Genomic DNA, 72,089 nt, shown 5'->3' on the forward strand with positions numbered 1-72,089 from the left:
TTACCAGGTCAGCTCAGTGGAACGCGGGAAAATAGGTAACAAATTGAAAAACCCTGAGTAAATTTTTGAGCATAAACAAAAGGGTTAGAACAGAGATTTTTAATAAAATTACCAATAGATCAAAGCCCGAAAAATTTGATAGTTCACAATATCATGAAGACTGTGTCACGATTTTAAGGGAAAAACAATGGTTGTATTTTCTAGAGAAATTCAATGGAAACAATGAAGAAGTTACAAAGCAATTTGCATTTTCCTTCAATGGAGAGAAAGATTTAATAGGAAACTTATCTTTTAGAATTTCAGAGGATACCATAGCACAAACATTGGGATTCAATCTAGAAGGGGAAAAGTATTTCAAAGCCAAACAATTTAAGGAAAAATCATGGACTCAGTTTATGTGTAGGTCAAGGGTTTCCTCTATCAATTGGAAAAAGGGTGTTCCCAGAAGTTGGCTAATTCACCCTTGGGATGAAATGGTGTACATTATTCAGAAATTTGTTACATGTGAAGGACGTTATAGTATAGTATACCTATATCACATAAAACTTCTTTTGCACTTAAAAGGTCAATGCACTATTAGTTTGCCCTACTTCCTCTTCCAGAGTTTGACTAAAATGTCGAAGACCATTCAGAAACAAAAAGGTAATGAAGATAGGAGTTTGTATCATTTTGGGTTGATCAAAATTCTAATTGAATTTGAGTTGCAGAGGAGAGGAAAAACATGGAAATAATTTTTAATTTTCAATCAAATTAAAGAAGATGAATAGGAACAGCAGCAAGAATGCACAGAGTTTATGCTTGATATTGATGAGGAGATCCCTGAGTGTAAGTCAAGCAATGTTCCTCAACCCAGCAGTGGTGTAAGAACAAGAAGGATGAGGCAAGAAGCTGCCAAGAAAATTGAAAAAGATAAAATCTTCACTACTTATAAGAGAAGATCAAGGAGAATAAAAAGGAATCAAACACAAGATGATCAACCAGAGATGAATGCAGATGCACCAATGGACATTGAAAGCAATACTAATTCATAGCTAGAACAGGAAGCAAAAATGGAAATCGAGAGTAACAAGGAAGAAAGGAAAGAGCCAGTACCTACAAAAAAGAAACAAAGAAGGTTAGAGAAACAAATTGAATAGCTAAAAGAGGAATTGATAGAAGCAAACATGTTGGGGAAGGTCATAAAGGAGTAAAATGAAATGTTGAGAGCTCAAAGCAAGAAGATTCAGTAGAAAGATGAGAAGCTGAAGAAGAAAATCAAAGAACATAGGAATGATCAAACTGAAATGTGCAAATGGGCGACAAAATGGTACACTCAAAAAAAAGCTCTCAAAGAAAAATATAAGAATCTAAAATGTGAGTTCCAAGTTCAGAAGAATTCCCAAGTTCAGAAGAGTATAGATGTCTTGCTACAAGCGGCAGAGGCACAAGCAGGAACAGAATATAAAGGGAGCACATCAAGATTAGCATGAGGACATGCTAAATCATTGAGCTTGGGGGAGATGTTGGTACTATTTTATTGCCATCCTTTTCTTCTAAAAATCCATCATTTATCTATCATTTTCTCCCATAAACCCCTCATAGTCCATTGAAATTGATTAATGAAGCATTATAATTGTTATTTTACATTAAATTTAATTTGTGGATTCTTATGTTAAAAATTGGAAAATTTCAACAAAATTACAGGATGTCATGATTTCTTGTAATTGTTTTATGTTGTGACACGTGGCATGGCAGGAAAATCGAAACAAATGATAAGGACGTGGTCTAGGATGTACATACATGGTGAAAGATCTATTCAGCATCAAATTTGGAGCTCCTAAATACATGGTCAATGCTGGTCAATCCTAGCCTTTTTGGTTGTAAAAGCGACAAAAATCTGAAGTTACCTAAACTGATTTTGTTTTGTTTTAGAAATCAGTTAGGATTAGAAAAAACGAACCTAGCCTTTTTTATTGTAAAAGAAGAAACATCTGAAGCGATAATGCATGTACGTTTGGATGTAAATGGTAATAACTAGGAGGAGAGAAGGGCAGGCTTAAGACTGCATATTCCAGAACTTTGTTCTAGTATGTAATTAATTTTCTAGAACTTAATCACAGGCAGTGTTTCATCAATTACAGTGTTTTTGTTAACATTTTCATCACCTGAAGTTTTCTAAGTGCGCCATCGAAGCGTGGAAGGGCCCTACATGAAGATTGGTACACTGTCGTTTCATTTTCATAGGATTTAGCCTTCATATCTTAATAGTTTTTGATGTTATTTCCTTGTTTGTGAGTTTATTAATTCAATTAGAAGTTCTAGCGAGTGTTATTCTATGATTCATGGTGATAGCTTGAAAATTCAATTGCTAAATTATTGAACAAGATCTTGTAAAAGGTTTAATTGAACATTGAATTTCAAAGTATTTCTATGGACTCCGTTTTCATGAATTTGAGTTTTAGTATGCTTAAAAGAGTTTTGGTTTTCATGAATGATTAGTGTGTTAGCTGGAAAGAGATTTTGTGAACTATATCCTTGTAAGAGGATTGAAGACTCAGACTAGTAACACTCTGTTTTAGAACAGCTAATTAAGTTAGAGGATATAGGTGTTTAAATTATGAAAGGAAACATATTCCAATCTCTTGTAAAAGAGTGTTGTAGCCTATCAGAGTAGACATTTATCTATGTAGATGAGATCCTTTTAGGTCTATAAATTTTAGACATGTGCCTCTAATTTTACTTACCTTGGTTGACATTAAATTTAGTCTAATCTAGACCCCTGGATTGGTCACTACAGGTCCGTTTCTGAAACCAACAAGGTAGCTAAGAACTCATCGACTTAAATTCTTTAGAAACTCAGTGAATCGTCAACTGTGACTTTTATTAACCTTCAACAAAAATACAATTTACAAAGAATTCCAAATGATGATTTATCTCCCTCACAAAATATTCAATTACAAACTCATGATTCACTTCCTTATACCTATGAGGTATTATTTATACATTAAAACTAGTGGGTAAGGCTAATATCCAATCCCTTAAACTCAGAAAACAAATTTACAACTTTAGAGGAAAATCTTAGAAATCTATTTTTTTGTAATTTTATACAAATTGGTGATAAATAACCAACCATATATTCTTGACCATGATGTATTTTGGAAATATGTTTCAATGGAGTCTAATTTACCATATTATCAACAAAAATATTTCTTTGAATTTCCTAATTCGATTCCATGGACTCAGAGATCGTGCATGAAGGTGAATGTTTGAATACTTTTTCCAATCTGAGTTTTGTAGAAATTTTGTTAAAAAAATCTTTGAAGAACCAACTGTAACTTTGAAACAGTGTTTATTTTTCGGAAAAAAAATCAGATACAAGTAAATTGCTAAGTTTTGAAAAAACCCATTTCTCGGATTCTTGATATTCGCCACCATATACACATAAATTGAGGCAAAAGATGATAGTTTCAAAACTTTTACCTATTCGTTATTGTAGCTTAAATCATGTGCTAGGATACCACACATGTGAGTTGGCTATATTCCAATGGATGTAACAAAATATTAAGCCCATGTGTCACATAATATGTCATGATTTAAGGAACGAAAACATATTTTATAATTTTGACTTTTTTCTCCATTCGTGCAGGCGCGAAAAACAGTGTTGAATTGTTAAACTGGTACCAAACCAAGTACTGAACTACCAAATTTTTACAGAGCTAGTAGAGAAATAGAAAGATTCATATTTAAACATGATTCTTGGCCACATAACCACATTATTAAACCGTCATTTATAAAACTATGTTAAAAACATATTTAATCATTAAAAATATAACAATGCCATCATAATTAACCACAAGGTGAAAGAGATACAATTAGTAGAAGTTGGTGGTATAATTGTTATGGAAAGTATCATAAATGCAAGAATACAACTTATGAATAGAGACTTTATATACTTAATGATATGACATATTCAAAGCCCAAGATTCCTCCATTCCTGAGATTTTGCATGCCCTCATGCAAACAAAATCCTTGCCTATGACATTATTTCTTGGTGTAGGTGATTAAAGGTGAACTATCATACCATCATAGACTTGATATGTTTCACAAAAAGGTAGAAAAAATTGAGGACAAAAAAAATATGGACTAGGAAGGGATGGTGGATGATATAAGGTAAGGATGAGGATAAGGGCTGGAAACTTTGTAAGACCATTATTCACTTTGTGGTTATTTTCTTAGATAAACAACAATGACTTCATCCTCCTATTGAGAGAATTCAGATGATGATTTTGTGAGTTCTTTATGAGGTACAAGGATAATACACTATAGATGTATCTTTATTCATGTACCATAATATTTTTTCATTCTTATGGTCTAACTATAATATGCATTGATGGATTTGGAAATGACGGGTTTAATGGTGGTTTAAGAAAAGTAGAGATTTATGGAATAGGAAGTGGTTAATCATCAATATTCCTTAAATTTTAATGATTTAAATATCCTTTAAACATGTTTTACCTCAATTATACCTTTTAAATTTTGATTTGTACCACATGCTACAATGGAAGTTGTATGAAGCCGAAGATGAGGTAGAGTAAGGTTGAGAGTCTAGAATGGTCTAGAAGAGCTGGAGTTGATGAGTGCCAATCTAATCTATTGAAGGAAGCTAGATAGAATGAAATGAAGAAACTGAAAAGGTCCCAACAACCACTCCCCCATGCCTGAGGTTTCACATGTCCTCATTCAAATAAAGAAAGGTACTGAAGAAGTGAGGAGGGTTACTGAGATGGCTCTAGAACAAAGGCACCTAAAAAACAAAACAATGGAACTAATGAGAAGAATACTAAACAAAAATAATTCATCGCATATTTATTAAAATGATGGAAAACTAACACAAGCATAAAATAAATTCCAAATCACTCATTACGTATGATTTCATCAATTATTAATAGTTTTATGCTCAAGAAGATAATCGTTTTATAAATTTAACGGGATCTCCTTCTTTGTAGAAAAGGAGGATTTTTTTATGATCACAAAAAATGATGAACCAATGAAAAATTAGTTATTACTAACCAAATCCAAAAGTCTTATAGTCATCCAAGTATTACAAATAAGCTTTGCAGTTGAGTTTTATTAATTCTCAATGATCATAGGTACCACTTCTAAGATAATTAAATCTTAGGTATAGTATGAAAAAACAATGATAGAGGACTCAAGGTTACCTTAAGGCCATTCTTTAGCAACAAATTTATGGAGTTCATTTTTCCTTTGACTTTATCCACACATGCTTCCTTTTGATTGTAACAATATAGAGTAACCATCATATGTGTAGACTAAAATCATTGGTTTTGCTTACACTTCTTTAGGCAGAATGCCCCATTGACCACGAGCATCCATAACCCTGATGGGTTTGCCTAGTGATATCACAGGTCAGTACCTACTACCAGTAGACATCCATAGCCTCGATAGGTTAGCCTCTTAAAGCTATTTTACACTCAAGGATCTAGTCCCATGTTTCCTACCATTTTAGGTTTATATTATGGACATTGCTTTTCCAGTTGGTAGATGGGGAAGTGACTTCAGAAATCCCCTTAAATTCATATGATGATACCTTTCAGAGTGACTTTGATTAGCCTCAAAATGTATTAGACACATAAGGTACTTATGGGTACTCAAAGGACATAGTGAATGAGTCATTTTAATGTGAGATGGATGAGGCTAACTAAAGAATAACCAAAAGACACCTAAAGTCCTACTAATAATTGTTTTCATATATGCTTTCACTTTTAAATTTGGGTTACACTATGAACAAAGACTTCATCAAATCTCTTGCAAGTCTTAATAAATATGCTCAAAGATCAAAATTTTGTGTTATGTTTAGTATTCAAGTTGATTTTTTTCATTGGTATCATTATATGGACCTCTTAACTTTGTTATGGTCCCCTTAGTATGTTTTGGTAACTATATTTTGAGCAACTATTTTGTATTGATAATCAGAAATCTATATGAATAAGATAAATGAATTTCCAAAAAAGAAAAGGTATATCAACTATGAATAGTTTGGAAATATCATTCAATTCAAATTTTATGAAAATGATTTCTTATTCAATCATCTTTGTGAAATAGAGGTCTTAAAATAGATAAGTAATGATAAAGCAGGAATGCATCATTTTTAACAACTTAAGGAAAAAGGTAATGTGTCATCAAATACTCCCCTAAGTGTTCCATTCCATTGGCAAAGATGTATTTTCCACTTTTAAAAATATTCTTCCTGTCTTTAAGCATCCCGAACGAACAATATCTTTGAATCTTGTTTTGTCTTGAAAAATAACTAATTGGTACCAAAATTATGGGTATTGATTAGCTAAAACAAGGTATCAAACAATTGGTATGCAATACCAGACAATGTTGTAATGCAAACATTTCCATGTTTGATGAGCGTCGATATTGCAACAAGAATGCTGCAACTCCGAAGGCTACTGACTTTAATTATCAACTCGAGGTTTGTACAAACTTAAAGGTATCGGCACTATATGTGCAACATACAATGTGTCCTTCCTTTGTTGCCATGATGTAATGGAGTGCATGTACTGAAGTCAAATCCTAAACTAATTGCAGAAAATGAAATGTTCGAAATGGAACCTTAACCTATTGCAAGAAAGAAAGTACAAGGAAAGAGAATGAAATGAAATGCTAAAACACACAATTTTCTAACTAACTGCTAAGAGTCTTTGCTTAAAAAGAATTCTAAGTTAACATGTATGCAATCCTACTATCCTAATAATTTAGATTCAAACCATCAAACCTTCTACTATTGTGCATGTAAATGAATAAAATAATTTTTTTTTTCTTTTTGTCTTTTTTCATGTGAGGGTGTGAAAGCTAATCTCTTTTGGTGACGTGGCAAGTGGCTTGGAGATGATGGTGAATGGTCAGAAGGTTTAGGAGACAAGTAGTGACCCTTTTCTAGCTTCCTAGAGGCTTTTCCTCAATTCGGCCTCAAAACAGGATTTCCTACAGGATGTTATAGTGATTTCCTACAGGATCCCCTAATTTCCTACAAGATGTACAGATTTACTATAATTCATTGAATGACCAAGAAAATAAAACCCAAATTGGATGGGAAAAATTTTGGTATTAACTAGGATTTCTTAGGTCCCCATTCCAAGTGGAATCACTCAAAAATACCTCTATTGACCCATGAAAAAAAAAAACATTACTAGTCGAAAAATCTAGAAATTTGAGAACTAGTGAGCTAGTAAATCTAAGAAATTCATAACCAAATCAAGTGTAAATGCAATGGGGTAGTTTTTTTTATGAACTAGAATGTTTTTATGATCTAATACAAGTGGAATCAATTCAATTGAAGCTCATTAGCATGCTCTAAAAACTAGCATAAATTTACTGTTCTTTGTAAAAAAGGAGGTCCATCAATCTAGATTTGGGAACGAGAAGACTACTCCAAGCAACTAAATGATTATTATGAACTTCCAAATATTTTCCAAGGATGAAATAATGCTTGTGATCCTACAAAATAGCTTACATCAACCATTTAACTCAATCCTACAACAAGAAATCATTAATACTAAATGCAGAAATAGAAAGAAAAAAATTAGAGATGCATGTGAATAAGCAATGAAAAGAAGGAAAGAAGACGATACAAAAGGGATCTAAGGTTCATGGCCAAGTCCAAGGAAACTCAGAGACCTATGGAGGAGAACAAGATTTATAATCTAAACATGACACCAATCTTGACTATTTTCATCAATAGAATTACATCCCTACAAGAAAATACAATGGAGCTACAAGAATACAAGCTCTCTCCACAATAACACTAATGAAAATCCCCCTAGAGGAAAATTCAACTTGGTACTTATACAAAATGATTAGAAATCATCCCCCATGAATGGAGGAAGCTTTCCCCACCAAAATCCCTTGATTAGTGGATCTAGTCCCCAATACTAGGAATTTGCATTAAATGGTAGGGAACACATTCCTATATTTTCTCAATCATTACCTAGAGGAAAATTCGACTTGGTATTTATAAAAAATGATTAGGAATCATTCCCCAAGAATGGTGGAAGCTTTCCCCACCAAAATCCCTTGATTAGTGGATTTGCTCCCTTGATTGGTGGATCTACTCCCTTGATTAGTGGAACACATTCCTAGATTTTCTCAATCATTGGAGTTCCACAATTTGTGCCATAATTCCATAATATCTTGTTGAATTATTATTTATTATTGATCCTCTAGTAGTAGGGAACAAGTCCCTAAATTATATCCTCCTCCAACTCTTCATAATCTACCCAATATTCTCATAATATTCCACAAAAAATAAATAATATTAGGCACAAATATTCAATTATCCATAAACCTTCCTAATGAATATATTAAAGTTAAAAATAAATTATCTAATGCAAAAAGAGAGGTTTAATGTGCTGAAGGATAGTCGTAGGCCTTAATTTATGTTAAATTAGAGCCATGGGCCTTAATTTATGTCTAATTTAGAGGCCCATCAAACTTCACATAATATTCCAAACATAATGGTCATAGATTACTTTATTGAAAAGAAAAACTAGAAACAAATCTAACTATCAAAAAGAAATAATAAGTGGGAAAGCAATATAATAGCTGAACCATGTTGTTGTTTGAAATAAGATTAAGTGGTAAAACAATATGCAGTTGAAAGTAACCTCAATAGAAATCTATTATAGGAACACAAATCTCTCAAATTCAACTAGTTGCATTTTAGTTGTTAACATCCCCACTTATACAAAACAATGAGAAAGATGTTGCACTATATTTTAGAACTTAAGCTAACTATTATATGCAGCATTTAGTTATTTATTTATTTATTATCCTACTCTACCTAAGAAAAAGTGTCGACACCTAATAATTGCGATTAGGTGAATCCATCTAAAATGGTGTCAATAGAAAATAAGGAGAATTGGAATATGAAGAGACACTGTGAGATGAAGCCTATGTGTCTCTCCCTCCATGTATATAACTATGATTGACCTTAATGAAAAAACACAATTCATTTGAGGAGTTACCTCTTGGCCTGACATGGTATCAAATCCAGCTCCCATAATTATTTGTTGTGTTGTAACTCATGTCATTGGTTTCCATTATTCCCTATCATCTTCGCCTCTCCTTTGACATAAAATATCTCCTGCATTTCCTACCATTTCCTTCAATGCATAACCTTGGTGTCCCAAATATCTACGTGAAATCTTTGAAAGATTGAAAGCTCGTGCAGTAAGCATGGAATAGAGGAAGGATTGAAAGTTGTGGAGGATTGAACGATGGTGTTGTGACTGGTATGTCTGTGAATGGTAGATGCTAGTGGTATATGTAATAAAAAAAAGATATGAGGATTGATCGAATGACATTGGTATTGTCTACGCCTAGCAAAGCATAATTTTTTGACTTCGTAATGCATTGTTGCATTACTGTGTGCCATATTGTAACGCATTGTTGTTACTGTGCACTCATTCTCAGTTGTGAACTTCGATTTCTACTTGGGTTTTGAATAGTGATGAGGTGTGTCTCTCTCCGTGGCCTGAGACATTGCTTCCAACCCGTCCACCCCTCCACCTTCCGACCCACCCACCATCCATACCAAATAGTTAATACAACTCTTCTTTGTCATATATACCACCGAAATTTATACAACACTACCTCTCCACAGTTAACTCTTCCACTCTCCCTACTCTCAGTTTTCTCATACCACCATATCTTAAACCCTTAATTTCATTGTGGTGACTTCCCTCGACTTCGTTGGTAACATATTAGAGCCACAACCATACCATCGTGCAATTGAACCACGAAATTACCCCTAGACCTTTCGCACCCTGATTCATAATCTCGCACATTGGTCATATATAATACATACTCCTCCAACACAATTATATGAATGTTTCCATTTTTGGCATCGATTCATACATCATACGGCCTCCTCCCATACCACCATACTGCCATCACCACATACTATGTTAATCCAATTGTGTTCACTGTGTGGTATTTTGTCCTGCATCTATTGGGATATTTTCATTTCAAAAATCACAATATCGATTTGTATATCAAACTAGCCATACGTATATCCTCCTTCGTATATCATATAATTATGCTCCCTCATACATTACCTTCCCTCATATGTTGCCTCCCCCATATAGTCCCCCAAATAATACCTATGTTGCATAGATATATCATAATTGTATTTTTTCTACAAAATTGCCACCAAAAGTGCATTTGTTTTGCTAACAAAAGTACTTTTTTTTATAGAGTACACATATTTTTAATTGCATTCATTGAGATCAATTGTTGGAGTAGTTCTATTTGGAAAAGAGAACTATCCTGAATGATCAAGGAAGATAAAACACACTCTCATTTTAATGAGTTGTGGAGAGGAGTTTATGAATGAGAAGGAGATAATGAACCTGCAAATCCCACCTCAGATAAGAAGATTTCTATTTGGGAAATAAGAACAACAAGGCATATGCCTTGATTTCCACATCTGTAAATGAAGAGGTGATTCACCATATTTCACCATTTTCAAATTCTTTTGAATCCTTACAGAAGTTCAAGGAATTGTATGACTCACACTCTGAACTTGAAATTATCCAATTGGTGATTAAATTGTTGAGTCTTGAATTGAAAAATGACGACCCTCTGGGTTTATCATCAGAAGTAAGATCCATTATGCATGATATAAAAACCTCTAGTGTTCAAATAGATATTCCTCTCATAGCATATGTTAAGGCACTATATCCCACTTATTCAAATTATCTTGAGTCATTGCAAGCAAGTGGAAACCTCAAGGAGATTACCTTCGACTCCCTTAAGAAGAAGTTCATTGAGAGAGGGAAGGATTTTGGGAAGAAGAAAACTCCTTAGTCTTTCGAATAAGTTGTGTGTCTTGTACATAAAGAGAAGAATCATGCACAATATTCTTCTAGAGGAAGAGGTAGCTGAAGAGGAAAAGGAAGAAGCAATTTTATAGGCAAGGGGGGCAAACGGTTCCAAGGAGAAAAGTCTGATCTTCATTGCATACGATGCAATAGAGATGGATATGATGAATCCACATGTAAGTTTCCTTGGGATAGAATTGAGCAGGAAAGAAATGAATCCAAAGGTAAAACCAATGATAAAGGGAATGGTAGAGCACCCAAATCTACTCATTATGTTGTGGCATATTGCAATATTGGAGTAATTGAAGACTTATTTAATGCTTCACTTGATTCTTAGAAAAATGATTGGTTGCATGATTCAAGGGAAACTTGCCACATGAATTTTAGAAGATATTTTTTTTAATAGTTTACTGATATTGATGGAGTAGTATACTTTGTAGACAACTCAAAGCTCAAGACATTGGGGCTTGGCACAATCAAACTCAAATTGCCTGGCTTTCCAGACTTTCTTCTGCATGATGTTCTATATTTCCCTGAGTTGAGGAGAAAGTTTTTGTCTTTGGTCCACATCCGCCAACAAGGAAGATCCATTCATATGTTTTATGGCAAGGTTGAGGACATAACAACATCAGATCGCTCACTTTTTATGACGGGGATAGAAGAAGAAAGACTTCTGAAGCTGCAAGGAACCTCTGATCATGAAAAAAACTTCTCATACAGTTCTCATTATCATGAAAGTATATTTCCATGAAGTCTTTTATGGCATGCTAGATTTAGACACTTGAGTTATGATAGCCTTTGTATGTTGAAGAAAAGTGGTGTTATTGGTTTGCCCACAATTCCTAGGAGACTTAAGCAATGTGATGCTTGTATCTAAGGAAAGCACAATAAACAATCTTTTCATGATTCACCTTCCAGAGCACATAGAAAACTTGAACTTATTCATTCAAACTTATGTGGCCCAATGCATGTTCCTTCTGCAAATGGAAATAAATATATGGTGACATTTATTGATAACTACACCAGAAAGTGATGGGTTTATTTATTGAATAACAAATCTGATGATTTTTAAACATTCAATAACTTTCATGCATGGATTGACAATGATGAACAATCTCATATTGGATCTATTCACATTGATAATGGAAAAAAATACACTTCAAATGAATTTAAAAACTATCTTCGCAAGCATGGGATCAAACATCAAACAATTATGCCTTATAATCCCTAACAGAACGAAGTAGCTGAAAGAGTGAACAGGAAAATATTAAATCTGGTATAATCCAAGATGTTTTTCAAGAATGTAAAATTGATGTTCTGGGTTGATGCAGTTCTATGTGTTTTATATATAAAGAATAGGTGTCCATTTAATTCTATTATAAACAAGACTCCATATGAAATGTGGTATGGACACATTCCTTTGGTAAAGTATCTCAGGGTATTTGGTTCCACTTGTTATGCCTTGATACCTAAGGAATGATGAAAAAAAATTGGTGTAAGGAGTCATAAGTGTATCTTCTTGGGATATTTAAATACCTCCAAAGAAAACCATCTCGATGATGAAGTTAATAATAAATTTGTAGTATCTAGAGATATGATACTTCTTAAATCTTCCAATACTAACAATATTGTAGAGTGACAACTTGATCGCTTGGATAGATTCGGACATGAAAAATATTTTCAAGAATTTGATAATGAGATTCCACATATTCAAGGGGGGATTCCTATACTAGATAAATCTATGGAATCTTCTTTTGAAGCACTGTCTCCCCTACATGAAACTACAACCACTAATCTAGATGAAACTTTGAGTGATGTAATTGATAGAATTGGGAGACTAAATCTTGACTTAGCCCCAACTCAGTCAACTGAGCAGCATGGGATATCTCAAAAATGTCCTCGAAAATGGTTGAAAAGGACACTTGAAAGTGTTCATCCTGATGAGGTTGGAAATACAAGAACAAGAAGTACAACCAGGAAAAATGGAGGTGGCGTAGATGATTCTGATTCACCTATTGATATGGATGTTTCTTATGATTTTGAACTAAATTTGTCTTCATATTTTGAACCGAATTCCTTCAAAGAAGCCACTTCTCATGATGAATGGAAATAAGAGATGCAAAAAAAGTATGATGCCTTGATAAATATTGGCACTTGGAAGCTAGTTGATCCCCCATTGGGAACCAAACCAAAAGGTTGCAAGTGGGTCTACAAGACACAAGTATAAATTTGATGTCTCACTTGACAAGCACAAATCTAGGCTTGTGGAAAAAGGTTTTGAACAGAAGGAAGGGGCTGAATATGAGGAGACATTTTCCCCCATAGAAAAATGGGCTACCATTCAGACACTCTTTTCCTTGGAAGCTCAGAACAGTTGGAAATTCCATCAAATAGATGTAAAAAATTATTTCTTGAATGGAAATCAGAAAGAGAATATTTTTATGTCCCATCCAGAAGGATTTTTTGTGAAGGGTTGGGATTTTGTTGTGAAAGGTCAAGAACATAAAGTATGCAAGCTTGTGAAACCCTTTTATGGCCTCAGGAAAGCACCACAAGCCTAGTACAAGAAGTTAAATGACCCTCTTCTGAAACTCAACTTCAAACATTATGATCTTGATGATGCAACTTTGTTTGTCAAAAAAGTTGGAAAAACAATTATATATATTGTGGTGTATGTAGATGATCTTTTGATGATAAGAAACAAGGAGAGCTCTATTGCATCCATAAAGAAGGAATTGAGGGAAGGTTTTGAAATGAGAAACTTGGGGTATGTTCACTACTATCTTGGTATTGAAGTAATTCAACATCCTAAGTTTATATCTCTCTCAGAAGAAGTACATTGGAGATATTTTGAATAAGTTTGGCATGGCTGAGTGAAATCATTTAACTAATCCAATGGAATAGAAATTAAAGCTCACATCCAATGAAAAAACAATTTGAGGATGCAACAAAGTATAGACATCTTGTAGGAAGTCTCAACTACCTAACTACTATAGATATCAGTATTTCGAATTAATCACATCGTTAGGATTTGGTCGACGTTTCGAGCCAACCAACGTGGTTCATCCTTGTACTGAGGATGAATCACATTGATTGGTTCGAAACGTCGAACAAATCCTAAAATGTGATTAATCCGAAAGACTGATATCTACATTATGGATCACAAAAGTCTTATACCTAACTACTACCAACCAGAAATTTCATTTGTTGTTGGAATCCTCTCTAGGTTTATGCAAACGCCTTGTGAGGGACATTGGTCTACTACAAAAAGATTTCTAAAGTACTTTAAGGGAACTCAAGACTTTGGACTTAAGTATACACAGGTGGGTGACTTGATCTTGATTGGATACTCTTATTCAAACTTTGATGGAGATAAAGAAACTGGGGTATCCACTTTAGGTTATGCTATGAGTCTTGGACTAGGAGTTATAATCTAGATGTCATGCAAACCATTAGTTCCAAAAAATTCCACAACTGAGGCAAAATATGTGGTTGTGCCTCAGGAAAGTTCAGGAATATTTGCAAGAGAAAATTAACAATAATTCTACAATAAAGTTGGCCAAGAACCCAAAGTTCCATGATTGAACGAAGAACATCAATACACAATACCATCTGATTCAACATCATGTTGAGGCCAATACAATCCATATATGCCATTGTTCCACAAATGAGCCGATTGCAGAAATCTTCACCTAAGCACTTGGAAGAGAAAAGTTTGAAAGATTCAGAATGATTCTTGGACTCACCAACATCCCTTCATATTAAGAGGGGGAATGTCGACACATAATCATTGGGATTAGGTGAATCCAGGTAAAATAATGTAAATAGAAAATAAGGAGAATTGGAATATGAAGAGACACTAGGAGATGAAGTCCAAGAGTCTCACCCTCCATGTATAACTCTGATAAGCCTTAATGGAAAAACACAATTCATTAGAAGAGTTACCTCCTAACCTGACAAAAATAAATTCATCTCCTAAAGTATATGATTATTTCCAATGTAACCAAGTGTGTAACAAGTATAAAAATGCATTCATACTCAATTTTATAATATAATCTTCAATGCATACCTGAGTATGAAGATCCAACTCTTTTAATGATGATTAAAATAAGTAAGGAAGAATGAAAGGGTGGTATGGACTTATAATTAATTGACACTAACTTTCAACAAAATCAAAATGATCTTGGTTTACCTCCTTATTTGGCTCATTTAGCATATCCTCCTTTATCGTCCCATGTAGATCTTATAGAATTAGATGATTATCCTCTTGTGTGCTCAGATGATCTGTAGATAGGCATGTCAAAAATTCTTCAATCTAGGGTTATAATGGTCTCTCTCCATTGGATGCGGTCCATGATTATTATTTTCTTCTAAAAGATTGCTAGGGTGGAGATCTTCTTATGGATGTGGTTTATGGACTTGTTGTTCTTCTATCACTTCTGGGAAGGTAGATAAGTTCTTGACTATTGCCCAGTGTTGGCTTAGTGGGTCTTGACCTAGGTTCAGAGTTAGTTGCACCAAACAAATCACTACACTACTGGCCCTCTCGGAATCAATCCCTAGAGCATGGACTGAAGTCTCACTCGAAGCAGTATGGGGGGATGATGGAACCAAGTTTCCACACCCAGATATCAGCGTGATGTCATTTTGTGCCCTAAAGTTGTCTTCATGTAGATCGATAAGCCCTTATGGATTATCGATCGAACTCCCTTTAATCAGCCTCTAGAATTCTGTGAAGGTCTATGACTGGATTTTTTGGACCCTGAATAGGTGAACTAACTATTTACATGCATCCAAGATTATTCTTAACCTAGTATTTACTCAAATCTGCTTAAGTGTTCGATAATCTAACATATAATGATATAATCTTCGTGTAAACCCTTAACATCAATTGCGTTCATATAACAATATATATCAAGTAAAGTCACGCATTAATACAACATTATTTCATAAACCCATCATTCATCATAGCATAAAGTGCATTCATACATAACAAAAGTAAATAGATGAAACACAGGAATTTCTGTAACAATCTTCTTTATTGATATTCAATGAATGCTTATAGACTCAAGACTTCTATGTGCACTCAGTTGCAGGGGTCCGCACACTCAGCTACAAACTCTACTCTAAGCCTATGTGCACATAGCTGTAGAGCCTTCCTTCTTACTCTCTGCGCTAATTCTCTAGACTCTTTCCATAGACCAAACTTGTTGCTTTCCTTAGACATCCCTAAGACACATCTATTTATACAATCCCATGGTTTGCGGACCATGGTGTTATAGACATATTTGGGCACTGCAACCCCAATCACATATGACAATAAACCAAGGGCTCTTTAACCCCTAAAAGTTTTGTTTCATACCCTAAAGGATCATGGACAACTGATTACATCATTTCCCATAAGTTCCACTTGAAAAACCACTTAGAACTGGCCAAAACTAGACCATATTGACTGCTCCATGGCCAAGATGCGATGCATACTGGCTGCTACACTATCTAGGTGTGATGCATACTGAAAGAGCCTTCTGTGGGGTGCGATAAGTAAGAATAGATAGATGGAAGACACAGTGTGCTAAGTGGATGCATAGGGAATCTTCTAGAAACTTATCATATGACATTTGCCTCTTTGAATTCGCCCAGGGATGAGTAAGAGATCAAAGAAATATCCAAGTGGAACTAAGAACTATCAATGGAATGAAACTAATCAGAAACCTAGAGTTGACTCACACCCTTGCAAGACATCTATATATGGATCCCTCATCTGAGAGATCTAGAGGCTGGAATTTTGTAATTTGTAAGGAAGTGCTATTGGTTTCTCTTTGAGAAGGGACATTGTATTGTTGGGTGATCTTTCTTTTCATGAGATGAAGAGGGCTCTGATGCTAGGAGGATGATGCTGGATCAAACAACTAGTTTGTAATCCTCTCTTCTACTATTAATAAAGTTATTTGAGTTTTTCTCCATATAACTGTGTATTTGTGAATCTTGTTGTTTATGAATGCAATTGTATGGTCAATCTATTTCTGATTCTGCATTGTTTATAGTATCATAGATCGAGATGCTTTGATGGTATTTTGTTGCTTTGCCTCTACAAATATTCTCCAAAGTGGGAAAAATAGGACAGGAGTGGCAAGCTCTATCAAGGGAGAGAGGAAACAAGCAAGGAGTCAAGCGGAAGATCTAGGTTGGTCCCCTTTGCTTCTCTCTTATCTATCATACATAAAGGAAATCACAAATTACTTTGATTGTTTGTTTCTAAGATAGCTACCTGTCTTAGTGGGACTAGCAGATCGAAAAGACATTAGTTTTCTCGGAAACAAAATGGCGACTCCGTTGGGGAACGATTAGTTTGTTTGTTTGTTATTGTTGTTTGCTTTATAAACTACAGACGGAGCCTGAAGTTAGCCAACTAGCCTTCAAACTGCTTTTGCTATGAAACTGCAAAGTAGATGAATGCTGCTTCAGTCAATCTCTGGGTTGGTTTGTGAACTGAACATCTGACTTACAAACATCCTAAATGTCCTTGTGGTAGCTTAATAACCTCCTAAGATCATACCCTGTACTTTGGTTTTACTATCTATCATAGCTCAGCCTAAATCACTGAACTTAGCTACAAAGTTTGAGAAAAAACCAAGCTCAGTTTCGTTCCCTGGCCCATCGCACTATCTGTAACTGGCAGCTTGTATGCATCACACCTCCCATGTGTTGCAGGTGAGATGCATCCCTGTTTGCCTTAAGGACAAGTGCGATGACTAAGTGAAACTATTTCTCTCTTTAGAATTTGGTTTTTTTCCTCTTTGTTTTCAGCTCTATTCAGTAGTTTTGCTGCATATGATCAGTACTTCATTGTTGAAGCCTTCTTCCTTTACATTATTCTGCCTCCATTGATTAGGATTTTTGAATGTTTTTTTATGTATTTTTCATCATTTACAGTCCTTCTTTGTCAAAAGTAGCTTAATCAAATTGTCATCTTTTGATGCAAAAGTGTCGTAACTATCATTTTGAGTCAAGAAGATGTTATATACCTAGGGGGAATAATATGGGGTACAAAGGGAGGTACCCAAGGGAATAATGTAATAATGGGATGGGCCATAGTAATAAATAAGGTGGTTAACCCATATCAGTAAGGGACCACAAATAGTTAGCAATAATGTAATAAGCCCATGGTATTAGATAAATGGTCTTGAGGGAACCATGCTAATGACCCATGGTATTATATGTATGAGGCCTATATAGAGGCTAGAGACTCCACATTGAGGGATGTCAAGGATTATTTTATGAACAGGCATATGGCTTGTGGAGTGTTCTCCTTCCTTAAGGAGTGAATGTATGGTGTTGCCCTACCTGAAGGGTTTGATCACTAAAGTGAATCATTTATCTATATTCAGATCTTCTCATTTCTTTGGTTATTTTCATTTTCATATATTTTTGGATCAGATCTATAACAAGTGGTATCAGAGCACTTTCTTGGGCAAAAGTGGAGAAATTTTTTTTTTATGTTTTGTAGGAATTTTTTGGGTCGATGAGTTTGCAGATTAGATCTATATGTTTTGGGAAAATTCTACAAAATATAATTGTAGATCTATATTCTTTGTGAAAAAATACCTAATTTCAAAAAAAAAAATCAGCTGAATTGGAGTCCAGATGAAGGAGATATCACTGATCTAAAAATCAGTGGTGTTGCAAACAATTTTTTGGGGCAGCGATTTTGTGGCGCAGAACTAGATGTCTTGGTGCAATATCTACAAAATCTAATTACATATCTGGATTCTTTGTGAAAAAATACCCAATTTTAAAAAAAAATCAGTCGAATCGGAGTCCGGATGAGGGAGATATCACTGATTTAAAATCGGCTCTTTTTTCAGAATTTTTGGTGACGGCGGGAGAGTTGCAGCTGAGATCTGAAATTCCAGTTCCTGGATCAAGATTTCTATCACATGGGAAAATGCAGAATGGTTGTTCCATTTCTGAAAATAGGTCATAATAGGAATTCTGAGCAATATTGACTAAACTGTGACAATTTCAAATTTTCGCCAAGTAAGTGAATTTTTTTCAAAACCCTCTTCATGGCGATTCTATATTTTACAGGAAAAGATGATGGTCCTACTATTGAAGAATTCATACAGAGATACAAGTCCACACATGGGACACTTTGGAAGATTCCAGTGGGGCTTAATATGAAAGATGAGGCTGCCAAATGGTGGTTATCACTTGACCACAAGCAGTTGCCCAAACTTTCGGATAAAGAATTTGAAAAACTCCTTTTGGACAAATGGTCTCAGGCTAGAAAACAAGATAAGGGGAAACATATGGGGTTATTTCCTACTGTTATATCCTTATTCCAAGTTCATGGATTTATTCAGAAGGAGACAATCATTATGTCTATAAATCCGAGTTGCAAGCAAAATCTCCTAAATGTCAACTTGGCAAAAAAATTGCAGGTGTCAGCAAAACACATTGAAAACACACAGGTTGATGATGCAGATGTTCAACTTTATAAGGGTTTGAAGCTTTATATGGATAAGTATGTGTTTCATGGTGAATTTTATACTTCAAATATGGATAACATGGATGTTGTTTTGGGATATCCTTGGGTGGAATCCGTGGGTACTATCAATATTAATGTGCAGAAGAAATTCCTAAAGCTCTGGTATAAAAAGAAGAAAATTACATTGCAGGATATTTCCATTAAGACCCAAGCAAAGACTATGGAGGCAGAAGCACAAAGCTCTAATGAAACTTACACATCAGATGATGAGCCTTTGATGATTGACAATCAAACACAAACATAGGTTGAAGCAGAAAAGGTTACAAGTGTTGACACATCAGATGAGGGCTCAGTGGTTGAAGTAATATTGGAAGATAAGACACCATAGCAGACACCAAAACATGCACCAGATAACAGGTAGGCTCCAGTAAGGGGTGAATTAAAGAAAAAGACATGGTGGGTTAAAACTTCAACATATCATCACCCACATCGCCCCGCAAGACAACAACCAACAAGATGGCAGCCAATTAGCCACAAAGACAACAACCCTCGCAAGACAGATAGAGGAGCAAAGATCCACCTACTACACATCAACACAAAAGAGCTGCCACGGTCAACTTCCATCTCAAGCAAGTGAGGCACCAACAAGATCGAGGGTTCACCTTTCTCTTGGATGGCTAGATGCACATGCATGGTACCAGTGGACTACTCTTTTGAGTAGATCTTATTATTTGTGTTCTTCCCATATTTCGGGGACGAAATATGCTAAGGGGGGTGGAATGTTATATACCTAGGGGGAATAATATGGGGTACAAAGGGAGGTACCCAAGGGAATAATGTAATAATGGGATGGGCCATATTAATAAATAAGGTGGTTAACCTGTATCATGTAAAGGACCACAAGTAGTTAGCAATAATGTAATAAGCCCATGGTATTAGATAAATGGTATTGAGGGAACCATGGTAATGACCCATGGTATTGTATGTATGAGGCCTATATAGAGACTAGAGACTCCACATTGAGGGATGTCAAGGAATATTGTATGAACAGGCATATGGCTTGTGGAGTGTTCTCCTTCCTTAAGGAGTGAATGTATGGTGTTGCCCTACCTTAAGTGTTTGATATCAATAAAGTGAAGCATTTATATCTATTTATATCTTATTATTTCTTTGGTTTATTTGCATTGTCATATATTTTCATATCAGATCTATAATAGAAGAAGAGTGTCATAAAGTCTTCCTCCTCTAGATAGTTGATTGTACTTTTGTCATTGTATTGGATTTGAATTGTCAATATTTGAAGTGTTGAAATTAGTTTTCCATTTGAAATTGAAAGTGTTGTTTTAGTCTTCCTTTCATTTTGAAAAGAAATTGTTGAAGTGTCCCTTTGAAGAAAATAGTTTAGATCTGTACTTAGTTTTCCTTTTTGGCATTCTCACATTAAGGAAATGGAAAAGCAAATACATGCATGTGCATTTGCATTTAGACTGCATGGAGAAGATGATTTAGGAAAAGTGAATTTAGTGTGTGCTCTTTGATCTCCATTGAAAGAATCATACTCTTCTTTCCTTAGTAGCTAGGATTTTCATTGCTAAAAGAAAATAAACGACTATTTATCATTTTAGATTGCATATTTAGGAATTTTACATCTACATCATGCGATGAACCTTGAAAGACAAAATTCTAAAAAATATCAACTCTAAAATAATTCTCAATGAACAAAAAAACGCTTTGGAACTTAATGCAACACATCTAGAAGTCTAGACTAGAGACATGTTCCATTGTCGTAAAACCTGGTAACTATCGTTTTCATCAAAGGTTGGGTGATTCCTCCTCTTTGACACGACAAGTGCCAGTACAGACTTGTGCCCCCCGTACTGTCAAGTATATATTGGGAGACTACAATAGGCTAATATCCTTTATCCTTAGGAAGTTGTGTTTGCCGCCCTATCAATCACAATGCACTGAACACAACATTCGAGAAGATTGACTACTGTACGTAAAGTCCTTGGTAATTTATCTTTAATTTACCATCAAGGTGTATCTTGCAGTTTTGTGATTGGTTTGGTAATCCCTCTGTCTAGATTTCTAGAGTAGTCACTTTCGTTCCTTTTTGACTCCTTAAAATAAAAGGTCCATCTGAGCACTTGTCACTTCAGGCTCATTAAAAATCAAAGGAGACTAGAGTCATCTTTAGCTCTTTTTCAACTCTTAAAAATTGAAAAGCAAAGTTGTATCAAAGTGTCATAAAATTTATTTAATTCGGAATAACATCCCTATTCCTTCATTGATCTTAGGTTGAGGTAATGGAGCCCACTAATCAAGGAATTCCCCTTAGGGGGAATCCTAGTCCTTTCTCTTCTTGGGGAGATATTGGTGCTCCATATATGGCTACATTGTCCCTTCCAGGAATCACAATTGGCCTGCCAGTATGGCAATTCTTAACCTCTATCATTCAAAACACTGTAATTCCTCAGTAATCAAATTAGCAATTAGATGATACTGAAGTTGTCCCTTCACGTTCTACTTCATTTTTTTATCCCTCTCCTTCTTCCTCTTCACTTGGTGAAACTAGTGATACTAAAAACCAAGTAACTGAGAAGAAGAATAAAGGGAAGGAGAAGAAGAAGAAGAAGTCAGTCAAGCAAGGGGGCAACCATGCATCATCCGGCGAAAATCCACACACCAAACCTTCTAAACCCAATTCTCCATGCATAATTTGCAAAGGAAACCACTTTCATCGAGATTGTCCTTGCATTCTATAGATCTTGAGAGAATGGTCTCCCCGTTTGCACCGTCTGGTGTCATCAACCTCTATCGATCATGTTGACAGCACACCATCATCTAGTGAAAATGAAGTCAATGGAAAAAAAAGGAAAGTTCAGATTTCCATGTAGGTTGTGTGAGGGCAATCATTCCCTTCACCCTTGTCCTTTTCTCGACGAAGCCAAAAGTGTCTTGGATAACCATCCTGCTTCACCGCAGTGACTTCCGCCTAGATACAAGAAACTCTTTCCAAGTCCACCGCTAGCTGAAAATTGGACTGACATAACTCAATTGCCAGTCGAAATGCCTATCGTTGAAAGTAAACCTTCTAATTCCATACCAAACCAAATTCAACCCATTCTTGCCTTCAGAAGGTCCACCTTCAAATGATACAATTTCCAGAGAGAATGAGAACGACACCATTCAAATTCTTTTTGTTAATACAGAATCTGATGAACATGGGGGCAATCCACCCGTTTCTTTACAATAGGAGGAAAGTTCCCCAGTTCAAGAGGTTTATCCAGCTATTTATCCAGTACCTCCTCCAAGCAGTCTAGTCATTTCCTTCGATTGGAATCAACTAGCAAGACCCCACCTTCCATCTAGTGCACCATTCTGAATCATTGTACAAGTGTACAAAATGATCATGTCTGGAACCATCGTAGATGAAGGGGCTTCAGTGAGTATCCTTTCCTCAATTGCTTGGAAAGTGCTTGGTTCGCCATCACTTCTATCTGGGAATCAAAATTTGTTAGGCTTCAACAAAGGAGTCAGTCGATCATTAGGGATCCTTCCGAATTTGCCAATAACTTTGAAAAGGAAAACCATTCACTTGAACGTGATGGTAGTCCAAGGACCACTAGATTACAATCTGCTTCTTGGACGTGACTACATATATAGCATGGAAGCTATTGTTTCCACACTCTTTCGAGTAATGTGTTCCCCGCATGAAGGCAGAATGTTACAACTTATCGACCAACTTTCATTTCCCAGTTCAAACACAACTGTGAATCAAACATCATCCCTGAATGGCCTCTTTGCATCAAGAATGTCTCTTCAACCTTTAGTTCATCCACCTAATTACCGCGAGTATTCTGGTGAATGTAACGAAGCTTAGGGGGCATGCACCCTGGTCTACCTCGGCAGGCAAACCCAACTGAAAAATAGATTTCCTTGTAGGTTATGTGACTGGGCTGAAACACCATTCCCTTGTAGGATTTGGGATTGGTTTGAAACATAATTTCCTCGTAGGTTATGTGATTGGAAGCTCACACCATTCACCTTTGCCTATTTCGATGGACAAAGCCAAGGAAGTGTTTTGTCCACTCGACAGATGAAACAATCCTGCTTAAATGCAGGGACTTCCATACGGTGACCTGGAAACTCTCGTTTTTTCAATACCTGGGGGCATGCAACCCTTTTTATGCAAGTAAAGAACAAGCAATTTCATTTTTTTAGCTTTTTAGTATTTTTAACTTTTTAGATTTTTAGTTTCAACTTCTTAGGTTAGGTGATTGGTCTAACCACCATTCACCTTTGTCTGCATCGCACAGATGAAGCAAAGTGTTTTGTTTGCTGATAAAACCATTGTACCTAACCTCAGTAGTTCCTTAGCATTTAGTATAGTTAGCTTCGTAGTTTGGTTGTTTCTAGCCTACATAAAAAGGCAATGAGCAAAGGTTCGCATGGTGCAAGCTCGCTAAAAAATGAACCTACTAATGAGAGACATCTTTTTAAATGACTGGCACGAACAATTTTTCTGCAAAGTTCAAGCTCATTAAAAAATAAACTCACCAATGAGAAATGTTTCCGCAAGGTTCAAGCTCGTTAAAGAAATAAAAAATAAACCTACCACTAAGTATAGTTTCTTTCGATTTAAGCTCATTAAAAAAAATGAATCCACCTTCAGTAAACGATCTTTATGATTGCCATGCTATCAGCCTTTTGAACCTTGGTTGTGTTCTTCCATCACCTCCATTCTCCTGGCCAATCATACGCTTCAACTTGATTGTTTACCCTTTTGAGGAACAGTTGCGATGAGTGGTTCTATTAGCCACCCTCTTCACACTGCCATGTTTTGAGAAGTTCCAAACTTACCTGGAACCAATTGCTACCCGAAAACATCACTCATTCCTCAAAAACGAGTCTCTTTTAAGCTCTTTTTAGACTCGTTAAAATATGAAAAGATTGTCGAGCTATTGGCCTTCTCGGCTTGTTAAAGTAAAGGGAAGTGCCATCCCCCCTATACATTTTAATATTTTGGAACCCGAGGGATTATCAAACAAAAGATCAAGCGCTTGTCTTTTTCGCCTCACTAAAGCGATTGAAAAGTCATCCCTTTCATATTATTTTATACTTTTTCAGAATTAAGGGATTATGCTATGAAAAAGGACTGCCGGAGTTTCCTTTTCGTCCCTTTTCAAAATCTCTAAATATGAAAAGGACCGAGTTGTCTTTGTCGTTAAACTCGTTAAAATGATAGCGACAAACTTGTCCATCTGGACAAGAACAAGTTTCATTGTCGCTAGGCTCGTTAAAACATAGCGACAGGTTTGCCCGAAGGGAAAATTATAGAACAAGCATATGTTATCCTCCTCAAGCTTGACAAAAATAAAGAGGTACTATTCAGCAATGACTGGGGAAAAAGGGAAGAAAACTTGAAGAACTTTATTGGTAGCAGGTCACTCTTGAACATGAAACTTTCACTCCATTGCCATGATTGAGTCGGGTTGGGTTATTCCGTTCACCGGTCATATCACCATTGGCCCTACGTACCATCCATCTTTTGGGGTTAATGCTACCAATGCATATCAGTGTTGCCGACATGTTCAAGAGAAGTCATTCAGAGAATTCACCACCCAGCTAACACCTCATCCACTTCAATACCTTCACCCTCCATTTTTCATGACTGCCATTCCTGAACCTTATATCATCAGATCGTTTTCACCTCTAGAAAATCATTTGCTTTGTTTCATGTCATAGATGTGGGATACATCAAGGCCCCCCTACGACAGGTCACTTCTTATCAACATCAGCTCATTGTCCAAGAAGTTGACTTAGAAACAACCCTTTCAGTACTTTGAAGCTTGCATGCCTCAATGGCAAGTTTCTCACTTCCAGCGACAGGTATACATCAATGACCTACGACTGAAAGATTTTGTGTGGTGTTCAACATCGAATCATATATTCACACCACGTGAATTATATTGTAGTACCTTGAGGGTCATTATCATTATTGGTGACTCCTCTCACGCCTATTAACAGCTTACATTATTGGCTGGTAATCAGGCGATGTCTTTCCATGTTCGACTTCAGAACATCTTTTCACATGGATCGACTTGTACATCGGGCGAAGATTGAACAAGTTTTAAAGACCCCGGATCTAGTTTCATCCATCTGAGCTGCGATATATTCAAGAAAATAAAGACATAAAATGTACACAAAAGCTGCATAGATGGTCATCTAAGCCAGGGATGATGACCCTTCATATGAAGAATCACTAGTTTGAAACTGTAGATGATTATCTATTCTATGTACATAAAAATGAATTTATAAATCTGAGCATGGGAATGCCCACCTCAGCCAAATCATGAAAATAATATGATGATGATGTATTTTATTGTATCTTATACAAGTCACCTTCCAGCTTGAATACCTCAGATCCTCATGATAAAGCATTTCACCTGACATCAAAAGAGTGACGACCTCATGCTTTAGGGGGCAACTGTTATAGACATATTTGGGCACTGCAACCCCAATTACATATGTCGATAAACCAAGGGCTCTTTAATCCCTAAAAGTGTTGTTTCATACCCTAAAGGATCATGGTCAACTGATTACGTCATTTCCCAGAAGTTCCACTTGAAAAACCACTCAGAACTAGCCAAAACTGGACCATACTGACTGCTCCATGGTCAAGGTGCGATGCATACTGGCTGCTACACTAGCCAAGTGTGATGCATACTAAAAGATCCTTTTGTGGGGTGCGATGAGCGAGAATAGACAAATGGCAGAGACAGTTTGCTAAGTGGATACATAGGGAATCTTCTAGAAACTTCTCATATGACACTTGCCTCTCTGAATTTTCCCAGGGATGAGTAAGAGATCAAAGAAATCTCCAAGTGGAACTAAGAACTATAGTGGAATGACACTAATCAGAAACCCAGAGCTAACTCACACCCTTGCAAGACATCTATATATGGATTCCTCATCTAGGAGATCTAGAGGTTGGAATTTGTAATTTGTAAGGAAGTGTCGTTGGTTTCTCTTTGAGAAGGGACATTGCATTGTTGGGTGATCTTGCTTTTCATGAGGTGAAGAGGGCTTTGATACTGGGAGGATGATGCTGGATCAGACAGCTGGGTTGTAATCCTCTCTTCTACTATAAATAAATTTATTTGAGTTTTCCTCCATATAACTGTGTATTTGTGAATCTTGTTGTTTATGAATGCAATTGTATGGTCAATGTATTTCTGATTCTGCATTGTTTATAGTATCATAGATCAAGATGATTTGATGGATTTTTGTTGCTTTGCCTCTACAAGTATTCTCTAAAGCGGGACAAGTAGGACAGGAGTGGAAAGCTCTATCAAGGGAGAGAGGAAACAAGCAAGGAGTCAAGCAGAAGATCCAGGTCGGTCCCCTTTGCTTCTCCCTTATCTATCATACATAAAGGAAATCACAAATTTCTTTGATTGTTTGTTTCTAAGATAGCTACCCATCTTAGTGGGACTAGCAGATCAAAAAGGCACTAGTTTTCCAAGAAACACATGGGTAGATCTTCAAAAATCTGACTTAACTTACATAAAGAAGGGTAAAACCATTTTTGACTCTATAGTTATCTACATGCTCCGCAACCACAATTTGTGGAGAATTTACATCTTTATACAACAAAACTTGGGCTTTTGCCCCAAAACTTAACTTAGGGAACCCCATCCCAGCAGACAGATCCCAAGCGACAAGCACAATGGACAGAAACAACCACATGTAGTGGAAGGTTTTGCTCTCATCCTGAGCCTCGTGACAGTTTGCAAGGAACTCGCTACAGAGGTAGAACGACCAATTGAACGGCACGCCCTCCATATACTATGCAGCCAATAAAATTATTGTAGCCGGAGCCTTGTCTGCGAGACATTTTCTCATGACTTTCCCATCTGGGATTTGTGTAGAAATTTTCACTACGGGTCGATGATAGATGTAATAGAGTACCCGCACAGCTTCTTCACTAGCTTGAAATTTTCCTTCATCTTCTCTACGAGGTCGTGCTCACTCATCTTTCCACCAAACTCCTTGGCCAGAATCAACCCTGAGTGCGGCAATAGCATGATCTAGTGGATCGTCATATCTGTAATTAGGATTGGTGTGCTCAAACACAAACAATCGTCATGCACTAGGGTTAGCAATTGCTTAATGAAAATGAGGCTAATGTTGGAGAGGTGGTAGTGGGGCACCCACAGTAGGTTTAGCAACCCCAACTGATTCACTCTGTGAATCCATTCCACAGGCTCCAACGCGGTGACACATGATTCCTTGTAAAATACCCTCTTCATATATTTCTTCGTCGCAAGGTGGGGGAACCTCTCATGGTCTGGAAAATCCCAATCCTCCAGTTTTAAATGGGGGACCTGCACCAAGCGCGGACCTTCAAATGTAATTATTTCTAGCAACAGGGGTTTATGAATTAGAAACTTCTCTACGTCTAGGTCTTTGGTTATCTTCACTTTTCCCTTACGTGGAGGGACATAATCCAGTAAATTGGAGATAGGCTCCACCCCCTCGGCATCTATATCCTCCACACCCTCTTCAGCCTCTAAATCTACCACTTTCCCCTTATCCTTCACCGACTATTTTTCTTTCTTCTAGGCCTAGGTAGAAACATGGTTCCTTGATGACTCGTGCACTGGCATTGGATTCTTTTGTTTGTCTTTCTTGGGTTTGGTCACTTCCCACACTGGTGTAGGTTTCAGCCTAGGCAACCTCAGCTCCATAGGCACAGTAGTCAGAGCTTGCATGCTCACAACCTCTAGAGTAGCTCCCGCAGAGGTAGCAGTTCCTCCAATGCTTGCAATTTATCCTAGTTCAGACATCGTGCTGAGAATAAACCACTGGGTGTCCTCGGGTAACTTATCAAACACGGAGCTAGCGACCAAATCTACAAAAACCTGAGGATTCATAAATGTTCGATAACACTACGCAAAAATTTTAAGGATGCAAAGTGTTTTCTGCTGGATGACCACATGTAATTTATAGGTGAATTTGAATTCAAATTCGACTGTTCCCCCAAAATCCATCCATAAATGTTGATTTGGTGGCAGATATCCAAGGATTTCACTCTTAAATTCAGCCTTAAATGTCGCCCCCCCACTCCTCTTAACCATCTCCTCACTATCAAATCATGAACAGTGACTATAATGGTCACTTTCTGGTTGTGCTATGTGGTACCTCCCTCTGTAGTGCAACTCCCTTCGCACCTCTTTTGGTACTGTGACACCACCCTTTTTCGCGCAAATCCCCTGTCGCGTAGTGCTACAGCCCAGGCAGTGTAGTTTATAGTCTTGTGCTCGCTTGCAACTTCCTGAAGCGCTAAGACTGTGCTATGGTCATGTAGTCATTGGGTCAAATCCCTCATGTATGGCTTCAATTGACTTCCATTTACCCTTCCCGGAAATCGATCTCCATTCAACATCGCGAGCTGAACTGCTCTACCATCTGTAATTTCTTTGATGACATATGGTCCCAGCCAGTGCATCTGAAACTTCCCTGGAAACTTAGCAAACTTACTTTCATATAATAAAACTAAATCATTTACCTTGAAGGTGTGTAGTTTAATGTGTTGGCCGTGCTAATATTTTTCACAATCCTTCTGAACCTGCTAATGGAATCCAGCTAGAAATATATCTTCCTTGAGCTCCATTAGTTGCATGAGCTGTTATTCTAAGGCTCTGCAGTCCACCATTCCTGTGAAAGCCACTATGTGTATACTAGGCACAATTTACTCCATAGGCATCATAACTTCTACGCCATAGACCAACCTAAAAGGTGTCTGACCAGTGAGCTTTTTACGAGTAGTTTTGTAAGCCCATAACACTACTGGTACGCACACATCCCAATCATTCCACTGTGTGTTGAAAACCTTTGTCAACACATATCCAATATCTTATTAAAAGCCTCAACCATTCCATTGGCCTGAGAATGCTATGGCATACTCTTCTGATGGTAAACTTGGAACTCTTCTGTCAGCACATTGATCATTTCATTAAGAAAATGCATACTGTGATCACTCATCAAAACCTTCGGGAAACCGAACTTGGTCAACACGTATTCAAACGAAAATGTGTTGTTGTTGCCCCTTTACAGTCTTTCACAGGTTGTGCCTTCGCCCATCTAGTCAAATATTTGGTCGCAGTGATGATATACCATGCACCTGTCTTCTTGCCTGGGGGTTGAATTGGTCCTACAAAGTCAATTTCCCATTTCTCAAATGCTTGCAATGATACCTATGGATTCAAAGGCATCTCATACCTCCGCAATGTCCTGCCTGTTCTCTGACATGCATCGCATGCCCTACAATATGCTTTAGAGTCTTTATGCAGCATCAACCACCACAACTCATCACGTAAAATCTTCCGCATGTTGCTTTTCCTTCAGGATTCCCTCTCGCAGCTCCTCCATGAGCTTCAGCGAGGATACTATTTCACTCAAAATTAGGCACATAATGTTGAAGTATTTCGTCCGATCCCATCTTATACAAATGGCCCGCATTGACCAAAAATTTTACCGCGCGCACCAACAATTCTTTCTTCTATTGACTGGCATATCCCTCTGGAGCCGTCCTTATAGTCGGGTAGTGGATAATATCCATGAAGTGATTATCCGCTACACACACTGCAAAGAGTTACACATCTGGTAGCCCTTCCTCAAAATTGGTAGGCTCCTCTCCTGTTTCAATGCATGACAGATGATCTGGTTCTACGTTTAATCTTCTTGGCTTCACAATGACTTCAAAATCATATTCTTGAAACAACAATATCCATCTACATATTCCCCCCCAAACCAAAGCTTATTGACTAGATAATTCAATGCAGAATGGTCTGTGTACATCTTGAGATGTCTGCCTAGCAGGTAATGTCTGAATTCCTTGAGCATGTACACCATAGCCAACCCTTCGCGCTCTATCGTCGAATAATTCTTTTCATCTTCTGACAACTTCCTTCTTGCAAATGTTATAGGATTATCCATATCCCCTTCACCACCATGCATTAGCACCACTCCTACCACAATACACGAGCCATCAACGTGCACGTGGAATTCCTTCTTCCAATCCAGGAATACCAGGATCAGCGCGGTGACCATTTTTTCCTTCAATACATCTAGACTGCGCTGACATTCTTCATCCCAACAGAATGTAGCATCATTCTTCAGTAACTTTTCCATAGGCACGGTAATCTGGGCATAACTCTTGATGAATTTCCGATAGTATCCAGTATGACCCACCATTGCGCGCAATTATTTGACACTTCTTGGCACCTTCAAATTAACTATGAATGTGATCTTAGCAAGGTCCACCATTAGTCTTTTCTTGCACATCGCATGACCCAGAAAAATCCTGAAAGGAATTTAGAACAAGAATTTCTTCAGGTTCAGTGCGATCTGATATCTTCAGCATGTATCCAAAATCAAGTGGAAACTGGCTACATGGCACTTTACTAGCCCAAACACTATCCAATCATCAAAATATACCTCTAAGAACTTGTGAATAAATTATTTGAACGTCATGATGCCTATGCACGAGAAGATCATCAGCACATTCTTAAGTCCAAAAGGCATCACTGTATACCAAAAACATCCCCACTCTATCACAAAGGTGGTCTTACTCCTGTCTTCTGACGTGATCTTAATCTGATGGTATCCAGAGAACCCATCATTGAATGAGTAGGCCTCCTACCCTCCAACATTATCTAGTACTTCATTTGTGAACGGTGTCAGAAAAGGATCATGAACAAAGGCATCGTTAAGCTTCCTAAGATCTACACAGATCCTTATTTCTCCTTTCTGCTTCTTTTCCTAGACTACCATTGGGCTCACCCAATCAGATTCCTCCATAGGTTCAATAATGCTTGCCTCAAGCATCTTATCCAACTCTAAGCAGACCTTTTCTTTATATTTGGGATTAAGATGATATGGACTCTTCTTAATTGGCTTCACGTCTGGCTTCAAGGTAATCTTTATTATGCCCAAGTCTCCTATGATACCTTTGAAGTCTGAAAATTTTGTAGGAACAAATCCTAATATTTGTAGAGCAACTCAGTGACCTTATCTACTATGGCATCATCCCAATAATCCCAAATCTTTGCAAACTTTGGCTCCACTTCTGTGCCAATGTTTACTTGCCTACTTTTCAATGGTGCGGTGATGTATAGATTCTCTATCTACATTCCCTCAACTTCGCGGTGGCCTTCTACCTCTAGAATTTTAATATTAATTTCATTTCATCGTCTCCTTCTGCAGTCACATTATAACATTCCAGCGCATGGTGCAGCTGGGTGCTCCAATCTTGTTGAATCAATTCTAAAGGATCCTGCAGTATTTTGAATATTGATGCCTTACCCTCTTGCAACACCTCATCAATTCTTTTGAACCCATCCTCAAAGCTAAATATCATCAGAAATCCTTACCTTAATACATCCCACTCCGCGGTGCCATGGTGGAGCTCTATTTCTAAGTACCAATTCATAGGAATGATGTCCAAAGTGTGACAGAATATATGCACCCACTTTGGCTGTGGCTTCATTCCATAAACTTTAGTCCACTTTGATAAATGATTGCGCAGATCATTTCTCCCATCATATTTCTCAGTTAGTTGAACTTTCGGGAAACCAAACTATAATCTCATCATTCTTCGGTACTTACGCCATTCTTCAAAATTGTCCTTATGCATACCCCACCTCTATGTGGGAATAGTGCATAGTGCCAAATCTAGTGCTTGGAAGCGATTCTTCTCAGGTACTTCTCTTTCAAAGGCATCCAAGAACTTATCTACATTAGTTAAACCATCATAATAAGGTAGATTTCTTATCTCTGATGACACACAATGTAGCGACTTATTCATCATATTACAGCGCAGCGTAGATACTTCATGCAACCTATTCTGCCAATGCTCCAACTCTTCATATGAATATGATGTATAGGAACTTTTGCGGTCCCATGCAATTCATCCATCAACTGCCAGATTAACCCAGTATTGATCTAGTGTTGTTATCTTATAGATCTAGTCCAAATCATCGTCACTTTCCTCATAGTTGCGGACCAGTTTAGTATAGTGCAGTCCTTCTGCAGAGTCCAATCAGACTACAATGCAGAGCAATTTCCTTTCAAATGACATTGTCCGCTTATTCAAATTGATTACCCCATTCATGTAAATAGCCCAATCAATTCCCAGGAGTGCGAGGTATGAATTGTTGTCATCCACAATCTTTATCACTTCAAAATCATCTAGCGCGCTTACATATTTTATATCTATGGTGACCCCATGCAATCGCCCCATAGGGATAATCTTTGGCTGGTTTTCCATCCTGAATTGAATCAGAGACCATTGCGACGTAGGTCTCCCCATCCTTTCCCATGTCTGTTTAGGCAAAATGTTCGCATCCGACCCCAAATCCAAAATAACTTGGTCCATCTCATAGTCTCATAAATGTGTGGTGAGTCTAATCTTGCGCCCTATTCTCCTCTTGTGTTTTCCTATTTTTTTGATTGCGTGGTATCCTTCAGGAGAACCTTCCTTACCAGTACACTTATTTATTAGTTCTTGTAGCCCTTTTACAGCCTTGCTAACATGCAACAACTTCATATAAGTCTCTAAGAAAGTAGTAAGAATGAAGGGGTCAGCCTCTTCAAATAGATTGTCCTGACTTCCTGATGTAGAGGCCTCATGAAGATTTTCTTTGCTTCCATGAATGTTTCCTTCACGCGCTCTAGATCAAACCCAACCTCCTTTTTTGGAGCCTTTTGGACCCATCCACTTTCGTCAGGTTGTTTCCCTTTATCATCACCAGTCATCATTCCACTTCACAACACAATATTCACATTGGGATCCTCCTCATGGGGCTCAACCCCCATCAGCTATAAATTTTGGGTAGGTTGCCGAGGCTGCGCCTTCTTCTCCTGCATCTTATCTATTAATATAGGGTAGTCTTCTATCACATGGTTAAACTGAATAAAATACCATCATGATGGACGTGTCTAGATCATACACTCCCACGTGTAGTGTCCTGGCACTCCGCAATTATAGTAAATAACTTTCCCTCGACCTCTACTAGGTCCTCCTCCTCTTCGTTCTAATCCACGCCCCTGATATCCTTCGCATGCTCCCCCAGCACCTTGATCTGGATGTCACATTTCCTCTTGCATTCGATATGTAGGGTCCTTTCCATCATCAATTCATAGCTATGACAGTTACACTCATCGTGGCCCATCGATTTACAGAAATTGTAGAATAATTGTCGCAGTGTCTGTACAAATTTTTGCAGCAAGTGGAAATTGTCCGTTACATGTTTTCCAACTACCTGATAGATAGCACACCACAGTGTTGGCCCTACACTTGGTCCTGTGGCAGCCTCCTGCCTCAGGGGCATTAGCCCCCCCCGTAATATAATTCGCAAAAACAAGGCAGTGATCTTTATCATGCCCCTGGCTTTTTCACTTTAGGCACCAAGCTTCTTCGTGCACCTTCAGCCTAACCGCCTTTTCCTTTTTCAAGCTCTGCAACTCCAAGGAGAGGTTTTACAACTCTGCATGAATGTGTTGAACTCCCAACAACACATCTTGGATAGGTGTCTCATGTAATCTCATTGCCATCTCCAGCGCTTCCGCTTGAGTTCCTATCTTCTTATGTGGCAAAGAAACCCTTAGGTGGGGCAGGGGCGAGGCTACAAACCACTCATGGTGCTTACTATCTATGAGATCCATATTAGCTTCACGGATCTAGCACTTCAATCTTTGATCTAATTCCCAGGGCATTTCACTAGGCCTCATCATGATTTCCTTGAATCCAATGACTGATCGCGATTCATACGTGGGCTTACCGAATTCTTTGTTCAAAGTGGTTTGAGTGTATACTAATGATGCCAACAAGTTATCGGTGCAGTACTTAATGTACCATGTCAATGCGTGATCTTGTAGAGAAGTAACCAAATGCACCTTCTTTATATGATAATTTGTAATATTCTTTATTTTCCATGCAGCATTCACAATGAACCAAAATTGATCTAGATCCTCACTTCCCAAGCCCTTGAAAATGGGCAACTTCATGGTATTTGACTTGTTGAACTGTGGTAGAGGTGGTGGTGGTGTAGGCGAAGGTGTTTGTTGTGGAGGTGAAGGTGGAGGTGACGTGTGAGGATGAGGTATTCGCAGAAAACCTTACTTTATCAACTATACAACAATTCGCAATGAGGCCTATATTGATCCCTCGTCATCACTCGGAGGAGGTTCTATCAATGGGTTGTGTTCAAGGCTTGCTCTCTCTTGATTTATAAAGATTCGTCCACTTCGTGTAGCTCCAAACATCAAGGTAATGGCATAACCTGCCTTTCACACAAGAGCATCTTAATCCAAGTATTCAAAGATCTCAAGTACTTACCTCACGGTCCTTTGAAGGAGTGTTTCTCTGGTTCACTATAACTGACTAAAGTTTTGATCACAAACTCTGTAACAAATCCTTCGATGACTCGATTAAGCAAGTGATCAACGGTGCGAGTGATCTTATCTTCAGAAGCTTCCAACCTTTGCACGAGCTCCGGGGTCCACACTATCAGACCGTCAAGCCTCCACCTTCCTTTGTTGTCTACCAATTTGGCAATCCACTCATATAGTTCAATTGGGAAGGTGCAGAAAAAAATTTCATGTATTTCTGTGTATAAATATTTGTCCAACCACTCTTCTTTTGTCAGGCGTGATTTTTGTTTTCTTCTGCTGCAAATTCATGGATCTTTCTATCCAACCACTTCTCAATTTCTTTGTTTTCTGGATTCCAGTGATGCGACATCACACATCCATTTATCTAGATCCCAGTCCTAGCAACAGAACCATTTGTTGGCTTAGTGGGTCCTGACCCAAGTTTAGAGTTAGTTGTGCCAAACAAATCCCTACACTACTGGCCCTTTTGGCATCAATCCGCGGAGCATGGACTAAACTCTCACCCGAAGTAGTATGGGGGGATGCTAGAACCAAGTTTCTGCACCTAGAGATCAGTGTGATGTCATTTTGTGCCCTAAATCTGTCTTCGTACAGATCGATAAGCCATAATGGATTATCAATGGAACTTCCTTTAATCAACCTCTAGGCCTCCGAGAAGGTCTACGGCTAGCTTTTTCAGACCCTAAACAGGTGAACTATCTACTTACGTACATCCAAGATTATTCTTGACCCAATATTTACTCATATTTGCTTAAGTGTTCGATAACGCTAACATAAAATGATATAATCTTTGCGTAAACCCTTAACATCAATTGTGTTCATATAAAAATATAGATCACGTAAAGTCACGCATTAATACAACATTATCTCATAAACCCATCATTCATCATAGCATAAATCGCATTCATACATAACAGAAGTAAATAGATGAAACACAAGGATTTTTGTAATAATATTCTTTATTGATAAAAATGGATACTTATAGACTCAAGACTTCCCTACGCACTCAGCTACACGACTCTACTCTAGGCCTCTGCGCACACAGTTGCAGAGCCTTCCTTCTTACTCTCTGCACTAATTCTCTAGACTCTTTCCATAGACCAAACTTTTTGATTGCCTTAGACATCCCTAAGACACACCTTTTTATACAATCCCATGGTCCGCAGACCATGGGTAGATCTTCAAAAAGCTGACTTAACTTACATAAAGAAGGGTGAAACCCTTTTTGACTCTTTAATTATCTACGCGCTCCGTGGCTACAATTTGTGGAGAATTTACATCTTTATACAACAAAAATTGGGCTTTTGTACCAAAACTTGACCTAGGGGACCCCATCCCAACATCCAGATTTGTTCTTCCTCAGAAGAAAAGATCCTAGCAACTACTAGGATTTGAGAGAGTTCTCCCAAAATCTTGATCGTCCTTGAATATTTATTTATTGGTTCCTAATCCATATCCTACACATGGATATGTGTATGGAATTGTTATTTAAAATCCTAAATAAATAATAAGAAAAAAAATGCAAGAAAACCAATCATGTCCTCAAAGCACCACCGTGATACTAGGATCCTAATGTCGCGAAGTTATCTATTCACACAAGTTAGGCTTATCTTGTTTTCATGAATCAATCTAAAGGAAAACACACTTAAAAAGAAAAAAAATAAAAATGAGGCTTTGGATCCTACATTTAATTCTATGCATATGAAAAAGAAACTAGAAAATCAATTAGAGACAACCAGACTTTGGAGCAACCCCAAACCAAAGCAGATGTGTGGCTCTTCACTCGTGTCTTACTGTCTTTCTCTACCCTCTAGTTTCCCTTCAAATAAGATCATGTAGAAAACTTGTGAAATATACTATGCTCTAGCTTCGTCAGCATACCCAACAAATGGTTCCAAAAAGTCTGACATCTACAACAAATGTCAAGTGGATTATCTAACCAAAATGACAAACTACTCTAAAAATGTTGGCAAAATTATAAGGTGGAAACCCAAAGTTTGCACCTGCCTGGAAACTACTCTAAAAATGTTGGCAAAATTATATGTATTCTAATTCCAACATATAATTATCAATCCAGCATCATAAGAATTAGAGGTGCAAGCACATGAAATGAAGGATTAGAGACTAAGTTTGTCTAGTTTAGAATACAAAATGAACTTTGAAATCTTGAAAATAAATTTTATTCTAAGTATATTAAATAATAAATTAACCAAGCTCTAGTCATATTCTTAGATCTAAAATATAATGTAAAAACGTTCAAAGGTCAATACTTCAATCAAAGTAGAAACTGAATATCCCTATTCTATTGTTCACATACCCTTCAAAACTAAATAACACTACTCAAAGAAATAAATCCAATGAATAACATACAATCTAGACACTACTCTGTTTCTACAAATTAACTAAATCATTTCAGGACTTTTCATTTACTAGCTCATGAAGTATGAAATATGGAACCTTGAATTGTTCTTGTAGAAACACACTTGAAACATAAATCTCAAAGCAATCCTAGAAGGGATTGGAAAGGAAATAACTCTAGAAATTCAATAAACAAATCTCAATAAATCTATAAAACTACCCTAAAGGGCGCTACTTGTAATGGCCTAAGAAACATGGTGCACTGCACACATGTTAAATTCACACAAGATAAATCATATAAGAGAATAACTTCATCACATATATACAAATATTATTAACCATAAACATTCAACATTGTGCTTTCACTATATGAACTTGACTGTAACATAGGTACCAAATCAGAAAACTATATTAGCACACATAACAGAACAAGTACAAAAACAAGAAAGATAAACTAATCATGTACAATACCTTACCAAGATGGATCAATAGGACCTTTCTGAAACCACCAAGGTAGCTAAGAACTCACAGGCTTAAATGCTTCAGAAACTCAGTGAATCATCAACTGTGACTTTTATTAACCTTTAACCAAAATTACATTTGCAAAGAATTCCAAATGATGATTTATCTCCCTCACAAAATATTCAATTACAAACTCATGATCCTCTTCCTTAGACATGTCAGGTCTTATTTATACACTAAAACTAGTGGGTAAGGATAAGATCGAATCTCCTAAACTCAGAAATAAATTTACAGCTTTAGAAGAAAATCTCATAAATCTAGTTTTTTGTAATTTTATACAAATTGGTGTTAAAGAACCAACCATATCTTCTCAACCATGATGTATTTTGGAAATTTGTTTCTATGGAGTATGTTTTTGCATATTATCAAAAAAAAATCTCTTACAATTTCCCAATTCGATTCCATGGCCTCGGAAATCGTGCATGAAGTTGACTATTTGAATAATTTTGTCAGTCTGTGTTTTGCAGAACTTTTGTACAAAACTGCTTCGAAGAACCAACTGTAACTTTGAAATAGTATTTAATTTTTGGAAACTGTTTGGGATACAAGTAAATTGCTATGTTTTGAAAAAATTGTTTCTCAGATTCTTGAGATTCGCCACCATATGCATGTAAATCGACACAAAATATGACAATTTCAAAACTGTTACCTATTTTTTATCGTAGCTTAAATCATGTACTAGGATCTCACACGTGTGATATAGGTATATTCCAATGGATGTACCAACATATTAAGCCCATGTGCCACATAATATGTCATGCTTTAAGGAACAAAAACATATTTTATAATTTTAACTTTTTTCTCCTTTCATGCAGGTGCAGATTTAAGTACCAAATTGCTAAACTGGTACCAAACTAAGTATTAAACTGCCAAATTGTTACTAAGGTGATAGAGAAATAGATATTTTCATATTCAAACATGATTCTTGGCCACATAACCACATTACTAAACCATGTTAGACTCACTCTCATAATAAAACGATTATAAATCCAAAATTATAATTAAATAAATCAAATCTTGAGAATTAGGAGTTAGTTCCTCAAACTAGAGAGTTTAGATGGAATGAGAGATTCTCTCCAACTAGTTCTCCTAGATTAGTGTTTTGTTGAGAATGTATCTCAGCCAAGTTTGTTCAAGATAGACGCACTATCTTTAGACAACTTGCTCATGTATTTATATGTATCATAAATATTGGATTACGTTGAGAATGTGAGGAATACAATGAGGCTGAGGCCTTTTCCGCCATGTCTAATCTGTGTATATGTTTGTTGTCTATTTTATGAGTGTTTTATTAGTTAATTGAATTTCCTTCATGTGGTATCAGAGCTTTATAGTTCTTAGGGCCTAAATGATTTTTTGGTAATTTTCCATGGAAGGAAGGTGGAGCGTTATTTCTCATCGAATGTTAAAGGTTCTGTCTGAGTGACCATGGTGTGGTGTGATTGTCAACCACGACTGATTTGATCTGCGTAGGGCACTGAAATTGTAATGCTTGCCAATGCCCGAGGTTTGAACCCTTGACCTGAGAGACATTCAAAGGCTCTAGGGTTTATAGTTGAATTCTCGAAATCCGCAACAGGCTGTTGTTCGCCGTGTGGAATTTTTTATTTGTGTTGTGTGCGCATTTATTTCATGCTAACTACAAGGGACGACAGACACGATATCACCTAAAATCTTCTGAACAAAGCTTGTGGCAGCATCGAAGGCAATCATGAAACTTTTGGTGGAGATTGCTGATAGCTAGAATCAGTTATTGATTGTGCTTTAAAAAAGTGTGCCACTCTTACCTAAATGATCTATGGTATTCAAGTTATTTGAAGAATGTAAGATCGCTCATCATTGGAGATTTGGAGTGGTGATTGCAATGAGGGAAGACAGATCGTTGCACAGATATTTGATCTGTCTATTACATGAGTCAATCTGGAGGTAAGCATGCACATGATATGAGGACACCAGGAGTAGATAGGGCAGGTGCGGCCATATCAACATATTTGATCTGCAATTATACTTGCCAAATTGAGCAGTTTAATCCATTGGTTGCTGACACAAATTGTCAGTCCACTTAACCAACATGGGGAGAAGAGGTAATTAGTGTTAATAGAGCTAAACATAGCTCAAGGCAAGAGGAGCATAATCGATGTTAATGAATCCATTGAAAAATCGGTGCATCCTCTAGTAACTCGGTGATCCAACATAGTGCTGAGGTGATTTCTCCCATGGGCATTGACTCCGGTGTGCTTTATTATAACAGAGGCAAGGCCCGGGGTCGCACAACACTATAGAGCTAGGATAAATGAAGTATTGGTGAGCGAGACTTATGTACTTTCTATGAATTGTTGTGTGTTGTGAGAGTTCGAGACATCATGAACTGAACCTACTTTCTTGGAATGAATCTGCGTAAGTTGAAGAGAAAATTGGTAGTGCATTGAATGGCATGGTGTTCTATGTGTGCATAAGAAGCATCAATATGTTGTTGGATTGAATCATCATAAAGCATTAAAATCGGAAAAGTGGTCTCTGTTGTAAATCTGTAGCATTGGACCATGTGAAGATGTGTCAAAAAAATCATCCTGCGTGAAGCTAGATCTGCAAGAAGTTGAGTCAGTGTAATAAGAATTGTGTGAGATCTGTGTGACATTGAATTTGAAAGCCGTACCCTTTCTTCTTGGTATGGTATTGATCAAGACCAAGGATCGAATATCCACCTCGCTTTCAAGCTTTGACTGTGGCTGGTAGATGTTACAATGAGTAGACATAGCAGAGGGAGAAGTTTCATCTACCATGACTCTACTCATCGATTATTTTGTTGTGTTGTTTCTACTTCCATTTCTTTTCTCATCACATGGAAGATGGGGAAGTCATAATTTCTTAACCTTTGTACATAGTGGTCACTGAATGCACTTAGGGAGGTTGAGCCACTTGAGGAGGAGAGAGTCACTGCCTAGAAAGATATGTTGATGGAGGGAGCATCGTTCTGAGGGCGTCAAGTGATTTATGACTTGATCCAGTGAGTTTTGCCAATGGATGAGGCTAAGAAAGATTGTTGGAGTCTGGAGTCCTGTGCATGCCAGAGTGTTCGACCACTCACAGTCAAAGTGGATGAGCATTAATTGACTACCCTATGGATCTTCTTTTAGAGTATTTTCTCTGAGATACGCTACTTGACCTGGTGACATGAACATACCAATTGAAATTTTACATGGGGAAATGGATTTGAAAGCAAAAAATACAACCTTTCTTTGTCTTCTGGACCTCTGGATGCCCAAGCATAACCAACTCAAGCTCATCACCTTGGTCCGGTCAGTCACATGATTAATCTCCTTCGCCACATAGACAAAGCCACCACCAAGTCGTGTATTGCATTTTGGAGCTCATTTCAACTTGTGCAAGTGTTTAAGTGTTGGAGTGTATTGGATGTGAATAGGAACCACCAGACTTTGAGACATCGTGGAGGATCAGGAATATAGTCGGATTTAAAATATGCATCATCGTAGCCACTGTGGAGCAGGAATAGCCAGAATTGTGAAGGCTTGGACAAATTTTCCTTAAGATACATGGAAATTGTTGTTGTCTCAAATTAAATAAAGCATACATGCTGTTGAGGATGTGTGAAGACCAAGGTGAACAATGTGAAATAATTTCATGGAAGCTTAAGATGGCTGCTATTAAGTTGTGCGTAAAGGATTGTGTGCTTTAAAAAGTAGTTTCATTCACATTTTAAAGTGGACGTAAAATTCACTTTTTTCATTTCTTTAAAAAGGAATTTCATCAAAATTATTTTAATGGGAGTTTTAAAAGAAAATACATTAAAGTTAATGGAGGGATAAGGTGGATTATAAATTTTTATATATATATTTGTAATGGAGAAATAAGGAGTATATTTTACAAATTTGGAGCGATAAAGTGTGATTTATAAATCTTTGGAGTGATAAGGTTGTAACCTTTGGTTTGAAAAGTTCTTTTTATTTTTGAAGACAAGTTGCTTCAAGAATTTGTTAGCTTGGCATTCTCATTGTTTGAGAAATTTCAATCACAATGTTGTGAAGGTTGATGTACTTCAATACTTAATAAAGACATAATTTTTGTGTGGTGTTGAAGTGTCCTAGATCCGCCCAAAATTGAATAAGGGGATATTAGGTACACCATGTATAATGAATGTGTGTGCATGACTTGTATTCAGATTATCAAAATGCTCTCTTTGTATTATGCTTAAACAACTACATGCACATAAGCAAGCTTAAGTATAAGAACGCTTAATCAAGCTTAAGTACACAAGCACAAAGTGTCACATCATCAACGTGATAAGATAGTCTTCCAAGCAAGCACATTTCACATCATGCAATCAAAGAAATCAAGGACGCTACAAAATCAAGCATTTCAAAGCCAAGACGACATCAACATCATCAACACTTTTTGTATCACTTGCAAATAAACATTTTTTAACTGAATTGTACAGGTGCATTTTCGGTTGTAACCGACACCCTAATTTGAATTGTTAAGGTGAATTCATTAAATCACGTAAGTATTCAACAGGGTCATCAAGATTGAACTTGTCATTTGTATCTTGGGTGCATTTTCGACAGTGTACGACACCCTTCCTTTTTTAAAATTAGCACATTCAGTGAGTACATTCAAGAAAGCATAAAGTATCAGTAATCAATCAAGCAAGCCATCTAGCAAGCAATCATCATCAAGCGAGTGTGAATTCTAGTATTCTATTCTTCAAGTGAGCATCGAATCAAGCTAGTTTTTAACGCAAGTGCAATAAGCAATAAATCAAGGGAGCGTGTCATTCAAACAACAAATCAAGTGAGCATGTCATTCAAACAACCAACCAAGTAAGCGTGTCAAAATCAAGTGCAAAAGTTCAAAGCACAACATCTACAACAAATGAGCCACTGTGAAGTTTATTGAAGCATTCACAAAGTGTTAGTGAAGCATTCAAGAAAAGAGATCATCATCAAGCGAGCGTGAAATCAAGAGTTCAAGCAACCAAGTTATAAAACTCTAGAATGTTTTTAAAGCATCAGCAATAAGCAACAGTACAAGGAAGCCTGAATTCAAAGTGAGCAAGCTAACATGGCAACACACATGGAATTGCCCCAAATTATTAACAATTTGATTTTATCATCAGCTAGCGACATGGTGAACATCAGCGAAACAACTCTTGTTGATATTCAATTGCATCTTCAACATGCACATGAAATGATTGAGTTTCTTCAATTGGAGTCGCAACTACAAAGAACTGAGTTGCTAGAGAAGAGTGATGCTTCCAAGTCTTTGAACAATAGAAATACATCTGATGATTCCAAGTCACTGATCCAACCAACTTCTAGTGTGGAAGTGGTCCTGATCTAGTTCAACATTCTTCCAAACCAATCATCAAGCCATGTGAAGAAATCCAAAGTAACAGAAATCAATAAGGCTTAGGATATGTCAAAGATGATGCTAAATTGCATATCCCAGATTATTCAAGGCCGATTAAGTTTTCTAGTGCAGGGTTTCTTACACAAATCACATCGGCTATTTCTGAGAAAGCTGCAGACAAACAGACATGCGAGAAAACTGAAGTTTTAGTCAAACCAAAATACCTTCATTTTCAAAGAACCAGTCATCTGGAAGATCATTGTTTTGATCTCCATCCTTGTCACCATTGTGGCAAGTCAAATCATTCATCAACACAATGCAACAAACAACAACAATCAACCAGATTGAAGATAAATTATTCATGGATTGATCCCTGGGAATTGTCATCCACGGTCAAAAGATTGTATACATTTTACAGTCAAATTCACTCACACATGTTGTAGCCAATAGTAAAAATGAAGATGGTACTCTCTTGCAGTTGAATGGGGGAGTACACTAGTGAAACACTCCTACACCTGAAGGGGGGGAGTTCAGAAATAATTTTAATAATATTGTCTCTCCTTTCAGCGGACAAAGGGGGGGAAATGTTAATGAAATTGACAGTGGTTGTCAGACTAAAAGTCTCAACAACATCAGCGAAGCAGCCAGTGGGCATTTTCATCAATGGACAAAGGATGTTGATTGAAAGCAAAGGATAGATGGATCCTTTTGCAGCTTGACACATGATGGAGTTGTCAAGAGACATTCAGAGATGAATCAGACATGCATATGACTCATGGTCTCTTCATATTGCAGTTTCTTCAGCATCCAGCTTTGGCGGTTTTTCAGGAAAATGTTTTTTGAGGATCAACTTGAGAACCTGGAAGAGGGTTCCTTGTCCTTATTTCAGATTTATCATTGGGGGGGGGGGGGGAACGTTAGCCTCACTCTCATAATAAAACAATTATAAATCCAAAATTATAATTAAATAAATCAAATCTTGAGAATTAGGAGTTAGTTCCTCAAATTAGGGAGTTTAGTTAGGATGAGAGATTCTCTCCAACTAGTTCTCCTAGATTAGTGTTTTGTTGAGAATGTATCTCAACCAAGTTTGTTCAAGATAGACGCACTATCTTGAGACAACTTGCTCATGTATTTATATGAATCATAAATATTGGATTACATTGAGAATGTGAGGAAAACAGTGAGGCTAAGGCCTTTTCCGCCATGTTTGATTTATGTATATGTCTATTGTTTATTTTATGAGTGTTTTATTAGTTAATTGAATGTCCTTCAAACTGCCATTGAAAAAAATGGTTAAAAACACATTTAACCATTAAAAAGATAGGAAATCCATCATAATTAACTAGAAGGTGAAAGAGATACATTTATCGGAGTTCAGTGGTATAATTATTATGTAAAGTGTCATAAATGTTAGAATACAACTTATGAGTGGATACTTTATATACTGAATGATATCGCATATTCAGAGCCCAAAAAGGATCAAATATCTCGAGGTGCAAACCTTTCCTCAAGTTTTGCACTCAAACAATAGGTTTACAACTTGAGAGATTTTATCCCTCTCGACGCTTGATAGATATAGGTTTAAGATGGATCTAATATTATGGTTAAAATAATTCATGTAGCCTTATGATTCTACATTTTGGCTCATTTTTAGGTATATTTTCTAGCCAATTTTGTTTAAAAGCTAGAAAAGATTTGGTGGAATTGCAAATCTACACAATCTAAGTGCCAAAGGGGATTTTTTGCAAGGCATTTAATCCATTTATGTCTTAAAGATTTCAATTTAAGATTTGAATCCATTTATGCATTCAAAAATGTAATTTAAATAATGAAATATTACACATGGTGTGTGGTAAGAGAAACCACAAGAAACAAACTACTTAATAACAATGTATTTTTTTCTATTTCAACCCACTTCCTATCCCCCTATATCTCATGCAACTATGTTTTAGAGTTTGTGTTAACATTGGATTCTCCTCATAAATGATATTATAAACAATATAGATCTATCTTAACAATGGATCTACCAAGCACTGAGAGGGATAAAATCTCATTAGGTTCACATCTTAATCTCTTTTAGAGTGAAAAAATTGAAAAAATGTTGACACCTTAAGAGATTTGATCCCTATCAGTGCTTGGTAGATCAAGATGGATCTATAATAGTTTTAGGATCTTCTCATCTTTCTTTGTGCATTGATTCATTATAAAAATAGGTTTCCCCCTCAAAGTAGGTTCTTATTAATTAACTCTATTATTTTATTTGTAGCATGTTCATTAACATATATTGTAATTTAATTTTTGCATATTCATAGGAAATTCAAGCCTAGGATGCTTTGTCTTTGCATTTACAAATACAATTTTTTTTCCCGTAATATTAAAATGATTAAAAGTTTACAAAAAATAAAAAAATATAATGAATAACTTATGAATGGATGATATTCAACTCCACCTTTAAAGTGGCCAAGTTTCTAACAATGTTTTGTAGTTGTTTCCCTTAGAATTATTTCATTTTCTAAGTGCTTGAACATGTTGCATGGGAAATAACACTTATTTTCATGTTATGCCTCTATTAACCAAGAAACGTTACTTAAATTTTCATAATTTTATTACTTTGTTATGCCTTTTGTCATTGCAACAAAATCCATTGAATCAATATTTGCAAAACATAAGGGTTTAATCAAATAATTCAACACATATATGTCAAATTTGATAGATAACGTGTTTACCTAAGAAAAAAATGACCATTATGTAGATAATCCAAAACTTTTGCACTCAAATTTAATAGTTTTATATATGTGTGTGTGTGTGGGAAAAAATTTCATTATGGTTCAGAATTTCATAATCAAAATTCATAGTTTCTTAGTCAAGAACCAAGATATCAACTGTTTACATAACCAAATTAGGATATTTGGATAGACATGGAAGATGAAGAAGAATAGGACAACAAATGGTGGTAGGAGAAAACATAGGAGTTAGTATGTCTTCCTATTTTGTGAAATTAATATTCTATTTATCAATAAAAAAACTTACAAATTTCATGGTCTTAGTTTTCCTTGATCTACCACTAGGGAAGCCAAACTAGTAGAAGATGTTGGAAGAAGTTTTCACTGATTTCAAAAGGTGAAAGGGTCATTGATGAGATTGGAAATATCCCTAAGATGCACCTACATATTCTTGTCAGTATTCATGCAATACCATCTGTTGGATACCTATAGTAATAGGTTTCATATTTCATGATTGATTATTGAAAATCCAAATATGCTCTGCTTTGTTACTACAAAGATCCCATATTTCCAGGAAATCAGAGGTGTAGGAAATACTTCAAATATTGAGGACCTTATTACAAATTTTGTGGATGATTCAACAGTTCAAGCTGGATCATGCCATGTTTCAATTTTGAGTTATAGAATAGAGAAAGAAGTCTGTCCAAACAGCTTAATCTTGGCAGATAAGTAGTTCAGGTAGAGAAACAAAGGTTCCCAAAAGTCTAATCTGGGACCTTGGAAGAGATAAGGGTAGAAGCAGATAGAGTAAAAAGGAAAAAGCCAAAGAAAAGAAAAGGCAATTGAGGGTTGCAAGTCTAAGTGCCCCTCCAAGAAGAAACTAAAAAATGTTAGGTGAAATAGTTGGGTAGGCAGTTGTGGTTGCAGAAAGGACAGGTTCACCATTACATAGTTGTCAAAGATATTTTGCCAAGGCAATGGACATATCAGCAAAAAAGGTGGTGAATTTCATGGATTCACAGCAGAGAGCATCACTAACTTCACTTTTTCCCCTCTACTCCATCATTAACATCCCCTTTCTCAAAGATTCCCCTCCTTCACTTTACTAACTCCTAAATCTACTATTTAACTCCCTTATTCTACCCCTTGCCCTAATAGTAATAACACTAAGGTGTATAAAGCCCTAAATGTTATATATTCCCTCCCCTAGGCATAATAGCCGAGAAATCTGCAAAGAGGGATCATAGTGGCATCTGGCCACCATGGTGAACCTATCTCCGATACTCTCCCTTTGCTGCAGATCATTTCCCCTCAAAAAATACCTTTGCATGGGTAAAAACCCCTCTCTAAACCCCTCTAGCCCACAAACCCTCCGCAAACCTTATAAAAGGCAAAATTCCGCCTTCAGCACGCCCCCAAATGCAAGCGCGGGTGGTCAGAAGTTGAAACATTTGAAAACCATGTCAAAAAACCCACAAACAGTTAATATTTCCGCCGTCCTATCCGCCGTGCACCTTACACCTCCGCCAGCCGTCGGATCAAGCCTTCCAGATCCGACGGCCCACAACAATATCGGAGCGCTATCCACGTCCGCACGTTAACTCCCGAGAACATGACGTTGCGCCTCGTCACTCCTCCGCCACGCGTCGCCCGATGGACCATCTCGGAGCTCCCTCTGACACCCTGGGCGCCGTACTCTAACCGCCCCGAGAAACCGTGACGGTTAGAGCCTTAACCATGACCGTCACGGTTTCACCTCCGCCCGTCCCTGTTGACCTGTCTGCCACGTCTCGTACCCGCCTCCACCACGCGTCCAGCTCACCGCTGACTGGACTGCCACCTCACCCCCGTTGACCTGTCGTCTTCCGCCACGTCCTCCCCGATGACGTCAGCTGACGTCACATCACCGTGACCCACCAATGACGTCATGCTGACGTCATCGTAAAAAAAGCGCCAAATGGGTAAAAATCTCATATTAACCAAATTTCACGCGTTTTTTTCACCATTTCATCGTTTTGTCTGCTGAACTCTCTGTTTAACCGTTTCTGCCCAGATTTCCGCCAACCTGTAAATTCAACAAAGGCGACCACTCCAGCAACTGCAGTACACCTTATCACGACTTCTGCACGTCAAGTTACAGGTATTTACCCTGCCCTGCCCTCCATACGACCTGCATTCTGCTCTAAACTGCTCACAGGCATAATAGGACCGTAAAACAGACTTTTTCACCGCTAGAACCGGGTTATACCTCCACCATTGTCTCTGTGAAGTCCAAAAATTCCCTGCAGAGTTGTAACAAACTGCAATTCATCTGAAAACCCCTCGTCCTGCGTTTTCTCGGCTAATGCCCCGCTGAATACCTCTGAATTACTACCAGGAGCTAAATTGGGCCCCAAAAGAGTCTCTGTAACCAATTACCAGCAGTATTTCAATTTCTAGCTGGTAAATTCCCCTCTGACAGTTCAGAAAATCAAGTTTTTACCACAGAGGGCAATCTGCAGTCTGTCTTTGCCAACTCACTTGTCAAATTGCATTAGTTTATCCCTTCACAAGCTATGGAGACTCCATTGCTCTCAATATTAAGCCTATCAATGCCCCCCACCAAGAATTAGCATGGAAGCCCCTGGGAGACATGGATTACCAGATGTTGGACTGGTTTCCTATGGGAACTAAGTATAATATCCAGATGTTAAATGAACTGAGAGCCCAGCACATGAGTGGAGCAGATATCCTGGGAATTTGGGAATCAAATTTGCCCATATACAACCTTCCCCAAGTTAATCCCATGCCAGAGCTTATCTACAGTTGCCAAGAGTGCTATGACCCCAGCCAAAGGGCAGTCATTAGCCCCACAGGCCTAGTCCTGTTTCAGATCACTCCAGAGAGTATAAATCAGATGCTGCATTTCCATACAGCCAAGAAATTGACCCCTCTTTCCATGCAAGATTTGATAAAGAGAGGAAATAACCTGTCTAATGACCAGATTGTGAAGATTAACCAGCTATTTGTCACACCTAGCTCTGAAGCAGTCAGAACCCCTCCCATTGGGTACCAATACCTGAATGAGTTGGGCAGGATGATGGTGGACTTGATTGGATATGTCCTGGGATTCAGAGGACTGGAAGATGTAGATGACAGCATATTGGCCATGCTGTCCATATTTGCCCCGGGTAAGCCTCCAGCTATCCACTATGATTATGCAACTTATATAGCTGAGAAGATTCATGACCAGTTCATGAACTTGAAGAGGGAGAGGCTGTTCAGATACACCTCCTACATATACCATCTGTTCTTGTTCAACCAGCCAGCTACCTTCTCTGTCCCTTTGAGGCCACTCAACGCCCAAGGAACCCCAAGATCAGTTGTTTTTTGGACCCCTGTGTTCCATTGTACCTCAGTATCACCTTATACATACTGTGAGTTTATTGATTTATTTGTTCATCCAGCCCTAACAGTGCTGCAAGGTGCCCCTCCTCCTAGACTGACCGATGACATGAAGAGAATTCTTCATTTGAACAAGCTTTACAACATCGGCAACTGGTACTTCTACCAGAATCACACAGTCATTAGGGTGTATGGATGTGAATTAAATCCATTTAGGCTGCCAAGGTACGTTCCCATGAGACTGTTTGCCTTAGAATATTTCAGGCAATTTGGGAACTCAGATTACCTACACTTTCAGAGTAGAAACAAGAAATCACAGTTGAAAGTGAGAAATCAGCTAGGTCCCTTCTTATACAACAGGAAGGAGGAAGGCTGGAAAGAGGCAGACAGGATCCTGGAAGGACTCCAGTTGAAAACTAGTTTTGAGTGGATTCCATATGACCCTAACCACTCTATTTCCCTCAGGAGGATCAGGTATAAGTTAGGCAACTATGCACATGCAAGATTACCTGAAATTGAAAAATATGCAAATGCACCAGATTGGGAAGAGGGCACATTAGTAGAGCAAATGACTAATGAAGAAATACTTGAGCAAGAGGCTAGAAATGTCCAAAAACAAGCTGACTTGGAAACTTGTGGACAGGTGCCTATTTCCTACAGGAGGCAAATTGGGGCAGCCACCACAACACCAGCAACACAACAGCGAACTGCCGAGCAGACAACCCAAGCAGCAAGCAAGGACAAAGGCAAACAGGTGGAACAACCACCTATATTAACAGAAGAACAGGTTGACACCTTGCTACAGCAGCAAGAAGAAATGGAAGAACGGGAGTTGGGGCAGCAACAAGATAAACCACAAACTAGTGGGCAGCAGCCATTACAGCAAAATAAAGAGACAGATTTGCCCGGTTCTACAGAACAGCAGCCCCAAACAGAGTTGTCTCCAAGAACAGACATCAATGTGGACAGCTCAGTCCTCCAAACACCTCAGAAGGAGGACTTAACCAGAAAGAGAGAGAGAGAGACTCCCCAGACTTCATCCTTTATCAGAGGAGAGAAGAGACAAAGATTGAATGACTCCCAAGAGGAGGACATAGCAATAAGGCAGGCCATGGGCATGGGCCCACCCAGTGGAGAACTCTCGGCCAGCTCATCTCAAAGAGGACCAGATATGACAATGGGAGGAGAGGTCAGCTCTTCTGGCCAGCATAGAGAGGGGCACTCAAGTATAAAGCAGCAGTTCATAGAAATCAAGAGAAGGAGTGATCCCATAAAAGTGCAACTCTATGATCACTTGTTAAAACTAGCTCCCAGCAACCAGCAGAGACTAATGTCTGCTTTTGATGTGAGTGAGGGCAAAATGATAATGAGCCATTTCATGCCCACAACTCTACATCCTCAGTCCACCTCAGACTATTTGAGAACAAATATGGAAGTTCTGGCTAAGGACATTCACCCCATGGATAAGATAGAGTTACACAAACAAACGGGTGAAATGGTGTATGCCTCCCTGGCAGATGAGACACTGGAAAATTACAAGTTAAAGAGCAGCCTAGACAATACATCATCCCAGCTAGAATTGGAACGAGCATCCTCACAGGCCAAGGACAACAGGATCAAATCCTTGGAGGAGGTAATCATAGAGATAGGACATGATCCCAAGGATGTCAAAGGCATCCAAGAACTGCTGAAAATAAGGGATGCAGACATGGCAGCCCTAAGAAAGAAAATCAAACTCCCGGCCACCATCCATCCACAAACAGATGAAGTTGCCCAGCAACGGCAAGAAAAAGATACCACAGACCTGCTGGTATCCTTATACAAAGAGCTGGTTAGGACTCAAGACCAGCTAGGACAAACTGAAGCTGCAAAGGCAGCACTACAGGAAGCACTGAAGCAAAGAGAAGAGGGCCAACCCTCCCAGCCTCCTCCTGTGATAATAAATCTTGAGGAAGTCCCTCCAAAGACTGCTCCTCCTCCTCAGCAAACAGAAGCTACAGCACCAACTACAGCGCCATCCACAGCAGCAACAACTACAACATCAGAACAGGCTGCTAGTCTAGACATGCAAAAGCTGCAAGCAGAGATCCGAGCTATGGAAGCTCAAATGAAAGAGCTGGATGGGCTCAAACAGAACTTGGCTAATGTTAATGAGAAATTTGATAAAAGCAAACAAAATGAGGCAGCCAAGGAGAGAGAGGTGAAAACCCTTAAGAGAAGGATTGCTGAGCTGGAAAAAGAGCTTGCATTGGAAAAGGTAACTGCTCAGATGAAAGCAGTATTATGGAGCAACATTGGAAGATCCATTCACCAACCAGTGGCAATATATTGAGACTATGGATGAGCAAATGGTGCTCATCACCAAAGCAAACAAGGAGATACAGAGAGCCAGGGCAAGCCTTGGACACATGCCAGAAGCAGCTACCAGGATGATCAATATCCTGAATTACAAGACCAGCACTCAATTGGCTACCATGGGAATCAACAACAGGACAGAAACAATTGCCATAGCCAAGAGAGTTGTTACATTGAGAAACTTGGTTGGGACCCTGGAGAGGAGAACACAGGACATGCAGACAGAAATTAACAAATTCCTGGAGAAATTTGTAACACTGCAGAACAGAGGCCTCCCCAACATTTTGAGCAGCGTGGGAAGACTGCTCACCCTGGACAACTATAACAAGAGAATTGATGCCCATGCAGTAGCAGAGATTGCAAAACCTCCCAGCACTTCAGCAGACACAGGGCCAGCCACAGGGCAAATGGTGTATGACAGGGTGGAAAACCTGTTTTTTCTCATGAATGAGATAGAGCATCTGTTTGATACACCACCCAATTTCTTCAAATTCACAGAAGCAGATGAGACTCTAGGCGCAATTTTGGCACATCAACTGCCCACACAGGATGTCTGGAGGCATTTGACCCAGACAATTTTGACAGGCCAGAACCAATAGCGCAGAAGGAAAAAGGCAGACACGCGCAGTGGCAATTTTGGGAATTAAATTTACAGAAAAAGCAGAGGCTGAGCCAACTCAGCCAGACCAGTCACTCACCACCAGCAGCAGTCAAAGTCACAGCTGACAGGTCCGAGACATAGTGTACCAGCCTACAGTCGGGTTTTCTATGCATTAACTCCAAATATTCAGACCGACTTAGCTATTCTTATAAAGCTAAATATCTTCTGACAGAGCATTAAAATGCCTGTACTGTGTATTAAATGTGTAATAAATTTTTGACATAATATCTTAAAGAGTTGGTGAGAATGTAAAGACTGAGATAACGCAGAACTCAGATATTTCTGTAGACCACCGCTAGTATATATACACCCTTCACAGATGCTGAAGGGGTTGCTGGAATTTTCTCTTGGATAACTTCCATCTGCTGTAATATTTTCAGAGAATTAATACAAAGGAGGAATGGAACTTCCAGAAGTTTGGTGTATTTGATGTCTTGTGGTGAAGGATGCATGTTACAGGATTCCATGGGTGTTGCATAAAACTATAAGTATTCACAAATCTCTTTGTCATGTGTTTTGAGTCTTTTGTTCTCTTTGTTGTTCTAATGTTTTACACTTGATAGCAAGGTGAAAGGATAGTATCAGGATTTAACCATGTTTACCCTGGACTCAAACTGAGCTATTATATATGTTTTCCTCATATACAGTGAAAGAATTGTAATTCTTAGTTGCTGCAATTCGAAACTGTATTTTTATTGTAACAGTCATTTTCAGGGATTCAACTATTGCCCCTGTGACCTCTGTTTTCTCTTGTCTCCTGTCATTACCCAAAAAATATGTTTTAATGAAGCACTCAAAAGGCCCTGTACGTTCCATCCTTCATCTTACAATTTCAAACACACCAAGCCACAGACTCCATTGCCCAATGATATTCAACATATCTGAAAACTACATCACTAAAGTCTAAGGGAATTACATCAACCGAAACACAAACATAACCTGTATTCAATACCTAGCCTAAAACACCATCACTGTAGATATAAATCATAAAGAGAGAGCCCTCTCTGATCTCTGTTTGGCTAGAAACAGTGATTAAAAGATTGGTTAGTGGTTACCCCGGCCGTATTCCCTTGGGAGTCATAGGGAACAACCTGGGTGTTAACATAATTGGCGACTCCACTGGGGACAAGACTATTCAATCACTATCTATCTTCCAAAGCTTTCATCAAGCCTGAAGCTAGCCAAGACATCTTAGGACTGTTTCTCTAATACAGGGGCAATCTTAGGGAAGAGCTAACTAGGGAAACTTATCCTAGCCTTGAAACATATATAGTCATTCCAGAGTTCTTATTTTGCCCTTGTAAATACAAAACTTCTGTATAAAGTTCTGAAAGAACACTTAGAAGCTGGCTCCTAAAAGAAACCCAAGGCATACTAGGGCACACCCTGACCCTGATCAACCCATCATTGTGATAACCCAAATATCATCCCAAAGAACATAAGGAAACAGCACAAGCAGGATAAACCTGCTGATTCAGATATAAGGTCAGACCAACCCATCCTCATTCCCACTCCTTGCAAAGTCCTTTTTCGTTCCACACCCAACTCCCCTAGTTCATCTTCAACCCCTCAAAGTCCTACCTTTCCATCTTCACCATCTGCACATACTCACTCAACCAGTTCTCCACTTGTTATCCATCCTATTAACCCCAGTACACCTGTAATCCCAGTTGTCCCATTTGTTCCTATCAACCCTATTAACCCTATAAACATGGCTAACAGATATGCACCATTGCAGATTCCAGCCAATGCTCCGGCTCTACCCCAAGACTACCAAACTAGACTCTCATTTTTTGACTCCCATGGCCCTTTGACAGCCATCCAGCATGCTAAAAAGATGCAAGACCACTTTGAGACCTATGAAATAGATGATGACAGTGTTAGAATGAGAATTTTTGTCCAAAGCCTAACTGGGGATGTCAGAACTTGGTTTAGATCCTTGAATGCAAATTCCATTGCAACCTCTGAAGTTCTATACCAGGAATTTACCAACAGATGGGAGAAAAAGAGAGATCCACACCATATACTTGGTGAATATAACACTATTAAAAGAGGTCCCCAAGAAACGGTGTTGGAATATTGTGCTAGGTTTAACAACATATACAATGCTATTCCCCAGAACTTAAGCCCCCTCCTGATTTGGCCCTTTATAACTTCCCTGATGGTTTTGACTCTGATATGGCCTATCAGTTGAGAGAAAGAGACCCTCCAACCCTTGCAGAAGCCCAAAGAGTTGCAGTCACTGTAGAGGCCAACCTAATTGCCAAAAGAAACAGGGCAAAGCTGGAAAAGAAGGTTGGTTTCAAGGAAGAGCCCTCGGGCTTCGATCAGAAGTTGGATGCAATACTAAACAGCATGAAAAGACTAGGTGAGAGAGTGGAATCAGTAGAAAGAAAGTCATCATGGGAAGCACCACAAAACAATACTCCTAGAAACCCAAATTTTAGGAGAACACAGAACCCCAATATAGGAAAAACAGGTGCTGACCAAGATATCAGACCACCTTTTCAAGAAAATTATGCAGAAACTTCCTCGGCTAATCAGCTCAATGAAGATCCAGAGATCAATTTAATAGGTCTGGATGGTAAAAGCCATGTTTTCCTAACACAAGAAGACCATGATGAGGATGAGAACAAAACATTCCAAACACAATCAGGAGAATCCTTTGACTTTAAGCAAGGATATGATACTGCTGTCTATGAAGTCCATAAGCAGTACAAACTAAGAAGTCGGACTGTAAATGCAAATCAGCCTGAAAAGGTAAAGGAGAAACAGCAATCTAAAGAAGCCTCAGTCACTGAACCTAATGACAAAACAAACTTGCCTGCAAAGGAAGTAGTGGTTGAGGAGGTCACTGAATTTCTGTCCACACCACAAGAGCCCACAGCAACATCATCCTCTCACCCAAATCCGAACATCACCCCTCAAGACATGGGCATGGGGGGCAGGTTCCAAAATCAAGATGAAATCCAACAAGAAGATTCATTGAACAAGGAAAGGACTGCTGTCCGTGACCCTAAAATTCAGGTGGATAAACCCTTTGACCTAGGAACAGAGATTGGCAAGTTAAAGATAGCAATTCCCCTTTTAGAGCTAGCCAAGCATGACATATATAAGCAACAGATCAAGAAATCCCTTCAGCTCACCAACAACAAAGATGATGTAAATGTGCTAGATGACACTCCAGAATTACTGTTTGGTCCAGAGGTAGATGGAAAAACAGTAGTCACAGGGGTTTTACCTTTTTATGTCAGCTTACACGTTCATGATAAAATACTGCACAATGCAATGTTTGACTCAGGTGCATCTCACAACCTCATGCCAAAAGCAGTCATGGAAAGATTAAATTTGGATATAACAAGACCATACAAAGACCTGTTTTCTTTTGATTCTAGTCAAGTAAAATGCTTGGGCCTGATTAAGGATTTATGTGTGTCCCTGGTTCAATTTCCCAACAAAACCATTTTAATGGATGTTGTTGTTGCTGATATCCCACCCAAATATGGAATGCTCTTATCAAGATCATGGGGAGCCAAGCTCCAAGGCTCCCTGCAATTAGACATGTCATATGCAACCATCTCTGTCTTTGGACAACCCAAGAGACTTTATAGGGAAACACTCATGAAATACATGGTCAGCAGTGAAGAAAAGCCTCAAAATTTTCCAATATATGCTGTCCATTCGGACATAGACTCCTTCATCCTTTTCAATGACAGCACAAATTCCTTAAGCAATAACATTAAGACCGAAACACCCATACAAGAACAAAACATCCATCAAACAAGTGGCACCTGCCAAAATTTAATCAGCCCAACAATACCCATTCACCCTCCTTTAGTTGTCAAAAATTGTCAAACAAATGATGAAGCTATCCTGGAAAACAAATGGGAAAAGAAACCCCAACTCATGCTCACACTGCCATCCCATGAACAGAACCTCAAATCTCCTGAACAGCAAGGCATCTTGTGGGTCCTAGAGTTTGATGGCTCAGTTAACAAGTTAGGGGCAGGAGCTGGAGTATGGATACATAACAAAGAGAAAGCCTGTGCACAAGGCAGGGCATATAGACTGAACTTTAAATGCACTAACAACATGGCAGAATATGAAGCTCTGCTACTAGGTCTCAAGATTGCAAAATCATTACAAGCACATAGCCTCTCAATCATGGGGGACTCTGATCTAGTAATTCAACAAGTAAAAGGGGATTTTGTCACCAATGACAAAAGATTAAGGTCCTACAGGTCTGCTGTAATTGAAATACTAGAAACTTTCTCCGAGTTTGTTCTCACAAAGATTCCAAGGGGCCACAATCTCCATGCTCACAGCTTGGCAACATTTGCCAGCACCTTCAAATTCCCACTACAACCCAACAATTGTTTCACAGCAGAAGTCAAATATAGGCCTTCTATTCCAAACAATGTCAAAGAATGGCAAGTATTTGAGAATGATAGGCAAATAAACAACTTTTTAACTTTGCAACAAGAGTTTACAGGATTAAATATTGACCTTGAGACAGCAAGTCAATCTCAAATTGTTGATGGAGCAAGTCAATCACAATTACAGTTTCAACAATCTGCTCACCCAATGTCACTTAGGACAGCAAAACAACTGCTCAGCCCAACCATTTTCAACAATGAAAACATTCAACAAATTAAACAAATGGACTGTGAAGAGATGAGTAACATTGAAACTGAAATCATACAACTCAAAGACAACTTCCTCCCAGTGGGCCTTACCCCATTAGAGGATATTTTTGACTCAAATGACATCCCTAGGAAGCCAAAGATGCAGCCATTAGATGCAAGAGTTGAAGAATGTAATATTGGCACTATGGAAAAGCCTAAGATAGTCAAGCTGTCCGCCTCTTTGCCCCCCGATCAAAAGCCCAAATATGTTGATCTCTTTAAAGAATTCCAAGATGTCTTTGCCTGGGGTTATGAAGACTTGAAGTCTTATGATACCTCTGTTATACAGCACACCATTCCCCTCAAGCCTAATCAAAAACCATTCAAACAAAAATTGAGAAGAATCAATCCTGTGCTTCTTCCTTCCATTGAAAAGGAATTACAAAAAATGTTCAAAGCTGGGATCATAGCACCAATCAGGTTTTCTGAGTGGATTTCAAATTTGGTCCCTACAAGAAAGAAAACTGGTGAGATCAGACTTTGTGTAGACTTAAGGAATCTGAATCAAGTTTCACTCAAAGATAACTACCCTTTACCAAAAATGGACCACATCCTCCAAAGAGTAGTAGGAGCCTCAAGGATATCACTGCTTGACGGGTTCTCAGGCTTCAATCAAATTTTAGTGCACCCTGATGATCAAGACAAAACTGCATTTACTACCCCATGGGGAACTTTCAAGTATGTGAAAATGCCCTTTGGATTGAAAAATGCAGGGGCAACATTTCAGAGAGCAATGGACATTGCTTTTGCAAAAGAAATTCATGATTTCTTGGTCATTTACTTAGATGATCTCACACCCTTCTCAAAATCTGACCAAGAACATTTGAAACATTTAAGACAGATTTTCATAACATGCAGAAAATATGGCATCTCCTTAAACCCCAAGAAGTCTATATTTGGTTTGGAAGAAGGGAAACTTCTAGGACACATCATTTCGAAAGATGGCATAAGAATTGATCCAGATAGGATACAAGCTATCCTACAAATGCCTCACCCAAGGAATGTCAAAGAGCTTCAAGGATTCTTGGGAAAAATCAACTTTTTGAGAAGGTTTATCCCAAATTTAGCAGAATTGATCAGACTACTAAACAATATGCTAAAGAAAGACTCAAAGGTCAAGTGGACTGTGGAAGCAAAGCAAGCCTTTGAAAGCATAAAACTGGCTTTAACCCAAACCCCGGTATTAACTAATCCTCAGTTTGATAGAGACTTTATCATTTTTTCTTTTGCCTCCCAGCATACTATTGCTGCTGTATTATTGCAGAAAGATGATCAAGGGAATGAAAAGCCCATTGCTTTTTTCAGCAGAGCTCTTAGAGATGCTCCTTTGAAGTATCAAATAATGGAAAAACAAGCCTATGCCTTGATCAAAGCCATCAAAGACTTTAGGATTTACATCCTTTACTCCCATGTTGTAGCTTATGTACCAAGTCCTATTGTCAAAGACATTCTCACACAAGAAAACTTAGAGGGAAGGAGAGGAAAATGGATTGCAAACATACTTGAATTTGACATTGAAATAAAGCCTACAAAGTTGATAAAAGGGCAAGGTTTGGCTAAGTTAATGACAGAATCAAATTTCCAAGCCTTAGATATCAACCAACTGGACAGTGAAACAGAGCTGGCGACTCCAAAGATCAATGTAGCCTTTGAACAATCTCCATGGTACTCTGATATCTGTTATGTGTTACAAAACCTGTGTGCTCCCCCAGGACTGTCCAGAACTAAGTCTAGGTTCCTAAAAATGAAAACATCCAAATTTTGTGTGTTAGATGAGAATCTACTCTGGAAAAACCATGAAGGTATTTTGCTGCACTGTCTTCTTGAGAATGAAACTGATAAAATTATGCAAGAATTCCATGCTGGAGACTGTGGTGGACATTTGTACTGGAAGTCCACTGTGGACAAAATATTAAGGGCCGGTTATTACTGGCCCACCATGTTCTCAGATGTGAAGAAATTCACAACATCATGCCACAAGTGCCAGCTGTTTGAAGGCAGAAGACAGTTGCTGCCACTTCCTTTGAGGCCCATTTCAACAGAAAGACCTTTTCAACAATGGGGCTTGGATTTCATTGGAGAAATTCACCCCTCATCTTCAGGACAACACAGATGGATTCTAACAGCAACAGACTACTTCACCAAGTGGATTGAAGCTGCCCCATGCAGACAAGCAAATGATTTAGTAATCATTCAATTTTTGGAAAACAATATACTGGCTAGATTTGGCTGCCCAGAAAAGATAATAACAGACAATGCTGCTGCCTTCAAATCCAAGAAAATGATAAATTTCTGTCATAAATTTCACATTACTTTGGGCCATTCTACAGCTTACTATCCTCAGGGAAATGGTCTTGCTGAATCATCAAACAAAAGTTTGATAAACATCATAAAGAAAGTGCTAGAAGAGAACAAAAAGAACTGGCACAAAAAGCTAGTAAATGCTTTATGGGCAGACAGATTAACCACCAAAAGATCAATTGGGACCAGCCCATATCAGTTAGTTTATGGATTAGAGGCCAGATTTCCTTCATCACTAGGTGTGCCAGTTATGAAACTTCTACAAGAAAGTCAAGCAGAGCCAAATGATATGCAAAGAAGGATCAACCAGATAATCTGTTTGCAGCAGACCAGAGAACAAGTTTTCAGCAGAGTGCAAATACTACAGGAAAAACTTAAAAAGGCCTTTGACAGAAGAACCAAAGCAGAAGATTTCAATATGGGAGACAAAGTTCTAAAGTGGGATGCAAGAAGAGAAGAGAAAGGGAAACATGGGAAATTTGATTCTTTGTGGAAAGGACCATTTGCTGTCCAAGCAGTGCAAGGTAATAACACTTATTTCCTTAAAAGTTTGACTGTAACTGAACTGGATGAAGGTCCTGTCAATGGCAGGATGCTGAAGCACTATTATGATGGTCCACTATGATAAGGATCCAAAGGTTCATTGTATATATTCAGGCCTATATATGTTTTCTATTTTTTAGTTTGTAAGAAGAGGTTTTCCAAGTGCTGCACCTAGCAGCAATAGGCACATAGAACCAGAGGTTCCCCATCAAAAAGCACACAATTTTGACAGGTTACATGTATCAGAGCTCAAAGATTAAGATGGACAATCGAGCAACAAGGCAATCTGACCTGCTGTTCTTGGTCTTTCAAAAGAAAAACCATCCCCATGTGGAGCCACTGTTGGATACCTATAGTAATAGGTTTCATATTTCATGATTGATTATTGAAAATCCAAATATGCTCTGCTTTGTTACTACAAAGATCCCATATTTCCAGGAAATCAGAGGTGTAGGAAATACTTCAAATATTGAGGACCTTATTACAAATTTTGTGGATGATTCAACAGTTCAAGCTGGATCATGCCATGTTTCAATTTTGAGTTATAGAATAGAGAAAGAAGTCTGTCCAAACAGCTTAATCTTGGCAGATAAGTAGTTCAGGTAGAGAAACAAAGGTTCCCAAAAGTCTAATCTGGGACCTTGGAAGAGATAAGGGTAGAAGCAGATAGAGTAAAAAGGAAAAAGCCAAAGAAAAGAAAAGGCAATTGAGGGTTGCAAGTCTAAGTGCCCCTCCAAGAAGAAACTAAAAAATGTTAGGTGAAATAGTTGGGTAGGCAGTTGTGGTTGCAGAAAGGACAGGTTCACCATTACATAGTTGTCAAAGATATTTTGCCAAGGCAATGGACATATCAGCAAAAAAGGTGGTGAATTTCATGGATTCACAGCAGAGAGCATCACTAACTTCACTTTTTCCCCTCTACTCCATCATTAACATCCCCTTTCTCAAAGATTCCCCTCCTTCACTTTACTAACTCCTAAATCTACTATTTAACTCCCTTATTCTACCCCTTGCCCTAATAGTAATAACACTAAGGTGTATAAAGCCCTAAATGTTATATATTCCCTCCCCTAGGCATAATAGCCGAGAAATCTGCAAAGAGGGATCATAGTGGCATCTGGCCACCATGGTGAACCTATCTCCGATACTCTCCCTTTGCTGCAGATCATTTCCCCTCAAAAAATACCTTTGCATGGGTAAAAACCCCTCTCTAAACCCCTCTAGCCCACAAACCCTCCGCAAACCTTATAAAAGGCAAAATTCCGCCTTCAGCACGCCCCCAAATGCAAGCGCGGGTGGTCAGAAGTTGAAACATTTGAAAACCATGTCAAAAAACCCACAAACAGTTAATATTTCCGCCGTCCTATCCGCCGTGCACCTTACACCTCCGCCAGCCGTCGGATCAAGCCTTCCAGATCCGACGGCCCACAACAATATCGGAGCGCTATCCACGTCCGCACGTTAACTCCCGAGAACATGACGTTGCGCCTCGTCACTCCTCCGCCACGCGTCGCCCGATGGACCATCTCGGAGCTCCCTCTGACACCCTGGGCGCCGTACTCTAACCGCCCCGAGAAACCGTGACGGTTAGAGCCTTAACCATGACCGTCACGGTTTCACCTCCGCCCGTCCCCGTTGACCTGTCTGCCACGTCTCGTACCCGCCTCCACCACGCGTCCAGCTCACCGCTGACTGGACTGCCACCTCACCCCCGTTGACCTGTCGTCTTCCGCCACGTCCTCCCCGATGACGTCAGCTGACGTCACATCACCGTGACCCACCAATGACGTCATGCTGACGTCATCGTAAAAAAAGCGCCAAATGGGTAAAAATCTCATATTAACCAAATTTCACGCGTTTTTTCACCATTTCATCGTTTTGTCTGCTGAACTCTCTGTTTAACCGTTTCTGCCCGGATTTCCGCCAACCTGTAAATTCAACAAAGGCGACCACTCCAGCAACTGCAGTACACCTTATCACGACTTCTGCACGTCAAGTTACAGGTATTTACCCTGCCCTGCCCTCCATACGACCTGCATTCTGCTCTAAACTGCTCACAGGCATAATAGGACCGTAAAACAGACTTTTTCACCGCTAGAACCGGGTTATACCTCCACCATTGTCTCTGTGAAGTCCAAAAATTCCCTGCAGAGTTGTAACAAACTGCAATTCATCTGAAAACCCCTCGTCCTGCGTTTTCTCGGCTAAATGCCTCGCTGAATACCTCTGAATTACTACCAGGAGCTAAATTGGGCCCCAAAAGAGTCTCTGTAACCAATTACCAGCAGTATTTCAATTTCTAGCTGGTAAATTCCCCTCTGACAGTTCAGAAAATCAAGTTTTTACCACAGAGGGCAATCTGCAGTCTGTCTTTGCCAACTCACTTGTCAAATTGCATTAGTTTATCCCTTCACAAGCTATGGAGACTCCCATTGCTCTCAATATTAAGCCTATCAATGCCCCCCACCAAGAATTAGCATGGAAGCCCCTGGGAGACATGGATTACCAGATGTTGGACTGGTTTCCTATGGGAACTAAGTATAATATCCAGATGTTAAATGAACTGAGAGCCCAACACATGAGTGGAGCAGATATCCTGGGAATTTGGGAATCAAATTTGCCCATATATAACCTTCCCCAAGTTAATCCCATGCCAGAGCTTATCTACAGTTGCCAAGAGTGCTATGACCCCAGCCAAAGGGCAGTCATTAGCCCCACAGGCCTAGTCCTGTTTCAGATCACTCCAGAGAGTATAAATCAGATGCTGCATTTCCATACAGCCAAGAAATTGACCCCTCTTTCCATGCAAGATTTGATAAAGAGAGGAAATAACCTGTCTAATGACCAGATTGTGAAGATTAACCAGCTATTTGTCACACCTAGCTCTGAAGCAGTCAGAACCCCTCCCATTGGGTACCAATACCTGAATGAGTTGGGCAGGATGATGGTGGACTTGATTGGATATGTCCTGGGATTCAGAGGACTGGAAGATGTAGATGACAGCATATTGGCCATGCTGTCCATATTTGCCCCGGGTAAGCCTCCAGCTATCCACTATGATTATGCAACTTATATAGCTGAGAAGATTCATGACCAGTTCATGAACTTGAAGAGGGAGAGGCTGTTCAGATACACCTCCTACATATACCATCTGTTCTTGTTCAACCAGCCAGCTACCTTCTCTGTCCCTTTGAGGCCACTCAACGCCCAAGGAACCCCAAGATCAGTTGTTTTTTGGACCCCTGTGTTCCATTGTACCTCAGTATCACCTTATACATACTGTGAGTTTATTGATTTATTTGTTCATCCAGCCCTAACAGTGCTGCAAGGTGCCCCTCCTCCTAGACTGACCGATGACATGAAGAGAATTCTTCATTTGAACAAGCTTTACAACATCGGCAACTGGTACTTCTACCAAATCACACAGTCATTAGGGTGTATGGATGTGAATTAAATCCATTTAGGCTGCCAAGGTACGTTCCCATGAGACTGTTTGCCTTAGAATATTTCAGGCAATTTGGGAACTCAGATTACCTACACTTTCAGAGTAGAAACAAGAAATCACAGTTGAAAGTGAGAAATCAGCTAGGTCCCTTCTTATACAACAGGAAGGAGGAAGGCTGGAAAGAGGCAGACAGGATCCTGGAAGGACTCCAGTTGAAAACTAGTTTTGAGTGGATTCCATATGACCCTAACCACTCTATTTCCCTCAGGAGGATCAGGTATAAGTTAGGCAACTATGCACATGCAAGATTACCTGAAATTGAAAAATATGCAAATGCACCAGATTGGGAAGAGGGCACATTAGTAGAGCAAATGACTAATGAAGAAATACTTGAGCAAGAGGCTAGAAATGTCCAAAAACAAGCTGACTTGGAAACTTGTGGACAGGTGCCTATTTCCTACAGGAGGCAAATTGGGGCAGCCACCACAACACCAGCAACACAACAGCGAACTGCCGAGCAGACAACCCAAGCAGCAAGCAAGGACAAAGGCAAACAGGTGGAACAACCACCTATATTAACAGAAGAACAGGTTGACACCTTGCTACAGCAGCAAGAAGAAATGGAAGAACGGGAGTTGGGGCAGCAACAAGATAAACCACAAACTAGTGGGCAGCAGCCATTACAGCAAAATAAAGAGACAGATTTGCCCGGTTCTACAGAACAGCAGCCCCAAACAGAGTTGTCTCCAAGAACAGACATCAATGTGGACAGCTCAGTCCTCCAAACACCTCAGAAGGAGGACTTAACCAGAAAGAGAGAGAGAGAGACTCCCCAGACTTCATCCTTTATCAGAGGAGAGAAGAGACAAAGATTGAATGACTCCCAAGAGGAGGACATAGCAATAAGGCAGGCCATGGGCATGGGCCCACCCAGTGGAGAACTCTCGGCCAGCTCATCTCAAAGAGGACCAGATATGACAATGGGAGGAGAGGTCAGCTCTTCTGGCCAGCATAGAGAGGGGCACTCAAGTATAAAGCAGCAGTTCATAGAAATCAAGAGAAGGAGTGATCCCATAAAAGTGCAACTCTATGATCACTTGTTAAAACTAGCTCCCAGCAACCAGCAGAGACTAATGTCTGCTTTTGATGTGAGTGAGGGCAAAATGATAATGAGCCATTTCATGCCCACAACTCTACATCCTCAGTCCACCTCAGACTATTTGAGAACAAATATGGAAGTTCTGGCTAAGGACATTCACCCCATGGATAAGATAGAGTTACACAAACAAACGGGTGAAATGGTGTATGCCTCCCTGGCAGATGAGACACTGGAAAATTACAAGTTAAAGAGCAGCCTAGACAATACATCATCCCAGCTAGAATTGGAACGAGCATCCTCACAGGCCAAGGACAACAGGATCAAATCCTTGGAGGAGGTAATCATAGAGATAGGACATGATCCCAAGGATGTCAAAGGCATCCAAGAACTGCTGAAAATAAGGGATGCAGACATGGCAGCCCTAAGAAAGAAAATCAAACTCCCGGCCACCATCCATCCACAAACAGATGAAGTTGCCCAGCAACGGCAAGAAAAAGATACCACAGACCTGCTGGTATCCTTATACAAAGAGCTGGTTAGGACTCAAGACCAGCTAGGACAAACTGAAGCTGCAAAGGCAGCACTACAGGAAGCACTGAAGCAAAGAGAAGAGGGCCAACCCTCCCAGCCTCCTCCTGTGATAATAAATCTTGAGGAAGTCCCTCCAAAGACTGCTCCTCCTCCTCAGCAAACAGAAGCTACAGCACCAACTACAGCGCCATCCACAGCAGCAACAACTACAACATCAGAACAGGCTGCTAGTCTAGACATGCAAAAGCTGCAAGCAGAGATCCGAGCTATGGAAGCTCAAATGAAAGAGCTGGATGGGCTCAAACAGAACTTGGCTAATGTTAATGAGAAATTTGATAAAAGCAAACAAAATGAGGCAGCCAAGGAGAGAGAGGTGAAAACCCTTAAGAGAAGGATTGCTGAGCTGGAGAAAGAGCTTGCATTGGAAAAGGTAACTGCTCAGATGAAAGCAGTATTATGGAGCAACATTGGAAGATCCATCGCCAACCAGTGGCAATATATTGAGACTATGGATGAGCAAATGGTGCTCATCACCAAAGCAAACAAGGAGATACAGAGAGCCAGGGCAAGCCTTGGACACATGCCAGAAGCAGCTACCAGGATGATCAATATCCTGAATTACAAGACCAGCACTCAATTGGCTACCATGGGAATCAACAACAGGACAGAAACAATTGCCATAGCCAAGAGAGTTGTTACATTGAGAAACTTGGTTGGGACCCTGGAGAGGAGAACACAGGACATGCAGACAGAAATTAACAAATTCCTGGAGAAATTTGTAACACTGCAGAACAGAGGCCTCCCCAACATTTTGAGCAGCGTGGGAAGACTGCTCACCCTGGACAACTATAACAAGAGAATTGATGCCCATGCAGTAGCAGAGATTGCAAAACCTCCCAGCACTTCAGCAGACACAGGGCCAGCCACAGGGCAAATGGTGTATGACAGGGTGGAAAACCTGTTTTTTCTCATGAATGAGATAGAGCATCTGTTTGATACACCACCCAATTTCTTCAAATTCACAGAAGCAGATGAGACTCTAGGCGCAATTTTGGCACATCAACTGCCCACATAGGATGTCTGGAGGCATTTGACCCAGACAATTTTGACAGGCCAGAACCAATAGCGCAGAAGGAAAAAGGCAGACACGCGCAGTGGCAATTTTGGGAATTAAATTTACAGAAAAAGCAGAGACTGAGCCAACTCAGCCAGACCAGTCACTCACCACCAGCAGCAGTCAAAGTCACAGCTGACAGGTCCGAGACATAGTGTACTAGCCTACAGTCGGGTTTTCTATGCATTAACTCCAAATATTCAGACCGACTTAGCTATTCTTATAAAGCTAAATATCTTCTGACAGAGCATTAAAATGCCTGTACTGTGTATTAAATGTGTAATAAATTTTTGACATAATATCTTAAAGAGTTGGTGAGAATGTAAAGACTGAGATAACGCAGAACTCAGATATTTCTGTAGACCACCGCTAGTATATATACACCCTTCACAGATGCTGAAGGGGTTGCTGGAATTTTCTCTTGGATAACTTCCATCTGCTGTAATATTCTCAGAGAATTAATACAAAGGAGGAATGGAACTTCCAGAAGTTTGGTGTATTTGATGTCTTGTGGTGAAGGATGCATGTTACAGGATTCCATGGGTGTTGCATAAAACTATAAGTATTCACAAATCTCTTTGTCATGTGTTTTGAGTCTTTTGTTCTCTTTGTTGTTCTAATGTTTTACACTTGATAGCAAGGTGAAAGGATAGTATCAGGATTTAACCATGTTTACCCTGGACTCAAACTGAGCTATTATATATGTTTTCCTCATATACAGTGAAAGAATTGTAATTCTTAGTTGCTGCAATTCGAAACTGTATTTTTATTGTAACAGTCATTTTCAGGGATTCAACTATTGCCCCTGTGACCTCTGTTTTCTCTTGTCTCCTGTCATTACCCAAAAAATATGTTTTAATGAAGCACTCAAAAGGCCCTGTACGTTCCATCCTTCATCTTACAATTTCAAACACACCAAGCCACAGACTCCATTGCCCAATGATATTCAACATATCTGAAAACTACATCACTAAAGTCTAAGGGAATTACATCAACCGAAACACAAACATAACCTGTATTCAATACCTAGCCTAAAACACCATCACTGTAGATATAAATCATAAAGAGAGAGCCCTCTCTGATCTCTGTTTGGCTAGAAACAGTGATTAAAAGATTGGTTAGTGGTTACCCCGGCCGTATTCCCTTGGGAGTCATAGGGAACAACCTGGGTGTTAACACCATCACCAATCAGTTACCTTATCATACAAATATTTGTTTGTGTAAATGCCAAAGATATAGTTCCCCAAAATTCCTTTGTTCACGTTTGCTTTTATTGAGGGCATTTCAAATGGAAAAGGAAAAACTAATTACACACCACACTTCCAAGAATTATAATGTTGGAATCAGTACCTGATTATGAAGTTACATCTTAGACATTCATGCCATATACACTTACATTGTCAAGACTACATTGTACCAATAGATGATACTACCCAAGATGTGTCTCATACAAACATCGCATACTCTCAAATCGACATCGAAGATGTTATCACCTAAAAAGTGATCACCTAGTCATTTTCCACTTGGAGGATCAAATTACACCATGTAGTATGGGTTTTACATATAAAATCCACTTTCGCCTTAGGAAATAATTTAGAGAACCACTTTGTTGGCATTATGATACATATGTTGTACTTCATGGCAACCCACTCATCTCAGATGATATATTATAGTGCAGCAAAGTTCACGCACTTTCATGAAGAGAAAAGTTTATTTCATGTAGAGAAACGTTCACGCACTTTTATGCAGAGAAAAGTTTATTTCATGTAGAGAAAAGTTAACGCACTTTTATGCAGAGAAAAGTTTATTTCATGTAGAGAAAAGTTCACGCACTTTTATGCAGAGAAAATTTTATTTCATGTAGAGAAAATTTCACGCACTTTTATGCAGAGAAAAGTTTATTTCATGAAGAGAAAACGTTCACGCACTTTCATGCAGAGAAAAGTTCCTTTCATGAAGAGAAAATTTCACGCACTTTCATGGTTGGCTCATGGTATTAGTCCGACAGTCTTTGATCCTATGGTTTTGGTCCGTGGTATTGCATCCAAAAGTGTTGATCTCACGCACTTTCATGGTTGGTTCATGGTATTAGTCCTACAGTTTTTGATCCTATGGTTTTGGCTCGTGGTATTGCATCCAAAAGTGTTGATCTCACGCACTTTCATGGTTGGTTCATGGTGTTAGTCCAACAGTTTTTTGACCCTATGGTTTTGGACCGTGGTATTGTGGAAGTCCTAAGACTATAAAAGAGGAAGGAGATCATTTGGCAAAGCATCATCGAATGAATTGAATATCTAATAAGTGCTAGATCTGAAATATTTGTGATTGGGTTATGGTGCAGATCTGGATCTGAATGAAGGAGGAACCTTAGCGCATAAAGAAGGATAAGTTCTTTTGATGGGTCATAATCTTTATGCTTGAATAATAGTATCTTTGCATGATTTTGATCTGTTATATGAGGCGCATGCTTGATCTATAAATCTGACAATCTGGGTTAATTAGTGTCTGAATATTTGAAAGAAGGAATTATCCATTATAGATCTGCACGCAGGTTTCAGGTTGTTGAAGTAGCGTATATCTTTAAATTATGATCTAGCTGCCTCTATCTATTGCTGCAGTATTATGGGTTCTGAATTTGGTGTGTGGTTACTATTACTGTGTTCTGGGTACAACTGTCAGAGAAGTGTTTACTTGATTCAGTGCTAATTGGGAAAAGGAGATTGTTTGATGCAGATATACTTGATGATTGATTGATGTTCATGGATCCAGTCTGAAAATTTATGAAACGTGATCCCTGGAAGAAATAGAAGGTTTTAGCCTTCAGTAGGCCAGCACCTACGTACTAGTATCTTGGCTAGTACAAGAGCTAAGGGGGTTGTAGCTCCCTTCCAGGAGAAGCTGGAGAACGAGAGAGGGTTGTAACTCTCTGCAGGTTGTAGCCTACGTACTGGTAAAGGACCGCACCAGTACAAAATCATTATAAAAGGAGTTTCTAATTGAAAGAAGATAGAGACATATTGCAGCAGGTGGTTTTCACCCACATTGGGTTTCCACCTTATATCTGGTGTTCTTTTGTGTGACTATTTGCTTTTCTTGTTCCTGCTCATTATTTTATGATACTGACATACAAAGTAATGATCAATATTTGAAGAATTATTCAAAGTATAAATAAGGAAGATAGATTGATAAGAATTTGATAACACTGATTCACCCCCCCCCCTCTCAGTATTATTTCCAACAATTGGTATCAGAGCAGGTCCTTCTGAAGAATCTTGATCGCTTGAAGGAAGATCTATCATCATGAGCAACTACGAGAGGGAAGCATCAATCAGGCCACCGATTTTTGATGGAACAAACTTCTTATATTGGAAGGTAAGAGTTACTGTGTATCTTCAATCTTTGGGTACAGAAGTATGGGACATTATAGAAACAGGGTAGACTTTTCCATTAGCTACTCCTACAGATTTAGCTGAGAATAAGAAATATGAAACAAATGCAAAGGCGGTTAATACTCTTCTAGGATGTCTATCTCAATCTGAATTTGTGAAGGTTATGCAATATAAATCCGCAAAAGAAATATGGGACAAGATTGTTTTGAGCTACGAAGGAGATGAACAGGTAAAACGTGCAAAACTTCAAACCCTCAGGATTCAGTATGAGAATCTCAGAATGTATAATGATGAAAGTGTGGCTAACTATTTCCTTCGGGTAGACGAGATTGTTAATTGTATGAAAAACTTGGGTGAAGAAATAAAAGAGGTTGTTGTGGTTGAAAAAGTCCTAAGATCATTGTCCCCCAAGTTTGAATCTAAAGTGTCTGCAATAGAAGAAAAGGAAAATCTACGAACTCTTACTATGTCTCAGCTACACGTAATTCTAACTGCTTATGAAATAAGAAAAGGAGGTCCATCAGATAGGAGAGAAGCTGCTTTCAAGGCTTCAGGCAAAGGAGACTATTATGAATCAAGTCACGTGCCAGAAGAAGAAGAAGAATCAAATTTTGTCAGAAATCTTCAATGGGGTACTGGAAGGTTCAGAGGTAAGCTAACTTTTAAATTTTTTTCTTGTGGAAGAGTAGGTCATTATGCTGCCAAATGTCCTCATAAGGATAAGATTGACAAAGGAAAGGAACCTGCCAGATGGAACAAGAAACAAAATGCAAATAAGAAAAGCTACTACACTCATGAAGACAGTGATGGTCTATCAAATAGTGATGAAGATGAACGAGGTAATGACTATAAACTTTTAATGGCATTTGAAGATGATGATTACATGGATGCTATAGATGTGGATAGTTTTTATGAAGAGATTTCTAGACTTAAGACATGTATAGAAGAAAAGAATATGATCACTGATACTCTACAATTTCAAATTGATGAAAAAGAAAAATATCTTGAAAAGTTAAAAGGTGAAATTGTTGGCCTTAGAAAAGAAATTGAGAAAACAAAGGCTATTAATATTAATTTTGTCAAAGGATCTGAAACTCTGGATGAGATCATCAATGTACAACGTTCTCCGCTAAACAAGACAGGTCTGGGGTATAATGGAGAAACATCTCAAGCATCCACCTCAAAGAGTTATCTTGATGCAGCAAGAAGGAATGAGCAAAAGCACAATGGAGATCACCAGGTAAAGCAGGGACGAATTACATCAAGAACGAACAAAGACTATCAGGTAAACTAGGGGCAATCTGTCTTAAGGATGAACAAAAGCTACAACTAGCCACAGGTAAAATCTTCTCAATTTGCTTCAAGAATGGATGAGAATAGAAATTACAATCATTTGGCTGGTAGATTTGATAATCGCAGAAGTTTCTTCAATGGGAAATGTTTCTCTTGCCATAACTTTGGTCACAAAGCAGCTCAATGTGTTGCATATAAAACAATCATGACTAGAGAAGCTCAAAAACAAAGAAGTATGATCGGGATTACAAAAAGGACCTATAACAGCTTTTCGGCTCTTGAAAATGAAGTTGAATGTTCTATTTGCAATAACTTTGGTCATGAAGATTCTGAATGCAAGAGCAGGTTTCAGCAGACAAAGGAACAAGCCTCAAGCACCAGAACATGGAGAATAAAGGAACCACAAACAGAAAGATGTGGGATAGCCTTTTATGCAGAGGGACAGGAAAATCTATGGTACATCGACAGTGGATGTTCGAAGCATATGACAGGTGATAAAGAAAAACTTGAATCATATTCTACTTTAGAAAAGGGAAATAAATTTTCTTTTGGAAATGATACTCCAGCAGCTATAGAAGGAAAAGGCACAACTCAGTTAAAAGAAAAGGTCAAAGCTGGAAATGTTTTGTATGTTGATGGCTTGAAGCATAACCTTTTGAGTGTCAGTCAGATATGCGATCAAGGAACCGAGGTAATATTTCGATCAAATGGATGTAGCGTTCATGATCTTGATACAGGGAAAACAGTGATCAAAGGTAGAAGAACTCCAAATAATCTATACATATTTGAAGAAGGACAACAACAATGCTATTTGAGCAAGGATGATGAACATTGGTTATGGCACCGGAGGTTGGGGCATCTAAGCTTTTCACAAATAAGGAAGGCATGCAAATATCAAGAAGTTCGTGGTCTTCCAGATATCAAAATTCCAGACAACACTATATGCAAATCATGTCAGTTTGGTAAGCAACCCAGAACCAACTTCTCGGAGAAGGAAGGATCAGCCAGCAGGCCTCTTGAACTAGTCCATACAGATGTATGTGGTCCTTTTAAGACGAGGTCACCTCGAGGAGAAGAATACTTGATATTACTCATTGACGATTTCTCCAGGTTTGTTTGGTTAGGACTTTTGAAGCACAAAGACGAAGCATTCGAAAAATTAAAATCCTTCAAAGCCTTGGTTGAAAATGAATCAGGTTACAAAATTAAGTGCCTCAGGTCCGACAGAGGTGGGGATTTTACCTCAAATGAATTTTTCGATTTCTGTGAAGAACATGGGATAAGAAGGGAATTTTCTAAAACTAGAACTCCTCAGCAAAATGGAGTGGTGGAAAGGATGAACAGAACAGTCCAACAAATGGCCCGTGCTATGCTTGATGAGTCCGGAACTCCCGCAACTTTCTGGGGTGAAGCTGCATATGCTGCGGTTTTTATTCTCAATAAAACAAATGTCCGAGTGAACAGCACTCAAACTCCTCAT

This window comes from Pinus tabuliformis, chromosome 9 (genome assembly GCF_031772625.1).
Source record: "Pinus tabuliformis cultivar Carrire ecotype Pingquan chromosome 9, CPIR1, whole genome shotgun sequence".
NCBI lineage: Eukaryota > Viridiplantae > Streptophyta > Pinopsida > Pinales > Pinaceae > Pinus > Pinus tabuliformis.